This window comes from Diplotaxodon limnothrissa, linkage group LG3 (genome assembly GCF_057381915.1).
Source record: "Diplotaxodon limnothrissa isolate DT_005_m linkage group LG3, D_limnothrissa_male_GT1.1, whole genome shotgun sequence".
Lineage (NCBI taxonomy): Eukaryota > Metazoa > Chordata > Actinopteri > Cichliformes > Cichlidae > Diplotaxodon > Diplotaxodon limnothrissa.
This window is the reverse complement of record NC_140598.1, coordinates 28,539,548-28,600,495: the sequence shown is the minus strand read 5'-3', so window position 1 is coordinate 28,600,495 and position 60,948 is coordinate 28,539,548. Positions and strand designations below refer to the sequence as shown.

Here is a 60,948-nt window from a genome sequence, read left to right as displayed (position 1 = left end):
TCTCAGTTTCTTCCTGAACTTTCTAAAACTCTAGATGATTGGGCATTTTTTAGACTTCTGTCCTTCATAAAACATTTGTATTCCGCACAGTAATAACAAGCAGTGAGTGAGAGAGTGTTGCGAGGTGGTGAGTTGTTATGCTCCTGCTGTTTGTATTCATCTCCTTGATAGCATTTTATACATTAATCGCTGTGTAAACCTGTTTGTGTCTCAGAATCTGTGACGTGACAATGGGACTGAGCTTTGTGCGAGCTGGAGGCATCGCTCTTTTTCTCGGCCTAGGCCAAGGTCTAGGCCAGGGTCTAGGCGTAGGCCTAGGCCTAAGCCTAGGCATCATATACCAGTTATACCAGGTAAGGAATCAGCAGGAGAAGCCTCACAGGCAGGTGGGAGGGGAATCAAGATTTATTGCAACAGGTTTTGTCTTCAGATGTTTGTTTTTTTTGTCTCATCTTAATGTGGATTAATTCTGATTCTTTCTCATGTTTAATCTCAGATTTGCTGATGTGCAGATATTACCTGATAATTTCAGAGAATATATTAATTTTGCCTTTCTTTTCATTTGTAAAGATAATGACATTTTCAGAATTATACTTTAAAAACATCCTGATTAATAACTATACAGAACAAGCTTTTGTGCAAACAAGAAAGAAGACAAGAGATTAATGATATAATTTTCCACAGTCAGCAGATGCACATAAAAATCAGTCTGAGCACAAATACCCAAACTGAATGGATTGAAGCTGCTCATAATCAGATCTGCTGGGCAGGTTTTACAGTAGGATGAACATTTCTAACAGGATGTAACCAAAAATCTGTAGGTTCCCGAAATCTGTTTCATCTCCTTTTCCTAACCTTTTTTCTTTCACCTCGATGAACGCATCAGATGTAAAGGAAGAGGGTAGGAGAATTTGTGAGGACGTAGGCAGTGAGTCCTGCACTGAGAGTCTGTCAGATTGATGCTATGACTGTAGTGATAACAGAATTTTCAGTTTACTGGCCGATCTACGTCCCTACCTTCACCTATGGTGACGAGCTTTGGATAGTGACCAAAAGAACGAAATTGCAGATAAAAGCAGCAACAATGAGCTTTCTCCGAAGGCTGGCTGGCCTCTCCATTAGAGATGGGGTGAGGAGTTCGGCCATCCGGGAGAAGCTTATTGCTTATTCTCGACTATAATTCTGTCTTTTCTTTATGGTCACATTTTAACTACCATCCTATAGACTACGGCACAACTGCTCTTCCAGTTACTTTTCTTTCCAAGCTTCTTAGATTGCCATGACCCAGATGACAGAGAACCTACACATACATCTTTCATCCTGAATATTTTATTTGAGAAAATTGTCTCCTGCTGATGAGGACAGTATGATCCTGAGGTAGAGCACAGGCTGAGCCTTTGATTTGTTTCTGCTTTTGTGTTTTTCAGACAACGAGGACAGGTCAAAATAAATCTAAAAATGTTAAACTCTCTGTGTATGAACAGCGCATTGTCACTCACCGGGTTGACCCGCGGACCATGCAGGTAATGCCACTTTACATGTTGTTTAAACTGAAGCTGTAAATATAAACCACAAAGAACTGACAGCACACAGTACTGACAGAAACAGGAAGTGTGGGGTTTATCTTCGTGCATCAGCACTTGCAGCCAATATCCATCCAGATTTCTTCCTGTGTGCAGATCACATGGAGGGATATCGCAGGTCTGGAGGAGGTGATCAACCAGCTAAAGGAGAAAATGATCTTCCCCGTTCAGAAAAGACATCTGTTCAGGAAATCCCGGCTGCTGCAGCCGCCCAAAGGTCAGCAATCATTCACTTTTTTGTTGTTGTTCAGGATCCCCATTAGCATCAGCCTTTGCCTTAGTTATTCTTAGATGGGATAGAAAATTGCCTTAATCAGGGCACCCACAGAAACTTTAATCAAAATCTACAAAGGATGCACAGCTTTTAACCATTAAATTACATCTGTATTAGATATAATAATCGATCAACAATAACCATTTCTTGTTTGCTGTAATTTCTATTTTGATTATACTACCATTTAAATTCTTTTACTTTAGTCTGTTTGTAATTGGTTGATTCTCTGTATGCGTGTCCAGAGAAATGGAAGTGTTTGTCAATGTTTATTTAAGGCATACAGGTTGTGAATGAGTTTTTAGTTTCCGACAGAGTTTAATGCACCTTATGCTATTATAATAATACAAAGCAAAAAATTTGGTTTTCCATCTAAAAATCTCTGTTTTCTTCATTATTTGCTTGCTTATTATCCATCAGTCTACTGTTGTTTAGCGTTGTCGGCCGCTGTTTGTTTGTTGTTTCTTTTTTATTTAAATACCGACAAGAAAATCTCATTTATGCTATTCAATACTGAAGAAATGTAAACTTTTTAAAAATTATGCCAAATTGTAAAACTCTTATCTGTGTCTTCAATAAAACCTCTGTAAGTTTGGTCTGCTTCACCTCAGCAGCATCAGGTAATGTTCATATGTTGATTCATGGTTTTCTTGAGTTTTTGTTCCATTGCAGAATATTTTTAAGGTTGTTTGTTATAAAAAGCGAGGCCAGGAAAATCTCCTTCATGTTTTTCTGTGTTTTATCCTCACTTACTTTGACACAAAGGCTTATGCTGTGATTCTCACACCCCTGATGAAAACTCACAAGTGTCAGCTTTGTTCTTGTAGATATATTAAAAAAAGATATTTCTTAAATCTATATATCTGTAACTTATTGTATTGTTAAATAGTCTAGTCTGTTACTGTCTTGGAGCAACTGTAACCCACATATTTTCCTTAGGGATTAATAAAGTATTCTGATTCTGATATGTACTAATAAATGATCAGAATTATTTCAGGTTGTCTGAGTCAACCTGAAATGAATTGAATCTAATCAAACTGAATCAGGAAATGGGATAAATCGGGACCTTGTGAATCGAAATCAAATCAGTCATAGAAATCAGAGCTGATACCCAGCCCTATGTGTCCACAGTGTGTGTGAGAGAGATGAGCTATTGCCATCGATGCGACATTTGAGTCCGTAGGCGAGCAACAAGCTGTTACTTTCATGGTAGTTTGATTTCTAGCAATCGGCAAAATAATACAAAATCCCACTGTCTTCACACAGGTGTGCTGCTGTATGGACCCCCAGGATGTGGTAAAACACTCATCGCCAAGGCAACAGCAAAAGAGGCGGGCTTTGCTTTCATCAACTTGAAGCCGAGCACGCTGACAGATAAATGGTACGGAGAGTCCCAGAAACTGACTGCTGCTGTGTTCTCACTGGCCTCCAAACTGGGCCCAACAATCATCTTCATCGACGAGATAGGTGTGAAAGACACACACACACATACAGTTTATCTCTCTCTGTTAAAGTGGAAATCATTTTGACAAATTAAGTTTGAAAAATAGTTTTTGTTTTTTGTTAAACTGTGTGCTTTGCTTACAATGCCCACTTTATGTCATGAATCGACTGTGTAGTGCAGGAAGGAAAGGATCCAAATGCTGGCTCGTAAGCGGGATGTTAACTCAAAACAGCTTTATTATATAAAGTTTTATTAGCTGAAACGAAAATAACCCATCCTTCAAATCCAGGGAAATGAAGGACGCATTTGTTGGCTGGATTTGGAGCGGCCTTTGAATTGGGACAGGCTTCATCGCTGGCTGTGAAGTAATCAGCCTTCAAATGCGGCCTCAGGACGATGTGGCCTAGGTTTTGGGACACAGCTACAGGGACAAAGGGCCTTCACAATAAAACAGGAAATAGAGGAACATGATGGAGAGGAGAGGCAGACGAGAGGGAGCGATGGGACATGAGCGAGAGGAGACATGACGGGGAAACATAGAATGGAACACAAGGAAGGAAACAAGTTGCTCCTAGAGAGGCTCACACAACATATATAAAGACAGACAGAGATGGAGAGCGGCACAGAGGGCAAAGACAAATAAATAAATAATATATAATAAATAATCAAGGAGCTAAACAGAAAAACCTAGGCAATATAGGAATTAACTCAAGACTAACTAAAGAAACTTAACCATAAAGTATAACACAAAATAACATGAAAATACAAAAACACAAAACACTGGTTCAAATGAGCCAGGACCATGACACTGTAGGATTATACAATTTAATTGGGAAGGGAAAGAAAACAAAATTCACTTGACTACAACCTGCTAACATTTAGTGGCGATATTTTCCATGTACTACCTTAAAATTTAGAATTTTCTTAAACATAAATTAAACATGTAAAGAAACTGATTCTGCTTTCAGTGAATTTGGTCTGCACAAACGGTTCAAAGAGAGATGTGAATGTATTTTAATATTTGGTCTTAACTGTATACATTTTGACAAATACCATAGAAGCAAAAAAAGAGGCAAAACATTTTCAAACAATGAAATCATAACTGAGATGATAAAACTATTCTGTGTGTTTGAACAGATTCCTTTCTGAGGAGTCGATCCAGCAGAGATCATGAAGTCACAGCTATGATGAAGGCTCAGTTTATGAGTTTGTGGGATGGACTCGAAACAGACCACCAGTGCCAGGTATAACTTAGGTTCAATATGGAGTCTTGAGAGATTCACTGAGCTGTGGATGTATTATGGAGGGGAATTCGTCTCAAAGGGTTGCAAATGCATACAGGGTGATCCGCAAGCATAAATTGATTCACAAATGTTTACAGGAATTTCTGTGTAACGTTTGAGGACTCACTTCCATTGCCATAAAGCAAAACTGTAGTTTTTAACCATTTTTGCTCCTAGTTCAGTTAAATTTGCATCAACAGTTTGCAGTCTCAGAATAAGATGTTTGCTTTCATGCCAACGGCGTGTACGAGTAAATGATTTGCGTTTTATGTTTACATCTTTTGAGAGAATCAATCCATTTACCTGCTCTTTAATCGTTTGCTCTTTTAACAGTTTGGAGGTTGTTAAAATAGTTTTATGAGCTTTAAGCTGAGATTCTGGCAAAATACATTAATATTTAAAAATTGATTTTAGGATTAAATGAATCAGTATTGGATTATTCAAATTAAAATCAATTATCCATCCATCTATTTGCTTCCACTTATCTTTTTCAGGGTTGCGAGGGGCTTTGGAGCATATCCCAGATGTCAGCTGACTCCACACAGAAAGACCCTGACCTAAAATCGATTAGAATTGGGATTTTCTTTTTAAAACCACCCCTATTTGCAACCCTTTTGAACCCAATTTCTCTCCATAATCTATGCAATATATGTGAATCCTGAACATAAACGATCAGATGATCAATAAAATGTTCTTCGAAGATTCGGTCTGTATGTAAATCTGATTAAAAGTGTACTTTGTCAGGTGATCATTATGGGAGCCACCAATCGTCCTGAGGACATAGACCCTGCCATCTTGAGGAGGATGCCCACCAAGATTCACATCAAGCTGCCTGTATGTCCTTTTAAAATAAGTCTGACTGTTTTTTAAAAACAAACAAACAAACCAACAAACAAAAAGCATACTGAACGCAGCAGTGTACCCTCTGCATTGGTCGGTTTGCGTGCCGTGGCAACATCATCACACATTCATTTCTATTTATCCTGTTAAGGCACAGGGTGCTGATGTATTCTCCTGAATGGCAGGTGTCACTACTCAGATAATAACACCATATTAGAAGGAATGAAGCAGTGAAGACGTCAAACCTAAAGAAAAGCATCCCAAGAAGTCTTGTGTTTCTCTAATGATACATCATTAAAATGCAGCAAAAACTGACAAAGCTCTAACACTCATGTCTTCATCTGCGGTGGTGTGCTAGGTTACAAAAACAGAGTGGTGCATGACCAGCCGAAGTGACACCGTAAAGGCGGCATGCACCAGCATATGAGACATAGTCTATGGCGCACACCACCGTCAGACAGGGGTGTGTGGTGAGGATAAAACTAGTCTGACAGTGTGTTTGTTTCTGCAGAACATTGAGCAGCGCAAGCAGATACTCAGACTGATCCTGGAGAATGAAACGGTAAGTTCACAGCAAAAGGGAAAAAGTCATGTGACTGAGATATTAATCCTTATGATCTTACATTATTTTACCAACATGGTTCTTCTTCTGCTCTTTTAATGTAGTTAGTACATGAAGCCAAAGAAACATTAAATCCACAATAATAAAAATGAGTGAAGAAAAGGAAAGCTTTAGTGAAGGTTACAAATGATCTTCTTATGGCCTCTGACAGTGGACTCATGTCCGTGCTTGTCCTGCTAGACCTCAGTGCAGCATTCGATACTGTCGACCATAATATCCTATTAGAGCAATTAGAAAATGCTGTAGGCATTACAGGTACCGTAATGTATCAGATCTATCTAAACGATTTGTACATGTAAATGGAGAGTCCTCTTCTCACACTGAGGTTAATTGTGGAGTTCCACAGGGTTCAGTGCTAGGACCAATTCTGTTTACATTATACATGCTTCCCTTAGGCAGCATCATCAGAAGACATAGCATACATTTCCACTGCCATGCAGATGACACCCAGGTCTGTCTATCTATGAAGCGAGATAACACACACCAATTAGTTAAAACTGCTGGAATGTCTTAAAGACATAAAGACCTGGATGGCCTTTAATTTCCTGGCAGAGCCTTCAGTTTTCAGACCCCTTTTCTATTAAACCAGCTTCCAGTTTGGATTTGGGAGACAGACACGATCTCTACTTTTAAGATTAGGCTTCAAACGTTTCTTTTTGCTAAAGCATATTGTTAGGGCTGGACCAGGTGACCCTGAATCCTCCCTTAGTTATGCTGCAGTAGGTGTAGGCTGCTGGGGGGTTCCCATGATACATTGAGTAATTCTTCTTCTTCTTCTCACTTAATATGAGAAAATAGGGGTGGGCCTAAAGTCAACACACCTGAATTAAATGAATTAGTTCATTACCAGGCCTCTGGAGAACTTCAAGACATGTTAAGGAGGTCATTTATCGATTTAAATCAGCTGTGTTAAGGACACATCTAAAACCTGCAGGACACTAGGGCTGTGTCCCAATTAAGAGACTGCACGCTTGAAGTACGCATTTTAAGTGCGGTTACGTCACCGCCACGCGACGACGGCTGTCCCAATTCGAAGTGTGCTTCAAATGCATACTCCAAATGCGCCATCGATTTCCCCAAATATCAAGCGTGGTCCGGTGCACGCTTCGTGGTCCCATATATCCCACAATTCATAGCGCGACGGTGGGTGTGGACAATTTTGCCGCAAAATACGGCAGAAGGGAGCGGCCGAAGAGGGTTTTTTTTTTCCAAACTTTATTGAGATCATAAAGCGAACAGTCAGTCATTCCAGTTCAGTTTGTACAGTAGGCATACAAGTCAAATAAGAGTAACAATATACAGTACAATAAAATAAGAAGGATAAATAAATAAAGGGGAAAAAAAGAAAAAAAAGGGGGGAATGTGACAGACTTCATAACAACTTTGTATTTGAAAGTTGTGACAGCTCAGTCGTTAAACATTTCTGAATGAATTTCAATCAATGATAAACCTTTTTTATTGGAAGTCAATTTAAGAGAGTCTAAGTAATATTCAATTTCAATCAAAAGCAAATTAAATGATGGGGTTGAGTTTTGAAATTTACATGTATGTATGTGGAATTTCCCTAATAAGATGGAGCGGCCGAAGAGTGAACTGTCAAAAGTACCGAATATGATGTCACTTATTTATGTGCGAATGTGTAATAATTAAAGTAGTATATATATATATATACACACGCACACACACACACACACACACACACACACACACATATATATATATATATATATATATATATATATATATATATATATATATCATAATAATCTGACAATACTATAATATTGGCCATATTATATTTACATTACCACAGTGAGATGACTTTAGTCTCATGAACAACATTAACTAATTGTTATTTACTAACTAATCTTAAATGACTGTTCAGCACAGAAATGAAGCCCAACAATCATGTTTTACAGTCCCGTGGTCTCAGCCTCAGATACTCAACTAATCAAAGTGATGTCATGACAAAAATGAATGACCAACAAAACATTTTTCTCCTTCATTTCTGTCAAACAAAGCTGTATGTACCGTGGTTAGTATCATGGTTGCTAGGCAACCTGAACAGCGCGACGAAGCGTATACCGTCCCATACCGCCTCTCACTTCCGCACTTCTCGTACTTATAGTACGCACCGTACGTAGTACGCGTAGTGCACGTACTTCAAGCGTGCAGTCTCTTAATTGGGACACAGCCTAGGTCTACGGGCCTGAAGTTCTCTCACCCATGGTTTAATAGAAGACTCTACATTGAATCATTAGTTGTTATTAATCTCGGGGTCTCTTTCACAGCATGTCTTTGTCTTGTCTGGCGCTGTATGAATGAAACTGAATTGAACTGGAAAAAAATGTTTTGAGAGAGGCAATGAGGGGGAAATGAGAAGGAGTCAGGAAATGTAAGGGAAAATGGACTAGAAAAGGGTATGACGGAGGAAAGGGGTAAGGAACAAACAGTGGATGAGAACACTGAAAAAAGAAGCTAGGGAAAGAAGATGAATAACATGTAATATTAGTCTTTTATTTATCCAGGTAAAAATCTCAATTCGAAGAGAGACCTGGCATCATGGCAGCAAAAGTCAATAATACATGTACCACATAAAAATAAAAATAAAATACGATATCAAGTAAAAAACGTGTAAAAAAAACATACAATAACAGATGAATTAAGAGTGGCATTAAAAAATCACGCTGACTAAAAGAGTTGTTCTCTCTTTCTTTTACTGAAGGTAACCATTTCTGACAATTTCAGTTCCTTTTGCAGATTATTCCAGGAGACAGAGGCGGCGTATTTCAAAGCCTAACTCCTAATTGTGTTTTGATTTGTGGGACAATCAATTGTATGATATTGTGAGAACAAGGGCTGTATTGCTACGATTTTTACGCATATAAACACATAAATAAGAGGGAGAGATTTATAGATAAAGACCAACCAATGGGAAAGTCTGCGAATATAAGAGAAGGACATATAGCAGCAGCATACACAGAACAATAATGTAGACGATTTCCATAACCCCTTTAGTTAGTGGGCTGGTGCATCCAGAAAAAGCAGCTCACCATAATCCAATAAAGGTAAAAAAGTTGCACGAATCAAGTGTTTCTCACCTGGAGGCACACACAGGATTGATTTCTAAACTTGGTTTTAGTTTCAACTTAGACACAAGCCTTTGAATGTGAGTTTTAAATGGTAAATTCTGATTTACAATGATACCTAGATTCATTGATAGATTGATTCTGCCTCTGTAGGTGGATCCACTTACTAACCTCAGCCACATCGCCAGGGAAACTGAGGGTTTCTCAGGAAGTGACCTCAAAGAGATTTGTCGTGAGGCAGCACTGCTGTGTGTCCGAGAAATCATGGATTCTGACACGTAGGTGTTTGGTATTTCCAGGTCAGAGTGGGTAGAGTGTCAGGACGTTTCATGTTTTAAAATGGACATATTGATAAAAGTCAATATTTTGACAAATAGGTATTATCAATTACTAATAAAATAAATATTCTGATGATATTCACTTTTTCATGCTAATTAGGACAAATACAACACACCTGAAAATCATCTTTTTTTCCTTTTCACTCTCTCAGTGTGGAGGCATTTTTTATGATTGAACTGAGTCATGCAGAGCTGCTCTTATAAAGTTCAGAAGTTAACTTGTTGTTTGCTAAATGTCTGATTTCTTTCTCTCAGCCTTTCAGATGACTGCATCCGTCCAATTAGTCAGGATGACCTCCAGAAGGCCACAACAAAGATGAAGGAGTCCAAGAGTCTGGGTGGCCTGACACTGGATGAGGCATTGTCATACTATTCATAATGTAATAACTGAAACAACACATAGAAATGAATAAATAAACAAGGGGAACCTAGACTATATAGCTGCTCTTGCAAAAGTAAAATGTGTTCAGAACCACAGCATTCAGATCCCAATTCTGATTCCAAAAGCTTCCAGACAGGAGAGGGTTTAAAAAAAAAAGATTTTCTAGATATGGAGTTTGGCAGCCCTTTCCTTTCAGTGCCTAGCTAGTGTCATTCAACCTGACCTGCAAGTCTGGAAAATCAACCCAGTCAGCTCAAGAACTGGTTAGCAGAAATCTAATCATTGACACATGAACACAAATTGTAATGTTTTCCAGGTCAGTCAGCATGAATCTGTGAGCAATATATTTCAATAGGAAGAACGCACAGTGTGTACCTAACGTTTCTTGACTTTTGCTTATTACTGCATATATACTTATATATATATAAATATATAAGATGGGGCGCACCATAATGGAGGGCCAGGAGTGACAAAATAAAAAATTAATTAAATGTTTCATTAATTAATTATAATTTGATTTAATTAATGACACATTTAATTTATTAATTAATTATTTAATTAATAAATTATTAACACATTTGACACTAATGACGTCAGACTTTAAGACCGCATTGTTTTAGCCGAGAATGTAGTGGCGTAGTCTTCACATGTCAGGTTGTCAACAGTTTGTTTGCTCCGATGTTTTTAGTCAATGTTGCTAGCTTCGCTAACAGTCAGCTGACAGAGTGTAACGAGCCCACAGCCCCAAATTTCCGCCTGGTCACATGTCTGTGTTTCTGTGACATAAATAACGAGCTGACAATTTCCTCATGACACCGGCGATCAGCTCGACAACCCTCAGTTTACCTGCATACATCCTGTTCACCTATCAGCTGTTTAACACCTGCTGCTAATTCAGAAATCAGGACCACGTTACCTGGTGACAGTCACAGTTTAACGTGGGCAGCTGCAGCTCGATATACTGTAATCTTGGTGGAATATTGTTCACAAAATATATAAATGTCATTTGCTTTCTGAGCGCAGAGCTGCTGGACGTTGTGTTTCCTTCAGAGTGATTGATCAGGGTTAAAGATGACAAACAGGATTTAGAAGGAGGAGATGGACATTTAGAAAACTACAGAGCACTTTATAAGCGAAACCACTTTATCAGCGGCTGATGTCCAATCACCGGCACACAGGTTTAAAACCTCTGCTGAGTTTCAGCTCTCATTGGTTAAACACTGGACTTCATTCACTCAGGTTCTGTCTGTCAGGTCACGTTTACTTCACTGTTTTATTTACAACTGAGCAAATTTGTTTTTGCTCAGATTAAAGTTACGTTTCATAACTGCATAGTTTTACTGAAGTTTAATGTCTCACTGGAGCACATGCTAGACTGAACCATTTACTTTTCTTTATTATAACATGTTCATTTATGCTGGATTTCTTTTTAAACTGTGAATTTTGAATTTAAATTAACATTAAAAATCTTTTTTTATATACAAGGAGGAAAGAGAAAGTGCGATTCCACTGAGAGGATCAGCATCTGAACCAGCATGTTGATCATGAAGACTCCAGCCTGTACATAAATGATTAAATCATCTCTTTTTAATATTTATAAGCACCAGCTGTCTGTTAGAATTTTTGGAGTTTACTCAAAAATAAAATCAGAGTAACATTTGATTTGTGTGGGGTGGATTTATTTATTTGGTCCTTTAATTGTAAAACACTTGCTACAGACTATGATACACATCACAGACTTCTGGATCTTAAAAGAAAACTATTACTGCTCTTGAATGAGACTAGCAGAAACAGCATTAGTGAAGGTTACAAATGATCTTATGGCCTCTGACAGTGGACTCATCTCTGCTTGTCCTGATAGACAGTGCAGTGAACAATACTGTTGACCATAATATTTTATTAAAGTGATTACATGCTATAGGTATAACAGGTACTGTGCTGCAGTTGTTTATATTATTTTCTCGTATCAAATGGAAAAACCCTCTTTTCCACTTCATACGAGACCAATTGAACAATCAAACAATTGAATGTGACATGAGCTACGCTACATTAGTTTGACTTCCTTGTTGTCCATTGGAAAGCCACAGCAAAATATGGAGTGTGTCCTCAGCGGCCAGAACAAGAACATCACATCAAGAAGGCCCTGAGTAAATGTGGTTATCCCAGCTGGACTTTAGTCAAAGCTTTGATATTTGTGAAAGGCAAGAAGAGCTAACATATCAGGCCAGGACTCTGCAGTCTATTTACACCTACAGGCCAGTGGACACTCTTTCAATGATGAGGATGTCCACATCTTGGACAGGGAGGAACGCTGGTTTGAGCGCGGAGTCAAGGAGGCTATTTACATGAAAAGGGAAAGACCATCTCTGAATCGAGGAGGGGGCCTAAGGGGACATCTGTCACCATCTTACAATGCTGTGATTGCAGCCATTCCCCAACTCTCTGTGAATGGTACTCATGGGCATTGATCAATGAGCTTTGATCAGTGGTTGTTGATCAATGGTCATGAGAATTTGTATATTAATAATCAAGGAAATGACCTCCCAGCCCATTGTTCCTTCAGTGGGCTGGTTTCAGTCATTGTGCAAATGTCCTGTTTATAAGGTTGGGGAAACCTCCAGTCAGCTGAGACTGAAGAAGTCACTTGGATTAGTGACAAAAAATTTCTCCCACTGAAAACGCTACGTCCAGATGAAGAGAATCAACTTTTTGAGGAGCGGCTGTTTGGTTTCTCCAAGGTAGAGGTCTGAGCATTCCTCGCCACACTGTACAGCACATACTACGTTGTTAGGTTTGTGTTTGGGAGTTTTGCCCTTAAAACAAACCAGTTTTTGTCTGAGTGTGTTGCTGAGTCTCAAATACACTGGGATGTCATGCTTGGAGAAGATTCTCCTGAGTTTCTCTGATAAACCTGCTACATAATGGATGATAATATTGTTCCATTTGTCCTTGTGTTTCTCCTTAGTTGATGTCTGACCTTCTTTTCTGTGTATCTTTGCTGATTTGACTTTTTATCATTTGTTTCAGTTTTTTTCTCTTCATATGTTTATGTTTGTGATAAATTTCATTTTAACTTTAGTTCAGAAAGCCCTCAACAATTTTACTTTAGTGCAAATGAAACAAAAAAACAACCCAGTGTTCCTACACTCACAAAAACTTTGAGTCTTTCAGCCCTGAGGTGCACAACACAGCCTCCTCACTTACTCCTACATCTGAACTTATCAACTGAGCTTTAATGTTCACTCACAGTGACCGCTGTGTTTTATAAGTCATCCAGCAGGTGGCAGCACAGGCGCTTCCAGCATCACATGATGTTGGAAATGTCTCAGGAGGTCTAGATTAAAGGCTTGGTGACAATGCAGTGTTAAAAGCTGTGCTGTTGTTGTTAATACTTGAAGTCACATGAGGCTGGTGCTTTCATCGTCTTAATCACAGAAGAAAAAAAATACTGAGGTTTCAGAAAAGCTGCCAGCTGGTCCATTTGGGAGCAAGATGTTGGGATGAATTTGTCTGTTTACAGTTTTCTACAAACCAAAAGAGCAGCAATCACAACAATGAGTACAAGAAGTAAAAAGCCAGGAGCTCCCAGCCCAGCTCACAGTGCACACCAGCTCAGACATTCCTGTCGGTTAGTTCTCTGCTTTGATTAAACACACCTAAAGAAAATCAAAATTGACTTTAGTCATGTTAGAAATGCAAAACTCTTGCCAATGCCCTGAGACTTTGCTGGCAGTTTTTACCAAAAGTCCAAACCAAGTCTTGTTCTTCAGATTCTTGTTACCAAACCAAGCAGCAATACAAAAAGAAATAATAGGTTCAATAAAACTTCTGAAAAACAAGGACAACGTGTCAGATGATACATTAAAAGATCTCATTTTCCTTAAAAAGAACAGACTTTGGTGAACTTCTTTGTTAGTGGCATCAACATGAGGCTCCAAACAGAGTTCAGCAGCAAAGCTTCTGTTAATCCGTCAGAGCCACACACACAGGGATCTTTATCTCATTAAAATGTTTATAATGACTGAAACCAGACAGGAAGCGTTGGGACCTTCCCACCCGGCTGTTAGACTGCTATGTTGCAGCAAAACAGTGAAACAGTTTGACTTTCTTTGTCTCTCTTGAATTTTGTTAATGAACAACAACTTATTAATAAATGAAATCATGTGAATCCAAAACAGCCTCAGCGTAACTCATTTTGTGTGTTTGCTCTTAGTTTATCTATACAGTAGCAACACACTGAGGAGACTGTGCACATTTCACATGAGAGCAGGAACTTGGCTGTAACATATGTACAGAGCTGGTTCTGACCGGTCAGAGAGCTGATTTGATATCTATTCTTCTCCTGTTAAATTAATGATGCAGCTTCTTTTATCAGCAGCAGTTTTTCCCTTTTATTTTAAGAAGAACCATCTGTTTCCTGTTTGGCTGAACTAAATTATTTCATACTATGCATCATGACAAGAAATACTTTTATGAAATTAAACAGAACAAGACATGCAACAACTGGCACATTATTTCAAATCTCAGGCCAGGGGCCTGTTCTTCGTACCTCGCTAAGTTAGCTGGATTTGATTGTTGACGATTTCGCGTGATCTTGGATCGTTCGGTTCCCCGAAGCTCATCCGGGACTTGCTGTCATAGCAACAGAGCTGTAAGCGTAAACCTGCTCGGGAGCAGGTTTACTTTATGTAAACAGGATTAGATCGCGGCCACGCAGGTATGTCCGCTTCATTTATACGAAAGCAACAGCGATATTCCACCACTGTTTCACCATAAATAAATAACATCAATGTAACTAAAGATAATGCAGCACTTGATCCTTTTATTGATGTCACACAGATACATACAGGTCATTTCCTAAAAAAGGGAAATGAACTATTAACATTCTAGTACATGTATGTGATTATTACAGATGTAATTCATATTTCAGAGTAGTAATTGTAAATTACTTCGTGTAATCAAGATGGGAGACCACGGCTATAAAAGCGAAGGTGGATTTGGGAAGTCTGTCGCAGCCATGTCCTGTCCGTATACGCGACCAACCCATTGCGGAAGGTGCAAGATTGATAAGGAGAGTCCTCAGAATTCAGCGTATATTGCGGGACAGACAGGATCCTTTAGCTCAGCGCGACAGTGTGCTCATAGAGAGATATCGATATTCCCGTGAGGGTATTATTCACTTAACCAACATGTTGACGAGGGGGTGCAGGACCACCACCTGTCTTTTTTTGCTCTGCCCTTTTCTTGGTTGCTGTTATAAACAAACAAACAGATTATTTCAGGGTCTCTTTCCAAGAGACGAAAAGCAATATAAGTGATAAATATTACCATTCTATAGAATATTCTTATATTTCACTTTTACTTGTTCCCATGTTCTAGTGGGTCCTGTTGTGGCTCTAATGTGAAAGAGGATATAATGTAATATAATATAATAAATCTACCCTACCGCCTACTGGTGTTGGCCAGAGGGGCCGATGGCACGATATGGCAGCCTGGCTTCTGTCAGTCTGCCGCAGGGCAGCTGTGGCTACAACCGTAGCTGCCTCCACCAGTGTGTGAATGTGAGAGTGAATGAATAGTGGCATTGTAAAGCGCTTTGGGTGCCTTGAAAAGCGCTATATCAATCCACTCCATTATTATTGTTATTATTAAATTACTTACGAGTTTGATTTGTCAGCAACTTTCTGCCAGTCCTCTCTCCTTGCTTTTGCAGCCTTTGCAGTGTTCCCTTGCGTTTTAATTAAACTCTGAAACTCCTGAAATCCCTCACTCAAGAGTTCTTGCTCTGCTGCCGAAAAATACCGAGCGCGCTCATTCGACATTTTCGCCGACCAATCAAAGGGTTGCCAATAAATGTTTCTACTATCGATGCGTAGCCCCTGTTAAGCCACCCAGTGATCTCACATTACTTCATCCAGCTATACTAATCGTCAACAACAGGTGTGTTCGGAGAACCGGATTAGCGAGCTCACGGTTAGCGCGATGATTTGATCTTGGATGTAGTAAGCGACGTACGAAGAACGGGCCCCAGAGCTGTGGTTAAAATGCCACAAAACAAAAACATCCCTCCTTTGTCTTTGATTAATCATTTTTCCTTGACTTTGAAGAAAAGTTCTTTTTTTTCTTAGCCGGCTGCTTCATAAAGTGGTGGTGGACGTTTTTTATGAGGTTTAACCAGGATGAAACTTCCTGAAGTTGAACTACTCATAATTCACTGATACACAAACTGTGCTGTTTCTTGCACATCATATAAACATGTACCTATAATGTCTCTATAGAGGTTAAAAGAATACATACTTGTGTTTTCCTCTCCCTGCTGATCCATTTTATCCTTTCTTATTTTAAAGCTTCAGGTATCTCTAAAGTCAAATGAGTGAATGATTAATCAACGGCACCATATATTAGACTTTGTCAATATGGCGTAGTGGGTGTAGATTCGAAGAAAGTGAGAAAAACTGCAACTCGTTGGCAGTGAGGGGAGGAAGACAGGACAAAGACACAGTGTGTAAGAGAAACAAGTATCAATAATAACTAATAATTAAATGCAGAGTTGTGTGTAAGAACAGAGTGAAACATTTGACTGCAGAAGAAACACTCAGTGCATCATGGGAATCCCCCAGCAGCCTTTTGCAGCATAACTAAGGGAGCATTCAGGGACAGCTGATCCAGCCCTAACTATGTGCTTTATCACAAATGAAAGTTTTAAAACTAGTCTTAAAAGTAGAGATAGTGTCTGTCTCCTGGATCCAAGCTTGTAGCTGATTCAGCAAACAACATAACTAATGAGAATAAAGTGAAGGTGGAATATGTGTGTGTTCACATGCAGACTGTGTTTCCTTTCTAAGCTGTACTAAGCAAATTTATCAGTAACTGATCACTTGACCCCACAGCAGGATGAAGATGTTTCCTGACACAGAGGCGTCTGCACAGGCTCAGTCTGACTTGCAGTTGTAATAAGTCATAAAAAACTCTTATTAGTGCCTCATCAGGCAGCGAAAACATTTTTACCAAACTAAACTACAACCTGAAACCCACAAAAGTTGGGACATTCTTTAAATTTGAACAAAATGAAAACTAAAAGACATTCAAATTACATGAACCAACATTTATCAGAACACAAATAACATACTACATTTAAAGTGAGATATTTTACATCATCATCCACTGAATGAGCTCATTTCAAATCGCCTGCTACAGGTCTCAGAATAGTTGGGACAGGGGCCTGTTTACCAGGGTGTAGCATCTCCTCTTCTTTTCATATCAGTTTGAAGGTGTCTGAGCATCAAAGTTATGACTTGCTGGAGTTTTGGTGTTGCTTTGATAAAGGTTTCTAGCAGCTAAATAGTTTGAGGTTGTCTTTGATGAAGATAGATGAGTTTAAATGACTGCATCTTTGTGGGAGGGTTTATTGGCACCTGTAGAATTAATAAATATGATCCTTTATGAGCCTGATGTGCAGCTTGTAAGCAGAGTCTGGCTCTTTAACTGGATCAGACCATGCATCTTTGAAATGCTCACAGTGTGGTTTATGCTGTGAAGCATAACTTTGCTCCCTTCCCCCCTTCATGAAGCTTCTTCTTCATGAAACACAGTGAAGAAAGACTTAGATAATGGAAACAGCTGCTCGTTCTACTCGTCTCGGACAAAGTTATGCTGTTGTAGCTGCAATATGTGGTAACTGATCGCTTGACCCCACAGCAGGATGGAGATGTTTCCTGACACAGAGGGGTCTGCACAGGCTCAGTCACATTTGTAATATATACTGATTTATTTTTATCTTCTTTTTTCATTTATGTATTTGTTTTATTGTTATTTATATTTATTTCTTTGTCTGTTTATTGTATGGTTTTTAAATTTTATTTATGGTTTTTAATTGATGTGCAGCTTGTAAGCAGAGCCTGAGCTCTTTAACTTCATGAGACTGTCACATGTTTGTCTTTGGAATGAGATGCATCTCATACAGTCAGTATCAGTGTGGGAGGCCTTTCAACTCTCTTTGCTCACAGTGTGGTTTATGCTGTGAAGCATAACTTTGCTCCCTTCCCCCCTTCATGAAGCTTCTTTTGAAACACAGTGAAGAAGGACTTAGTTCTACTCTTCTCTGACAAAGTTATGCTGTTGTAATAGCTGCAATATGTGGTTTTGTGTTGTCCTGCTCAAAAGAAACAAGGCCTTCCCTGAAATAGATATCACTTGGAGGGGAGCATATGTTGCTCTAAAACCTTTATAAACGTTCAGTATTCATAGTTCCTTCCCAAACATACAAGCTGCCCATAGCGTATGCACTTACGCACCTCCATACCATCAGAGATGCTGGCTTTTGAACTGAACTCTAGGTCTCCCTCCTCTTTAGCTCGGAGAATGTGGCATACGCGATTACCAAGAGGAATGTCAAACTTGGATTTGTCTGAACACAGAAGTCTTTCCCACTTTGAAACAGTCCACTTCAAATGAGTCTTTTGAAGGTCTCTGCCTGTCTAAAAGAGCATTTTTGAGACTTACATTAGGCATCAAATTTGAAATGATTGGATTGTAAAATTTCTCAGTTTTAACATTTGTTATTTATGTTCTGTTGTGAAAAATGTTTGGCTCATGGGATTTGAAAGTCTTAATTTTCAAAATTAGAGATTCTTTTTTTTTTTTTAATTTAGGGTAATAAAATTAACTTCCTGTTCTATTGTAGTTAATAATTTTTAAAGTAAAAAAAAAAAAAAAGAAAAAAAAAGAAAAAAAAAAAAGAAAGCAGATCACTTATTTTTTCCCCCCAATAATTTAGTTTCTTTTTTAACCAAAATGTTTTGGGTTTTTCCCCACATCTAGTTTTAGTCAAACTAAATAACTGGATTCACTGGTTAAAAGGTCTTGTAGTTCATAAAGTCTCTTAGCTCACCTTCATTAAAATCTACACCTTCCTCACATTTCCCTGCACTTGCTGGATGTGCCATCTTTCTATTCAACTGCAGTATGAACATCCTGGTTCTCTCTCCCTCATGTATTCTCTGGTGTGATGGAATAACACCAATAACCAGTAGCCAAAGGTTTAACCACTGAGAATCTGAGTTATTGATACCAGAGAGACCAGACACAGACCAAACAGCTTTTATTAACAGTTCTGCAGGACAGAAAACCAACCATGGCTCCAGTCACACTGATCACAGTCAGTATCAGGATCACACAAAGTACTGAAGAGGAGAATATTAAAAAAAATAATAATAATAAAAAACACACACCACACACACATTTCTCCAAGTAAATTTTAAACAATCTGATTTCCAAACTGCTGCTTTCAGTGCACAGCAACAATAAAACTGTACATAAATGCCAATCTAAGAATTTTGATTTCATTTCTTACTGACATGAACATACAAATCACCTGATAACACAACAACATCATAGCATCATTATTGTTTTTTTTAGATGCAGTGAACACATAATTTAGCCTGAAGTGTCCCAGTCTATAGAAAGCTGGTATACTTTCAGTGTTCTGTTAATATGACAGCTGAATTTACAGGATAAAACAATGTTGTCTTTACCTGGTCCAAACCAGCCAACATGTTGGTGTGTTCGTACAGAGTTGTGTGGTCTGGTGTTTCAAGTCTAAATCATTTTATTACATTTAACAGTTACATATTGTCCTTTCATTATCACAGGTTTTTATAACCCACAATCATGTCTTAGGTAACATTAAGTCACCAAATCAGATTTAGCTGTCCACATGACTGGTACAAATGGGACAATGTTTTTTTTGAATTGCTCTCAGTCGGGCTCATCACCTGGGACCTGTTTGTCATGGGAGACCTTACCAGGAGCTGAACGCTCCAGACAACTCAGCTCCCAGGATCGTCTGAGCTCACAAACCCCTCCACCACGATAAGGTGGCAATTCAAGGAGGGGGATGAAAAGGGAAAGGGAAGAGGAAGGGAAATTATATTACTGCCGATGTTACATGAGCCTCTGCTCGTCTACAGAAACAATGTCGTATCCGTTCGTGACAAGATGGAACAAGAAATGTGTTTTGTCTTTTTGTCATGTATAAAAATCCTGAAAAGGCCACAAAAATCACCACAGCTGACAGTCCAATGATGACTCCAATGATCAGTCCCACAGGTAGATTCTCTACTGGCCGACCTGCAGGTGAGAAACAGGTGTGAGGTGTCAGCTGTCAGGTAGGTGATGAGTGAAGAACAGATCAGAATCCATTTCCTCTTCAAACTGCTGTCAGACATTATCTACTGCACTCTGATCACATCACTCAGACCAGCTGCTTTCTACAAAGTCTCATCAACAACATCTTTAGAAACAAACATCAACAACCAGGAAGCAGCTTCACCTCTGATCACACACACACTCAACTCTACTCACTAACCTGGAGGAACGACAACACTCAGGCTGATGTTGCAGATGGACTTCCATGAGCGTGTTTCTTCCATGAAGACAAGACACTCGTATGTTCCAGTGTCATCAGTCATCATGTCCTTCAGAATCAAAGACACGTCTCCATCCTTCATTTTTCTCTCCTGCAGATCAACTCTATTCATAAAAGATAAATGCTGACTGTGTGGGTCAAAGTGCCCGTCGCGGTTTAAAAGTACATATTCTGGCTTTAAGTCAAATCTGCTCCACTCTACACCCTAAAAAATTATTCAGGGGCTTAGTAAATATCATTATAATTCTAAGTTAGATGACCTTGATTAAATCTTTGAAAATCACAAAAGTGTTATCTTGAGTTGAAAATACTGAAAAGAATGCTTAAATTTTCAACACCAGTTTTTGAGTTGAACTGAGCTCTTTTGTTCAAGTTTATTTAAAAGAAAAAATTCTGTATTTGAAACACAGGGTGCATTATTTAAATCTACTCAATATATCTCATAGAAAGTACTCATAATAACTGAGACACTGGTATTCATACTTATCATTGTCTTTAACTTTAATTATTAATGGTTCAAAAATCAATATAATTTTGTCCCCAAATACTAACTTAAAACTTTGAGTAAGACTAATGACCTTTGGCATGTACCGCACGCGAGGAGCATGGCCTCATGGGAGATTTTCTGCACGTTGAACGAGACAGACACACATCCACTGCAGACTTGGTAACGTTTTCAGGTAAGTGACCAATTCTTACATTAGCTGTCTTTATCCACACCGTTCTTTTATAACATGTTCTGAAGAAAGCGTTTGTCATGGTGGCTCACTTTTCACAGCGTGTTTGTGCACGTTAATTTAAGTTTTCAACCCGTCTTCCAGTCAAGGCGGCGGGAAACCGCACCCTTTTATCCTTTTACGTTCTGAGTCGCTATCTGCGTTCCGGGTAATTTGACCGGAATGTCCCGGTACCAGCGACCTGACCGTTTAATTGGGGGCATTTTAGGAACCACGTGAAAGCAGGTGTGCTCAGACATTTCTAGAAAATGGCCCTGTTGAGTCGCGGTGCGGGAGCTGCGGTAGTCACGCGGCCTGACTCACTCTGTCAGGTTGTTCAGGAGGAGATGAACAGACGTCATCAATGGCTTTGGTAACTAAGAAGACCTGCCCGCGGAACAGTTCATAGCAGCAACCATGCTGCTTAGCTTTCTTGTTCTATGTGGGGTCTTTCAGAGCATATAAGACGCTGCTTTCAGCTTTGTCCCGAACAGGGCCAGTTTTTGAGAGAACGCTGACAGGACCGCCCGGGTCAGCAGATTACCTCATCCAGGGCCGGTCCAAAGTACTATGGGGCCTTAAGTAAATTTAGACTGGGGGCCCTACTTCCTTTCAGATCCCAGAAAATAATGAAAAAAAAAAGCTTTGGTCCTTTTGGTCAAGCCAAAAGTACCATCATTTCCAGTATAGTTAGTATAGTATAGTTCCAGAAACACTCAGTTTATTTAAATCCAGGTTGAAGACTCACCTATTCTCTGCTGCATTTGAATAAAGCACCAAATCCACACTTTTAAGCTTAAATTTCAAAACTTACATTTAACTACTGATTTTATCTACTGTTGTGATTTTATGTTTTGATTTTATATACTGTTTTGTTTGTTAGTTTGTTTGTTTGCTTGCTTTAATCAATTTTAAATCATGCTTTTTATTTGTTTTTGTTTCTCTGTAAAGCACTTTGAATCACCTTGTTGTTGAATTGTGCTATACAAATAAATTTGCCTTGCCTAGTTACTCCCAATTTACATAAATAAATGTTTATTTCAATCCAAGCTAAACTTTCTTATAAGAGATTGGTGTTATGGCAGATTACTCAGTGACATGTTTTGTAATGATAAAGTTTTGATTTGTATTTTTTCAGCACCATCTTCACCACCAGGAAAAAAATCTGCATCAACTACAAAGTAAAGCAGGTAATTTTACTCAGAGGACTTGATGTGTTAAATTTTGGAAGGATATGATATTGTTTTATACAAGCTGAGTAGTGGATGGTGATACCACCTAAATATTTATACTGGTTTTGTGGTGGGTTATTTTAGTCATACAAATGCCAAATCTAAATTTTGAGAATTTTTCAGTTCGGTAAATATATTGATGAGTTCATGGCCTGTCATCCAGTGTCACCATGAGTATAGGCGCAGCCCTTTAAGTGGGTATTCCCCTTGTGCGCGCAGCACTGAAGTATTTTAGTCCACGCCCACCTGCTGTGTGGGCCTCACCCTGGTCTAGTATAAGTTACGGTGAGACCAGGAAATCGGCTCTACCGTTTTTCTTCAGCCAGCCAGAAGATGTCCAGCGAGACCATCCGTCTGTGTCCATCCTGCCAGACCGGCTACATCATGTCGTATGACCGACATGCCGTCTGCGTGGGCTGCCTTGGTCCTCACCATGCGGACCTTGCCCTCACACCTTAATCCTATTGCTGCTCCTGTTAGCTCCTCCCGCCAGAGGAAAAGCAGCGGAGGTCAGCCTTTTTCAAGGCTGATGCTGAGGAGGCGTTCCCACTAAGAGAGGCACTCGCTGGAAGAAGCCATCGAGTTCTTCGATGGTGGGCCGGAATTGGATGATTCCACCCACCGTGAGGAAAACGGCAGTGGTGGCAGCTCCACTGCCTCCCAGCTGGGCAGCCTGGTGACAGAAGGGTGGATGAGCCGACGCTCATCCACCCCTGGCCTTCACATGTCGGCAAGGACGCCGCTCCCAGTTGTTGGTGCGCTGCTCCTGGATCTGCCTGGCATCATCCAGGAGGCAGCTGGTGAGAAGGAACTTCCCGTCCCTCAGCCTGCTCCACCCCCATCTGATGATCGTGGCTCAAGAGTTGGGAGTTCGCCTTGTAATCGGAAGGTTGCCGGTTCGAGCCCCGGCTTGGACAGTCTCGGTCGTTGTGTCCTTGGGCAAGACACTTCACCCGTTGCCTACTGGTGGTGGTCAGAGGGCCCGGTGGCGCCAGTGTCCGGCAGCCTCGCCTCTGTCAGTGCGCCCCAGGGTGGCTGTGGCTACAATGTAGCTTGCCATCACCAGTGTGTGAATGTGTGTGTGAATGGGTGGATGACTGGATATGTAAAGCGCTTTGGGGTCCTTAGGGACTAGTAAAGCGCTATATAAATACAGGCCATGATCTGGCGGGAAGGTATGGCTCCACTCACTCTCGTTGCCCAGATCCCATCTGGCCTCAGTTCCCAGGGATGATGACCAACCTCTCTGAGGCAGCAGCAGAGCCAGCGAAGATTAGAGCGCCGGTCTCTACCTAGGGCTTCACAGAGGGCTTCACAGACCGGAGTTTTCCGCCTGTTCCCCCTCTGGAGCCGAGCCTCGCTTCAGTTTTCGGCACCAAAATGACCAAGGTCGTTGGACAGCGACCGGCCCATCCCGCCAAACTTGACCAGCTGATAGCAAGGTTCACTGATCGCGCACATCAATGCACTGTTCAGTCAGCTGCATTGACTAACAACACTGATTTGCTAGCGTTTGTCATCTCCAGGAAGGTGGAGGAAGCAGAGCTGCCAGAGGAGCTGAAAGGCTTTCTCTGTAAAGCCGCTGACACGATTCTGAATATGTGCGCCACTTCAGCGGTGTGTTCCTCTCGCATCGCTGCCTGGCAGACGATGGTTCAGAGGGCAACCTGGCTCCGCCTCTTCCCTCTAAGATTATACAATCTCACAGGGAAATAGTGCAAGCAATTCATAACATAAAATTTAGAAGCTTAGTGGAAGATAATACTTTATGTTGAGGGTTTAGTCTGCATACTGAACAACTCCACTTATATGGATTTATGTCTGGATGTGTAAATTAATCTTTTGCATGTTAGAAAATAAGGTCCAGGTTGCAAAAAATGGTAGATTTTTTTTTTTTTTTTTTTTTGATTGAATCAGAATTTTGGCCTTCAGATTTTTTGTCCTCTCCCATCCAGGTCAGTGCAGCGTTTCATAGGATCACGACCCTGAACCTTGAACCAAAGTTCATGTCATCGTTGGACTTGTATTCATCCAAACTCCTGTCCTTGTTTCAAGCCAAGAAAGGTGCTGCTGGACAACGCCACAGGGCACAGTTAAACCTTCTGCTTCAGGTAAGGAAGATTGCATTTTCTAACCACAAAAACGTTCCAACACAGCATTGAAGAGGCCCTTCCACTAAAAACGGCTTTTCTTAGGTTTCTGTTCAATATTTTAGCTCCACAGGTGTTCTTACCTTGATGGTGGGTGTGAAAACAGGTCAACAACAGAAAAAAAATAGTTATGTTTAAGCTAGAAATGGTAAGTCATGTTTTAAATGTGCAAATTTTGCCTCAGTTGAGACTTCCTGTTTTACAGAGTGGAAATTCCATCGAGAAAAAACGAGAAGTCATCATCAGATGTTTCATTGACCATCTGGGAGAGGATCCAAGTGCCTTAATCAAAACCTTTGAGGTTGGTGCAATAAATCTGTTTTAGGAATATTAGTACCGTATTTCCCGGACTACAAAGCGCACCTGAATATTAGCCGCACAAGCTAAAATCAGGGGAAAATCCTGGTTTGTACATACATTAGCCGCACCTGACCAAAAGCCGCAGGTGTTTCAATGTTGACTTATCATATGTAAGAGAATATGCACAAAGGGAATTGTCAGGAAAGAGATGGCTGTTTGGAGACACACCCCTTTTATTAATATCTTGAAAAACAAGTTATGGGTACATATTTGCATAACTTTTTAGGTATATGTACAAGTAGCGGTAATTACAAGTAGGACACATGTACTGTGCTTCATAAATGAGTAACAAATGTAGTACATAACAATAACCTGCAGCACACCAGAAAAATAGATTCAGACTACCTTTTAGGCTCAGGTGCAGCGACACGGCTTTAACAAGAAGAAAAGTCAGTCATTCACCACCATCTTTCTCTTCTTCCTGCGCACTGAAACCACCAAAGTCCTCTTCTCCAGTGTCGGAAACGAACAGGCTCAGGATGGCTTCGTCATCCACTCTCCGCTTCTCTCCTTCGTTGTCACTTTCAAAACCAAAGAAATCCTCATTGTCAGTGTCAGAGTCGAACACCCTCAGAAGGGCCGTGGCGGTGTCCTCCTCTCCATCATGCAACAGTCCAGCCCTTCAAATCCGTTGGTGATCGTGGATGTTTTCACACTTTTCCACGCTGTCAGAATCCACCGGTGGAATTGAGCATAACTTGCTTTTCGCAAGTTTATCACCGCTCGTCATCCACGCCTCCCGCTGAACGCGTAGCGCTACTTTGAAGTTTGTTTTTCGCGCTACTTGTACGGCACTGTGTTGCCTGGCGGATGGACATGTGACCAACATACCACTCTTGAACCCCGATACTGTGTGTCTGATCACATGCCCTTCCGCCAGGCAACAGCGGAACAAACAAAACAAATCTTACGATATGACAAAAATCATGGACAATCCAGAGAAAAGCCGCACCTGACTAAAAGCCGCAGGGTTCAAAGCTGGTGCAAAAAGTAGCGGCTTATAGCCCAACAATTACGGTAGTTTATTTTAGCTTGTGAGATCATAGAAAAGTTTTAAGATACTGTTCTAAAGAAAAAAAAAAACACTTCAAAGCATACAAAAGAATAGCATTTGCATTTGCTATTGCTATAAGATTTTGGAGCACAGTGTCTACATATTATGAGTACCGGTGATGTCATACAAATGAAACTTTTTGTTTCAATGTTTGGAAATATGTGAGCTTAAAACAGTTGTTTCTCTTTTTAAAGGACGGTGCTGATGCTGTCTTTGTTGAAGAGGCTTTGGCTGAGGAGGTGATGAAGATTTACCTGCTGCAGAATCAAGACAGGTCAGGCGAACCTACTGATGTGGGTATTGTTATTGAAGGCGTTACTGTTCTGGGCAAACTTGGGAATCTGAGCAAAGCCTGTTGCTATCTTTTGGGACTGTGCTATGCTCTGGATCTGAAATACCCCAAGAATTTCAAATGCACATTTGAAGCATTTCGAAAAGTGTTCATGGAGCTGGATCCAGGAAACCTTTCTGTCAAGGTTCAAAGACTGAAAAATGACCTCTGTTCATTGTAGACAAAATTTCACAGGGCTGTTCTTAAAGTGTTAGACTTGTTAAGTGACATGTAATGCTCATCAAAAGGTTCAGTTGCGACATTACATTGTTTTGACATTCCTGTTCATAAATAATGTTTGTACCATAAACTGTGTTTTTGTATTAACTTTCCAGATTCACATTAAGGTGTAAATGGGAGAGTATCATTATGGATGTTTTTTGGTCACTCTTTAGTTATAATCTTCCCAATTTTTTGGAATCAAAATAAGATGTTCAAAAACTATGTCACAGTGCAAATGGTTTTTTTTTCAGGATTTATATCTTTTTGGGATCTTAATTTTATTTTTGTCATTTGACCTTTTCTGAAAAGGTAAAGCACTGCGTTCACTTGAGCCACTTTTATTCTTTGTATGGCAGGTACATTTTTCTTGTTGTTAGCATCAATATGCCAGTTTTACAGAGTTTTATCAAGCATGCCAATTTGGATGCAATTTTATTATATAAGGCTGTTGTGACTGAAATTTTATCCAAGTTTTATCCACTGAATGTAGAACAGATTTCAGCTCACTGTGTTCAGAGAAGGAATCTGCTAAATGTGTGATTCACAAAAAAGCTGTTTAAAATAAATCATTGTGAACAATGTTGAATTGACGTGGTTCTTTTTTCCTGTGTGTGTGTGTGTGTGTGTGTGTGTGTATAAATAAAATAAACACTTAATTGTAATTAACGTTTTTGCTTAAATTAACTTAAAAATATTAAGTAAATTGCACCATTATTTAAAAACAAATAATTGTAATGGTGTAGGTTAAATGTGCCAAGCATTTCAGCATTTCCTAATTAATATTTTATGTAGTTTGAACTTTTGGTTACTGTTGTTTTAACTTAGATTTTCAATTGTATTTACTCAATTTTGTATGTTACTGTAACATCTTTAATTGTTCATAACAACTTATTCCATTTTAGTTGGATTTACTCAATTAATAAGGTGTATTTAAGAGATGTGATTGTTTTTGCATTTACTCATTATTTTTGAGTGTAAAAGTGTTGCACCAAAATATTTAAGTAATTATCAGTTTTAGTTCTTAGAGTGTACAGCTATGAAGGACGTGTTTGAAGCTCGACATGGCAGAGTGATGTTCTGTCCAGATTTAATTGTGATGTTTTTGTGGTCTGAAAGAATGAAAATACAAAGCAGAGGTTAGAAAGGTTTTCGCATAGAAAGGCTTCCTAGCTCCGCCGAACCACAGGAGGCAGAGTTGACACTGACAGTGACGTTTGGCACAATTTGTTATCAGAGAGAGACGTGACTCTTAAAGAGGTATCAGCTGAAAACATTGTGAGAATTCGGTAAGAGTAAAAATGGCAATTTTCCCAGAAACAAAAAAAAGAAAAAAAAAAAGAAAATTAGCCAATCACATGGAGGACACACACACACACACACACACACACACACACACACACACACACAATAACAGGAAGTTTCCTTTTAATGGCATTTGGAGCGAGAATAAATATATAATATACCATTTTACATGGCTCTCACTTTGAAATCCAAAACCAGACTGACATTAATCCAGGAGCACTGTGATGATGTGTACTGTTGATTTGAAGTGAAATTAGTTTGTATAAACAGGACATTCTGAATTCAAAGAATGGCTCATAAGCACGTTCCAAGGGCTCTTACTTTGAAATCTAAAAATCAGACTGACTTGATATTGATAATAGTTCTGTGAAAATGTGTACTGTCAACTTAAGGTGAAATTAGTTTGTGGAAACAGGAAGTTCACTTTTAATATCATTTTTAATTGAGACGGGGAAAAAATAAGGCGAGACTGAAGGGCTTTTATTCTGAAATATGGTGTGGGTTTCTCTTACCACAATATCTAGTATACACACACACAAAAAAGCTTCTCGAAGCTGAGGCTGGCTTAACGGCAGCTCACGCAGTTTCGTGTCACCAACGATAATTCACACATCTCTGCTCGCCTTCTGGTTACTGAGAGCTAAAAATAGTTACAAAAATAGTGACTAAATAGTGAATAGAGACTCTGCAAATCCAAGAACCAGCAGGCCGTTTACAGAAACTTTTACACAGAGAAAACAAGCCTTCTAACTTAAACATGTGGTTTCTACTTACCTTCATGGGATGAGGCAAGGGTCCATAGCACAGCCGTAAAGACTGTGCGGATGATGTCATCCATGTTCTGTGCGTACACAGAAGGTTGACCTTTTAATCTTAATTTAGTGGAACAGAGGCACTCTCCGAATCAGTCCGATAGTTTTATGGGCAATGTCTCCTGCTTTGATCCTGTAGACGAGCTTCGGGTTTTATGAAAAAAAGACTACGCACTCAAAATTCAAGACCAAACTAGTGCAACCTTCAGTTATACACACAGAACACAGACGGAACAGCAACAGTCTGTTTCTGGCGCTCCTGCGGTTTTATACCAGTCTGCGGATTGATACCGAAACGTCAGCTCCCCACACTGACTGCGCATGAGAACTATTTTCTTTGATTTTAATTACAGTTATCAAAATAAATAAAATACAAAGCAACTAAACAAAATTATTTTCTTTTCTAAACACAAAAAACCCCAAAAGAGATAATGTCTTAAATTATTACAAGCGATTTCTGACCAACACGACTCAGAGTCAACAAGTAAACTTTGTCTGACTATGTTTGTTTTTATTGTGCACTCCTGTGGATGCCGTGTTTTATGTGCATAATGTCTTACTCAGTGTGCGTGCCATCTGATCAAGATGTTAGAAGATATATATTAATATATATTAATTAATTAATATATATATTAACCTGAGCTAAATATGCATTTAATTAAAAATAGAGGACACAATGATGACAACAGGATCAAGTCTAAATAGAAAAATATTTCTGCATATTTAGCAAAAATGTGCCATTTCTTCACTCAGTGAGGTGATGGTTAAGCTTCAGCAGCAGTTTGCTTTCAAGGTTCTTTCTGTGAAGCTGTAACTGTTAAGCAGTGAACAGGAGTCCTGCATGACTGAGAACAAGCTCCAGATGCAGGAAGAGCTGTGTTGGTTTTGATCGACAGCTTCTTGATGTGAGGAAAGCCATGCAATAGATCAACACCTCCAGTGAAAGGACATGAAAGGTAGCTCTCCAGCTCTCCTGCTTCTGGCTTTCCTGACCCCATGGAGCCATCATCTTCGTCCAATAGGCCGCCGTTTGTGCTGGCCTCATCCAGCTCTGTGTCCAGGTGATGTCTGATGAAGTTGAGACCTGTGGAAAGATGTATGGTTTTCAAAAGAATTAGGTCTGGTCATTATAGTGCTGTAAACACTGCCAAGCTGCAGATGTTTGTTTGGAGCTAGCCTCCAAAAGCTGGCCATACACTGTGCGATTTTTGGCCCATTTTGAGCCAATTTTTCGGTCGCGCAACCGTTTTGGGGATCGGCCCAAGTTCTGCCTTAATTACGTGTCGTGCATCGTGTAGTATACATGGGTTAACGAAAAGCAGTTAACACCTCACGACCAGCTCCCAATCATCAATTGTATGGTCGCATGATAATCAAACCTGTTTGAAATCCTGTCGCCTCTCAACGCAGCCTCTCACACTGTGCACGCACAAACACAGAAATGAAAGAGAGAAGGTGGAGCAGCACGGCAGTGCAGCGTGTGATCTGGACTCAAGAGATGGAGGCACAACTTGTAGGATGAGGCAAGCTCATCCGAGTACGTAAGCGTAGCGCTGACAGCCAGGCAAAAGAAAAATAGAGCTATATCATGTTATAACGTGAAAAGTTTATTGTTCTAACAATATACTTTTCATGTTCGTACAATATAATATTTATATTGTACGAACATGATATTATATTGTTCAAACGTGAAAGGTATATTGTGAAAAATATATATTTATTTATATATTTATAAATAAATTCAATTTCACCAGTTATTGACATCCATATTTCTTCACTTGCTGTCTGATGGGCTTGTTCTGGTCCTGGAGCTGGCTGCAGATGGGGTACTCATCTTCGTTTTGTTACTAAATGGTGCTCAACCTCATCCTCTTCTTCAAAGTCACTGTCAGACTCTGAATTTTCAGAAATGTGAAATATTCTGAACCCTCTTTGTCAACATCATCATCCGAAGCCTCTCTCTCTTCCAAAATCAATTGGATGGCCCTCGCAGCAGATAATCTTTTGCCAGCTTGATCAGTTGTGATAAAGAACCACACTGGCAAAGTCTTATTTATAGTATTATGCCCCTAATTTGCAGGAGGGACAGGGTATGAGAAAATAAAATTTGGATCCCTCAAGAAAGAGGGTAAAATGTGTGGGAATGTCAGAGCAGACGGTGTTGATAGTTGAATTTTCAACAATGTTGCAACTTTGTGCGGGAGCAGGAGGGGAAGAAAACACTATCAGCAGCACCAGAAAGGAGGAAGACAGAGTGTGGGAACACAGGACCTGCACTTTCAACACTTTTATTAGACCTGGGTCCAGTGGACCCGAACACCTTGTATGTAATGTAAATGCGTGGGGGGAGGTACAGTATGAGGTCATTGAAAATTAGTTCGGATTTATGTTCTTCACAGAAAATAAGCCAAAGCCAATGAATTTCAGGTTGAAAAAATAATTAATTGTTTAATTTTTCTTTTGAAAAAACTGAAAACGGATCTCACAGACCCGAACACCATACAAGGGTTAAGAGTGTGGATTTGGTGTTTTATTCAAATGCAGCTGAGAACAGGTGAGTCTTCAACCTGGATTTAAATAAACTGAGTGTTTCAGCTGATCTGAGGCTTTCTGGGAGTTTGTTCCAGATATATGGAGCACAAAAGCTGAATGCAGCTTCTCCGTGTCTGGTTCTGACTCTGGGAACCGATAAAAAACCGGATCCGGATGACCTGAGGGATCTGGAAGGTTCATACTGGGTCAGGAGGTCACTGATGTATTTTGGTCCTAAATCATTCAGAGCTTTATAGACCAGCATCAGGACTTTAAAGTCTATCCTCTGACGGACAGGCAGCCAGTGTAAGGACCTCAGAGCTGGACTGATGTGGTCCACTTTTTTGGTCTTAGTGAGGACTCGAGCAGCAGAGTTCTGAATAAGCTGTAGTTGTCTGACTGATTTTTTAGGTGGACCTGTAAAGATGCTGTTACAGTAATCAAGCCTACTAAAGATGAATGCATGGACTAGTTTTTCCAGGTCCTGTTGAGACATCAGATCTTTTATCCTTGAAATATTCTTGAGGTGATAGTAAGCTGATTTTGTTATTGTCTTAATGTGTTTTTCTAAGTTTAGGTCTGCATCCATCACTACACCCAAATTTCTCACCTGGTTTGTGGTTTTTAGATGTATAGATTGAAGTTCTCTGGTGACCTGTAATCGTTTTTCTTTAGCGCCAAAGACTATTACCTCAGTTTTGTTTTTGTTTAGCTGGAGAAAATTGTGGCACAACCAGTCATTGATTTCCTCAATGCATTTACCAAGAGCCTGTACAGGACCTTGGTCTCCTGGTGACATTGTGATATATATTTGTGTGTCATCTGCATAGCTGTGATAGTTTATTTTGTTGTTGTTTATAATCTGTGCCAGTGGGAGCATGTAGATGTTAAACAGAAGGGGTCCTAAGATGGAACCTTGGGGAACTCCACATGTGATACTTGTCTGCTCAGATGTGAAGTTACCTATTGATACAAAGTATTTCCTGTTTTCTAAGTATGTTTTGAACCAGTTTAGTACAGTTCCTGAAAGACCTGTCCAGTTCTCCAGTCGTTTGAGTAATATGTTGTGGTCAACTGTATCAAATGCTGCACTGAGATCCAGTAAAACTAAGACTGACATTTTTCCACTGTCTGTATTCAGACATATGTCATTAAACACTTTGGTCAGAGCGGTTTCAGTGCTGTGGTTCTGTCTAAAACCTGACTGGAAGGCATCGTAGCAATTATTCTGTTTTAAGAAGTAACTGAGCTGTTGAGAAACTGCTTTTTCAATGATCTTACTTAAAAACGGGAGATTTGAGATCGGCCTGTAGTTGTTCATTTGTGTCTTGTCAAGATTGTCCTTTTTCAGTATAGGTTTGATTACAGCAGTTTTTAGTGATTCTGGAAACACACCTGATAATAAAGAAAAGTTGACGATCTGTAACAGGTCTGACTCTAAAGTCTTTGAGACCTTTTTGAAAAAACTTGTTGGCAGGACATCTAAACAGCAGGAGGAGGAGTTCAGTTGACCTAAGATGTCCTCCAGGTCTTTGCTGTTAATTGGGTGAAACTGCTTCATGGTGTTTAAACAGTTTTTTGGTGGACACAGTACATATCCTGGATCTGCTGTTGATGTACCAATTGTTTGTCTAATTTTTTGGATTTTTTCAGTGAAGAATTTGGCAAAGTCATTGCAGGCCATGGTCGAATGAAGTTCAGCTGCCACTGACACAGGAGGGTTTGTTAGCCTGTTAACTGTAGAAAATAAGACCCGAGCATTATGGCTGTTTTTAGTGATGATGTCAGAGAAGTAGGACCTCCTTGCACTCCTCAGTTGTAAATTATAATTGTGAAGTTTCTCTTTATAAATGTCATAATGAACCTGGAGGTTTGTTTTTCTCCATCTGCGCTCAGCTTTCCTACACTCTCTTTTTTCATTTTTCACCAGTGTGGAGTTTCTCCATGGAGACTTTTTCCTTCCAGAGATAACCTTCACCTTAATGGGAGCAATAGTGTCCATTACATTTAACATGTTAGCAATGAAGCTATTGACGAGCTCATTGACTGACCCTCTGGACAGGTCAGGTGTTAATGGGAAGACCTGGTTAAAAATTGCACTACTGTGTTCAGTTATACACCGTTTTGTGATCACTGTTGTTGATATATTTATGTGGGCTGAGATTTTACTTTCAAAGAAAACACAGTAATGATCAGACACGCCCACATCAGACACAGTAACCTTTGAAATGCTCAGGCCTTTGGAGATCAGTAGGTCAAGAGTGTGTCCTCTATTATGTGTGGCCTCTGTTACATGCTGAGTCAGCCCAAAGTTGCCCAGAGTGTTACTCAGGTCTTTGGTCCTTTTGTCCTGAGGGTTGTCCACATGAATGTTAAAATCCCCAACAATAATTACACAGTCAAAATCAACACAGATCACAGACAGCAGTTCACTGAGGTCATTAAAAAAGTCTGTGCAGTATTTGGGAGGCCCGTAAACATTAAGAAACACAACTTTGAACTCAGTGCTGATAACTGTCATGGTCCATGAGTAGTTATTGACTTGTTCATATTTTAATGGGTTTGTCTGGGGGTCGCAGGATGACGTCCATGTATTCTGCTGTTGTCCCTTGTGTGTGTGGAGGTGTCCTGGTTTTGCCTGGACACTGGGCCTGGAGGGTTGTTCCCACTGTGGGGACCTGCCACACCTGGAGGCGTAATGGCACATACTTGCACCTGATCAGCCTCGTCGGGGGAGCACAGAGCACAAGCACTGGGGAGAAGACATGGAACGGGAATTTATTGTTGTGTTATTATTATTAAATAAACACATTCATCAGCGAGTCCTGCATTTGTGTCCTACTTTCCCCACAACTCCATGGTCTGCCACCGCAGACCTTGACAATAATATGCTGGAAGGTCTCCCTCCTATTCAGCCTGTAGGACAGAGTGTCCATGATTACCAACAAGAAGAAACTTAGATTCATCTGAACACAGAACTCTTTCCCACTTTGAAACAGTCCATTTCAAATGAGTCTTAACCCACAGGACACGAAGGCGCTTGTTAGAGGAAAAATGATTATATGTTTCTTTACCTTCTTTTAAATGTGCCTGATTATGACAAGCCTTTCTCGCTGTATGTTGATGGGGGGGCTGGCTACATGAAGGCAGTTTTGACACAGGCTTTTGGTGACAAACAGGGACCTGTAGCATTCTACTCGTGTAAGTTAGACGCTGTAGTTTCGGGCCTGCCAACTTGCGTGCAAAGCTGTGCAGCAGCCACAGAAGCAGTGAAGAAGTCAGCAGACATTGTTTTAGGGCACAAACTAGTTGTCAAGGTCCCACATGCTGTCACATCTATACTGCTGCAGGCCAATCTCTCTTATCTAACTCATGCCAGACAGCTATCGTATGTAGGCATTTTACTATCACAGTCTCACATCACATTGGAAAAATGTGGCGCACTGAATCCAGGGACCCTAGTGAGCACACCAGGTGATGGAGATCTGCACGCCTGCCACGCAGAGTTAGACAAAGACACCAAGCCCCGCCCTGATATCTATACTGAACCACAAGCCGGTTTTATTGATGTCTTTGTGGATGGATCAGCCTGTAAAGCCTGTGAACTGTTCCGGCCAGACCAACCTACTGACCTGGCCCCAAGTCTCAGACCCACTGCCTGATGTCATTCTACTAAACAAACTGAGCGCAGCGCAACTGCCAGTATGTGTGATGAACAATGGATCGCGGGCAGTGGGGGAGCTGCCTACTCACCTATGTAAATACATATACACTTTCTGCCCACCGAGGGATGAGAGGAAGTGTATGGCCTGTTCTATCAACGCAACCTGTGCCAGAAGCACGACGCTGATGAGCCTCAACTGTCGCCCCAACTACAGCTACCGGATGCCACTACAAACAAAGACTCAATACCAGACAGGATGTGCACGAACAGCACCCAGCAGTAGAGGAACCAGAGTTTTGGCTGACTGGTACGTCCTATGTGGCAATAAGGCTTATCTGTCGCTCCCTGAGAGATGGGGGGGTTTGTGCGCCCTGGTGCAATTATCAGATCACATCTTCTTCATGCAAAGTGTTGAACATCACCCCAGCAGCAGACGGAGACGTGAGGTGGACATCGCCTCACCCAATTCTTTTGGAATCACAGTGGACACTGGAGTGCCGGGAGAGTTTCGCATCTGGGGAGGAGGAGTGAAATTCCTACAGAACTTGATCCCCGGCATTGGAGTTGCCGAGGTGCGGGATCATGTGGAGATCAACCGATATGCTCTGCTACGACACATCAACTTAACTAAGACCCTGGGAACGGCTTTAGCAGGAGAACAGCAGGCCATCAGAACGATGGTGCTGCAGAACAGACTGACACTAGACCTGCTAACAGCATCACAAGGAGGAGTTTGCAAGCTGATTGGGGAGACATGTTGTACTTTTATCCCTGATGGATACGAAGCTGGAGGAGACATTTATGAAGCTTTGCAGAATTTGACCGTTCTGCAGCAATATGTCACTGACCACACATCTGGAGCAGCTACACCACAAGGCTGGCTGGACTGGCTGTTTGGCGGCTCGTGGTTGGCTGCTGCAGCAAAGCCGTTTGTCTTTCTAGGTTTCATTATGGTGGCACTGCTCATATTGGTGTTGTGTGTGGTGCCATGTTTGAGAGTAATGATTTCAAAGATGATAACAACTACAATGACCGCTTATGTTGCCGTGCCTCAAGAAGAACAACATCCCGTTGCCATGCTGTTAGAGGAGAACCTGTAATAGCTGCTAATAAATGACGTGGTGATTAAAAATGACTTGTCAAGTGATCATGCACTGATTAACGCATTAGTAGGTTATGCAGGTACAACATAAGGTTTATATTCTTTTTCTTTTATTCTTTTATTTGTTGTAGTTTTAGCTTTATTATTTTCCCTTGCATATTATTTTCCCTTGAATATTACTTTTATCCTTTCTTTTATTGTATTTTACCACATGACTTACACTTCTACTATGCTGATATTTAAAGATTTAAAAATTGCTACAGATGCTTAATGTTGCAGACAATTGTTGTACACATTTAAAATAAGTTAAAACAGGAGGGAATATGATTCTATGTTTCTTTACCTTCTTTTAAATGTGCAAAGATACCCTTTGTCTGTGTTTAGATTAGTTTAGAAGTGTCTTTTGACTTTCTCAGCAAAGACATATTGTTTCTGGGACATACTGTTTTAGATTGTTTTATCTTCCCTAGCTCTCTGCTGACGAGACTAGCACCATATATGGAGTTGTTTTATTTTATCTGTTTATTATTTTCTTATCCTGTTCTCACTGTCTGTGTGCTCTGTGCCTATAAAAATTGCCAAGCCTCTGTTCATGGTGTGAGTTGTTCTTAACAGCTTACCCGTGCGCACGTTAAAGCATAAAAAGTAACCTTGTCTCATTGTGTCTTTATTTCTCCTGGGTCTTTTGCAGAGTTTTCCCCCAACAGCGCTTTTGGACCATGTTCAAATATGGCTTCCTTTTTGCATGATTGGCCTTTTATTGGCATCTGCAGATGGCACGGTGGATTGTGTAAACCGGGACTGTTTAGTAATGTCAGAGATACAATCATGCCGATGAGTTATGCTGTGTCATCTGAGGGTCCGAAGACCATGAGAATCTAATAAAGGTCTTTGGCCCTGTCCCTTACACACTGAGACATCTCCAGCTTCTCTGAATATTTTTATGCTGTCACGGTGGTGGACGGACTCAGGCACAGACTGAGGTAGCACGGTTCAACAATACTTTATTAATCACTCTGGTGCGCTATGTACACGTGAAGGGGGGGGGGGGGGGGGGAAACACCAGGGTCCCGGGGATCAATAGGCCGGGGAAACACACTTCTTCACACTTGCTCCGCTCCTTGTCCAAACACTCCTCACACGAGCAACTCACTCACACTCACGGGGTCCAGGAGTCAAAACGGGCGGGTCCAGATAAACCTATAAACATAGACGAGGGTAAGTCGGCGGCAAGCACGGGAACAACTGATTCACAATGAAGCCAGGCAATACTGACGAGGGTTACTCAATATTCCAGCGACGAATAGCTCAGAGCCCCATCCTTAAGAAGAGCCAGAGATCAACTGCAATTCACTCGAGTTTAGCTGCAGGTGCGTGGGCCAAGGGCGGGAGCCCAATCAGAGCGCCGCCCAGGCAGACAGGTAGGAGAGAGAGAGAGAGAGAGAGAGAGAGAGAGAGAGAGAGAGAAAGAAACAACAAACACTTGTGGCCACACTGGGCTGGCCGGGGAGGCACAGGGACCATGACAGATGCACTGTAGATGGTGACGTGCAAAGCTTTTGCAATTTGATGTTGCGGAACTTCTTTCTGAATTATTTCACAATCTTTTTATGCACTTTCACAGATTGGAGAGCCTCTTTACTTTTGAGAGTCTGCCTGTCTAGAATATTTTTGAGGCCTACACTTGATTGCCAATGAATTTATTCTGAATGGGTCATTTCATACATTTTAATCACAGAGACTTCATGTAAAATAGTCAAGACAAGAGATTAAATGTTCAAAAAACAAAATCTCCGGGGCACCACTGTGAAGCTGTGTATGGACCCTCTTGCCCAGCTACGCTTTTTCAAACCACGCACTGTACCATACGCCATGAAGGCCAAGGTGGAAGAAGAGTTGGAGAGACTACAACAGATAGGGCTCATTGAGCCAATAGAGTTCTCGGACTGGGCAGCCCCGATTGTACCAGTGTTGAAGGAGGACGGAGGGCTGCGTATATGCGGTGATTACAAACTGACAGTAAACCGAGCCTCTCAGCTCGACGCCTACCCTCTGCCTCGAGTGGATTACCTGTTTGCCACATTGGCGGGTGGTCGGACATTCACAAAGTTGGATATGAGTCATGCTTACCAGCAGTTGCTGCTTGATGAGGAATCAAAAAAATATGTGACAATAAACACACACAAGGGGCTGTTCAAGTACAACTGCCTGGTGTTTGGCGTTGCATCCAGTCCGGCTATCTTTCAGCGCACCATGGACAATCTTCTGCAAAACATTCCTGGTGTTGCTGTTTACTTGGATGACATTTTAGTTACAGGTAAAACATTTTTTTTTTTTCCTTTTTTCCTTTCCAGTCACCTTTCTCACTCACTATGTATTAATAGACCTCTCTGCATTGAATCATATCTGTTATTAACCTCTGTCTCTCTTCCACAGCATGTCTTTATCCTGTCTCCCTTCTCTCACCCCAACCGGTCGCAGCAGATGGCCGCCCCTCCCTGAGCCTGGTTCTGCCGGAGGTTTCTTCCTGTTAAAAGGGAGTTTTTCCTTCCCACTGTCGCCAAAGTGCTTGCTCATAGGGGGTCATATGATTGTTGGGTTTTTCTCTGTATCTATGAAGCGCCTTGAGGCGACTTTTGTTGTGATTTGGCGCTATATAAATAAAATTGAATTGAATTGAAAAGAGGAGCATCTGCGTAACCTTGAGCAGGTGTTGAAGAAGCTCTCAGAAGCTGGGTTGCGTTTGAAGCGCAGTAAGTGTGTTTTCCAAGCCCCTAGCGTGACATACCTGGGTCATCGCATCTCTGCACAGGGCCTGTCCCCACTGGAAGAGAAAGTGAGGGCAGTAAAAGAAGCCCCGAGTCCAAAGAATGTAGCTGAACTAAGATCAGTCTTGGGCTTAGTGAACTATTATGGGAAGTTTTTGCCTGACCTCTCCAGCATGCTTGCTCCCCTGTATGGGCTACTGCACAAAGACAGTCAGTGGAGGTGGGCCCAAGCACAGGAGAAGGCCTTCAGACAGGTAAAAGAACTGTTACAATCGGCATCGCTCCTGGTGCATTTTGATCCGGAGAAGGAGGTGGTCCTGTCCTGTGATGCCTCCCCGTATGGCATAGGAGCTGTTCTTTCCCATCGCATGGAAGAGGGGTAAGAGAAACCGGTCGGATATGCGTCACGTACACTCACAGCAGCAGAAAAGGGCTATTCACAGCTTGAGAAGGAAGGCTTAGCAATAGTTTTTGCTGTGAAACGATTTCATCAGTACCTGTATGGCCGCCCATTTACTGTTGTTACAGACCATAAGCCCCTCCTGAGTCTCTTTAGTGAAACAAAAGGCATCCCACCCATGGGTTCAGCCCGGGTTCAGCGCTGGGCATTAACACTGTCGGCATACCAGTATCGCATTGTTTATAAGGCGGGACCTGAAAATGCGAATGCAGATGCTTTCAGCCGCCTCCCCCTCCCGGAGGTCCCCGACCAGTCGAACTTGCCCCCAGAAACTGTGTTTTTGCTGGACAGGTTGGCGAACTCTCCGGTCTGTGCTAAAAACATCAAAGCATGGACTGAACGGGATCCAGAGTTATCTCAGGTTAAACAGTGGCTGTTGCAGGGCTGGCCAGCAACAGTGGAGCAGGATCAGCTCAAACCGTATGCCAAGCGTCACCAGGAGCTCAGTGTTCAAGATGGCTGCATCCTGTGGGGTTCCCGAGTCATTGTTCCGCCTCTAGGTCGGTCACAGATCATTGAAGTGTTGCATGAGGCTTATCCAGGGATTTCGCGAATGAAAAGTCTGGCAAGGTCATTCGTGTGGTGGCCGGGAATGGACAGTGCCTTGGAAGACAAGGTAAAAGCCTGTTCTCAATGTCAGTCAAACCAAAAAATGCCACCACCTGCCCCACTCCACCCATGGGAGTGGCCTGGCCGTCCATGGTCCAGGCTTCATCTAGATTTTGCCGGCCCCTTTTTGGGCCACATGTTCCTGGTGTTGGTGGATGCGCATTCAAAATGGCTGGATGTCCACATAATACCGACCATCACAGCCCCAGTCGTCACAGACACACTCCGGAGAATCTTTGCAACACATGGATTACCTGAGGCAGTGGTCACGGACAATGGGCCCACGTTCACAAGTGGGGTTTTCCAAGAATTTATGGAGAGAGAGAATGGGATCTGACATATCCGCACAGCACCCTACCACCCTGCCTCCAATGGCTTAGCAGAGCGCGCCGTGGAGACACTGAAAGACGGTCTAAAAAAAAATGCCAGGTCTTTCCATAGAAAAGAGGCTCTGCCGTTTCCTGTTTCAGTATCGCATCACGCCTCATACAACCACAGGCTTGTCCCCAGCAGAGTTGCTGATGGGGAGGAAGCCTAGATCTCATCTGGACCTTCTTCGCCACCCAGTCACAAGGTGGGCAGAAGGTGAGACATGATCTACATGCCAGAGGCTGTGTTTTCAAGCAGGGAGACTGTGTGTATATCAAAAACTTTACGGGTGGGCTCACGGTGGCTGCCTGGCGTCATTCACCACAGTTCAGGGCCAGTATCTTTTGTGGTGGAGTTGTTGGATGGCAGACAAGTTCGCAGGCACAAGGATCATGTGAGAGCCCGCATGGATGGAGCTGAGAACAGGGCTCAGAGTGGTTCCCACGCACATGGTGGAGACAGGGCTGTGGACATTGTGAGGCCTCACAGTGGTTCACCCGAAGGGGAAGTCGTGTCAGCAGCCCCTGAGATCAGGATTGGTTCTTCAGTATCATCAGAAAGGCTGGTGGAGCAATCTAAGTCACCTGAGCCGAACCCGGCCACAGGAGCTCAGCAGGCTCCTAGCCTGGAGAACCCAGCAGCAGGACTGAGAAGGTCAAAGAGGCAGCACAAGCCCCTTGATAGACTGAATTCTTAAAATAATGTGGTGTTGAATTCTCCCTCTCTTTTCGTACTTATGCATAATTGCTATGTTGTGGGGTTTTGCTTAAGGGGGGGAAGTGTTATAGACAGTGTTGTTGTTAATGTATGTTTGGGGGCGTTGCACCCTGGAACCTTCAGAGGTTTTTCAGGGTTCTCCCTGCCGGAATGTTATGTGTTGGGACAGTTTCCTGTATGTGTGCGACTAGCTGTGGTTGTTTCTAAAAGTGGTCAGTAAACGTCCTAAAACTGGCACTTGAGTTTCCGAGCATTTTTATCCTGAGGTTATAACACTAGTGAGGACTGTTTTTAATACATAAATGCCCGTAGAGCAAATAGCTGGTATCTCAATGAAGTCCAGCTTTCTTTGAGTGCCTGTCAGGCTGCAGACATGACGGCCAAAAAGACACTGAGATTAATGAATAAATTTAAGAAAATACTTGCTTTATGCTGACAGGCTGGAAACAGATATGCATTTGATAGTTTGAGCACTCAGTATGGGGAGCTATGAGGTGTCAGTGCAAGTAGGCTTTGTCTCTCTTTGTGGAAATCACTGAGTCTCCTTCATTTAATGGTTAATAAACTCAGACTTTTCACTACACCTGCTTTTTGGAACAGAGCCCCAATCATAAAAATCCAGTTTCGACTCATCCAGTCTGTAATGAGTCAGACTTGAGTCAGACACACAGTTAAACAAACAGTATGAACAGAACTCATAGGGAGGGATTGTTTCTTCACAGCTTCACTGTGAGTCATACTGAGGAATTAAAATTAAAAATAACAGAAACAGGCAGAGAGCAAAGTCCAGCTGAGCAATGAAAGCAGATGTTTCCTGCTTTTATTGCTGGTTTTCTCAGCAGAAAACCTTCACATCCATCCTCAAGACAATGGAAGTACTATCACGGTTCTGGGTCTTTGTGGCCCAGCACTTTGAGTTCTGGTGTTTTGGTAGTGTTTTATATTATGGTTTTTGTTGTGATATTTTGATACCATGGTAGCATTTGCTGAGTATTGTTTTTGATGATATTATACAAAGGACCCTGTTTCTGCAATGCCCTTTGTTTGAACCTCATTTCCTTTTGCTGTGTCAACTGAAGATTTTATGGTGTGAAAGTAGATACTAAGGTTGGAGGGAAAACACCAACAAATCACTCTTTTACTTATCACTCCCTTGCAGAAGATGTTTATGTGAAGACCATCTGGGTTGTGTCAGAACTCACGGATGTAGGAGACCTCTGTATAAGATTTATAGGCCTTGTGAGTGCATTTTTATTGCCCTTGCTGAACAAAGGATTCCAACTGTCGAAGGACACCACCCCACCCAGTGGGCAGGGTCTGAACTGAAACTTGTTGTCTGCCTATAAAAACCCTGCACAAAAGAATAAACTTTGAGTTAGTTTGGGATGACAATCTAGAACAGTCTCCGCGTCTTTTTGTTCTTCCAAACTGCTCCCGGTACTCCGGCCGTTGCCGTAATTAACCGTTGATCATACTTGAGAATATTTTAATTGTTATAGGTTAAAGGATGAACTCTGATGATGAAAGCCCACGCCTCAGAGAAACCCAGAATGGAGTTTCTTACAGTTTTTGTTCTGAGTCGTTCCTGTCGTGTGGTTCTGTGGGTTTTAGAAAAAGCGCTGATAGAAAATTTGTCTCTAACTGATTCACACCTCTACTCAGCAGATAACAACGAACAGACAAACAGCTTAACCTCGATCACAGACTAAAAACAGCACGAACATCATTCAGCGGCTAAAAAGAACAAAGTGTGTTTTTTTTTTTTTGGAAGAGTTTAATTCAAGGAAATCAAACCATAAGAATTTTCTCTCTGGTTAACTTGGTGTTAGCGTGCTCTTTTTGTAGATTTTTACACAGAGTTGATGTTACGATGGCGATTTGTTTTCTGTCCTTGATGCAGTTTACACTTTACCAACACACACTCAGCTTCTCAGTATTATATCCACTCATTCACTCATCAAAAGTTGTAGACCTCACCACCATTTTCCTTCTCCTTGCACACAAATTGACATCAGTTGATTGTAGCAGGGAAAAAAAACACATCTGATATATATTTAATCCATCAATAGTGCAAATGCAAGCAGCAACAACATTTTTATATTATTACTGAATTCAGTACAGTAGTGTGTTGTATTACTACATTTTTTCTAATTTAAACACATCATTTTGGAAGGCATTACACATCAGTAAACCACTTACATCACTGGTCACAGTCAGTGCTGCAGTGGATTTTATTTGTTGTAACACCAACAGTGACCATTAGTACCTAAAATAACATAGACTGGTATCTGGTAACAGAAGTGACCTAAACACAGATGATAGTTTAGGTATTAACTTGAAATATTCATTATACATTTGGCACCACACAGTTTGTGTGTGTGTTTCTCTCTCTCTCTCTGTGTGTGTGTGTGTGTGTGTGTGTGTGTGTGTGTGTGTGTGTGTGTGTGCTTCAAGCTTGGTTTAACTGCCATCCCAAGATGAAACCAAGATGTTTTAATGATTCAGACAACATATGTCCTTCACTGTTCTTTTGCACCATCACTAATTCCAAGCAGTTTGCAATTTGCTATTTTGTTCTGTGCCTTTCTCTTATTTTTATGTATATTTTTGTATATATCCCTCCTGATTGAATAAATTTCTCCTGTTTGTCATTCATTCCTGCTGTCTAATATTTTATTTTATTCCACAGTTGTTGTGGAACACCTACTATTTTGTTGTAAATGTGCACTGACTATAAAAGTCTTCTATTGTTCTATTCAAGTCAGTTATTCAGTTAATAACACTGGGGAGCAGACCTGCCCGGTCTCTCTCATTTATCAGGTTGCAGTACTGTGCCAACCGCAGATGGTTTTTTTTTTTTCTTTTCAAGGGGGGCTCAAGAGTTGTCTCAAGAATTCGTCTTGTAATCCGAAGGTTGCCGGTTCGAGCCCCAGCTCGGACAGTCTCGGTCATTGTGTCCTTGAGCAAGACACTTCACCCGTTGGTGGTGGTCAGAGGGCCCAGTGGAGGAGCCTCACCTCTGTCAGTGCGCCCCAGGGCAGCTGTGGCTACAATGTAGCTGCCATCACCAGTCTGTGAATGGGTGAATGACTGGATGTGTAAAGCACTTTGGGGTCCTAGGGACTAGTAAAGCGCTATACAAATACAGGCCATTTACTATTTCTTCCAGCCGCTCTTCAATGTTTTCATTAAAAGGCTTTGCTGATGGTTTTGATTTAGTTTAGCAACTTTGATGAACAACGTTTAACAAGGTTTTGTTTATGTGTCTTGTATAGTTCTGATCTCTCTGCTGAGCTACACAGGTGCTGAGGTAGATGCAACCCAGTACCAGCAAGGTGTTCCTAATACAGCAGCCACTTGGTGTTTGTATAGTGTATAAAGGCATCAGTCACAGAAAGATAAGAGCCAGTAGGTGGCAGCAGAGGAGCTTCAGTTTGCCCAACACTTGATGGTTTTCATCTGACCTTTGACCTTCACAGCATCTCCTCTCAGGGTTGCCTACTTCCTGCTTGATACGCCTGCTGCTTGTGTCTTCTTTCCTCACTGACTTTTATGTTGTTTACATATATTCTATCTACAGTGCTGGGGCCAGTATAGAAAGTATACAGCTCTTTCATTTCACACAGTTTCACTCAAAAGACACACAACAGTTTTGCCACTCCAAATTATGTTGACTGAAATTAAATCTTGTATATTAAATGAACATATAAGGTAACCTAAGATTAGCATATTGAGAACGAGATGAAATATATTGAGTTAATTGTATTAACCTCTTAACACTTGTTCAAACTCTTAACTGAAAATCCTTTCATTCAGGTGTATAGCTCATGACTAAATGAACACAACGTGAGTCATTAAAGCTGAAATTATTAGTGGCAGCGTGCATGTATGCTACTCTGTTTATGTCTTTTATGAAACACAGAGTGAGCTGATACATACGTCTCCTGACACTCTGCAGGTATTTTACTGGGCTGCTGGTCAGACGAGGAGGTCTTCGTCCACCTTTGGTGTTTCAGCTGCATTGATAGCAAGGCTCTTTGTCCAGCTCAGGTGTTTCAGCGTGCAGCTCTCTGAGCTTCAGCAGCAGAACTGAATCCACAGACTTTAGCAGCAGCACGAGAAGTGACACCCAACTGCTCACATGCTTTTTAAATGTTCATTTATTATTGTTTTGGTTACATTCATTCATAACCAAATTTGACTTCATCAATATTTATGACCTACCGCTCAACCTGCTGTACTCAGCTTTGAACAGCTGACATGACTTGACAGGAGTCGATGCAAGGTGATGCCACTGTTTTCACATCAGCCTTTCAGTGTGAAAAACGATCAGCATGCATGTTTTTAATACTGAATGCATTCTATTTTGTCAGTTTAACACGTCCTCTGTCAAAGTGACAAACATCGGGGGAGGTAAAGCTGAACTTTAAAATACAAACATCCTCCATTTTGTTCTGTGCTTAAACTCAAAGGCTCGTAATGAACTTTGCAGGTTTCAGTTTAATTTCGGTGTCTTGTAGCAAACTTGTGCTCTTCAGGCAGAACTGGGATCTGATGCATGTTTACATGTTCTCCCTGTACCTGTGTGGATTATCTCTGGACACTCCAGCTTCCTCCCACAGTCCAAAGACATGCAGTTAGTGGGGTTAGGATAAGTCGTCATTCTAAATTGCTCATAGGTGTGAATGTGAGTGTGAATGGTTGTCTCTCACCTGAAACAGGCAGAAATATGAAATATGTGGGCCCCAATCTTGTGAAGAGCAACACGATGGACGCTGGTTGACCTCTGTTGACCTCTAGAAATTTTTGTTAATATCTTTAAAATAATAGCGGCACAAACAAAAATTTCTGCAGCACAAACGTAGCACAAACGTTTAACATCAATTTTGCTTGATTTGGGTAATGTGGGGGGGCTGGTTGACATTTTGACCTTTACCTTTTCATTAATATCTTTAAAACAGAGGCAGCACAAATGAAAATTTTAGCAGCACAAACCAGCACAAACGTAGCACAACTGATTGACACCAATTTTGTTTGATTCCATTAATGTGGGGGGGCTGGTTGACCTTTGATGACCTATAGAAATTTCTATTAATATCTTTAAAACAGAGGCAGCACAAATGAAAATTTTTGCGGCACAAACCAGCACAAACGTAGCACAAACGTTTGATACCAATGGCTAACACTGAGCAGTGCTGATTTTCTAACACTGGAATATTTCTAACATTTTGAGTTATTTTCCAGTGTTAGAAAATCAGCACTGCTCAGTGTTAGCCATTGTTAATCTTCAAAACTGACTAGGTTACTTTTAAACATATAACACTGTCAAAAGTGTTAATTTAACACTCAACAGTGTTGTATTTAACACTCAGAGGTGTGGACCCATATAGACACTCTCTAGTGTTAATTTAACACTGGAGATTTTGCTGTGTGGAAGAGTGACATAAAAACTTTAGTGACACCTTTACACAGTGTTCAGGACACCAGGGTGCTGCAGGCATTACTGTGTGTAATATGCAGTATGATGTAGTGGAGTTGGAACTCTTTTCTAAAGCTTTGCTAATCTCAGCTACAATCACAGGTTTGCATAAGTACACAGTTATGACTGAGGCCTAATCAAATTTCCAAATAAACTGATCATAAAGTCTTCTGTCTCTGCTTCATCTCAGTAAGTGATGATGAGGGTCTAACATGAAGTCACAGCAGTGTTATCTGGACAAGATGTAGCTCATTTTTTACACATTTGTACAGTTTTAGGGACGACAGGGTGCTGCACTCATTCTTCTTCAAGTGCGTGTGAGAAATAAATTCACCATAAACTGTTGAACTGCATGCCAGTGAAACAAAGACATTTTTACTGTGTGTGTCAGAGAAGAAGAATGTTTCTGTGCTTCTCTTTACATTTCCCGTAAATACTTTGACATCGCTGTGCGTGTGCATGCCTGCCTGTGTGTGTGTGTGTGTGTGTGTGTGTGTGTGTGTGTGTGTGTGTGTGTGTGAGACACTGACTCAGCTGTCAGCCACTTTTCTCCTGTACAGCTAGTGCACATCTACACTCAACAAAAATATAAACGCAACACCTTTGTTACTGCTCCCATTCCCCATGGGATGGACGTAGAGACCTAAAATTCATTCCAGATACACAATATAACCATCCCTCCCAAACAGTGGTCACAAATCAGTCCAAATGTAGTGGGCACATCTGCCATATTGAGATAATCCATCCCACCTCACAGGTGTGCCACATCAGGATGCTGATCTGACATCATGAGTAGTGCACAGGTGTACCTCAGACTGCCCACAACAAAAGCCCCCCCCCTGGGGGGATGAACCGTATTACAGTTTGCCTGAGGAAACTCAATCGTGCTCTCACACAGTTTATTGCAACAATCAATTTCCTCTTAACAGCTAGTATCAGTTTAACACCCAAACAACTGGCCCAGTCAGCACTGCTACAGTTGTCACTGTGAGGTTTCCACACCCAGACAATTTGTTGACACGGTGAGGTTCCTGCTGTTCCTTTCGCTGAGACACTGTTAATAACAATTTAAATCCTGACACAACATCATATTCCAGGCTTCACTTTATATAAGACATGATCTCCCACACACACACATGTTAGAAATTGCATGGGCCGTCACCCATGATCTCTACATTAAAATATTTACAGACTCTAATTTCACCAATGATACTTGCAAAAGTCATCACTTACCTGTTTCCACTCACAATATAATAAACCTAGTTAAATTTGAGACCTTAGAACTGAAGAAGCTTCTCGGATGAGAGGTGAAATGTCTTCAAGCAACTTAAAGAAGTCCAGACGCTTTTCTTTGCAAGCTCCTTTGACTATGATGACCTGGATGACTGAGAACCTTCACAGACACTTAAATTTGAGACGTCTCATGGGTGTTAAGGATTCTTGCTCTGCTGGAAATCCTGGCCTGGTCAGAATTATCCTCTGTGGATCATGTCACGGTCACCAATTTGTTTGTCTTTGTTTATCCACCTTGAGGAATCACCAACCAAAACACTTTATTTAGAGCATTAGACCCCCCCCCCCAAAAAAAAAAAAAAAAAGATAAAAAAAATTAAAAAAAAAAAAATTGAACACATGGACCGTCCTTGATCAGGAAGCCACAGTCTGGAAGGAATCAGCTGCAGCCAACTTTCTTAGCAGTTCAGAGAGTTTTATATGAGAATGTGCAGTTATCTAACCAATTAAAACTGGTGAGGAACTGACCTAAGAGGACCAATATCAGGCACATTTTCATGTCACATTCTTTTATACTTATATGTTTGCAGGTTTCTAATTATTCAATCGGTTAAAAACTAGATTCTATCCTCCCCAAACCCAACACCATACCTTATAAGGAGTTGGTGGTTATAATGAGTATTAGTTCTAGTTTATTAATAGTTTGTATTTCATTGTTAAGGAAGCAGAATAAATCCTGAAGTCAATGTACACAAGCTCTTAACCCTTTAAGACCTACCATAGAACCAAGTCCGCCAGAGCTTATATTATATTTTTACCTGCTGTGGAGCCATTTTTGGGAGCATTTCAAGTTGCTATACATCAATACAACCATTATAGCCCAAACTTTAATAATATGTCTGCATTAGGTGCATAGTAATTACATAAATTGCAAAAACGTGCAATAAACTACAAAAAAATTGAAAATCGTTTTTGTTTTTTTAACATATATTTCTAGTTAGAGAAATTTAAGAGGCTTATCCCTCAAAACTGTAAATACAAAAAAGTTGCACAAAATAGTTTCCCACCACAGGAAATTTATTTTGAGTGTCTTCATAGTTTTATTTTTGAAATACACCAATTTTTATATACTGCAGGAAAAACGAAAATAAATATTATAGTGCAAATTTGCAAAATAACAGCATATGCATCAAAATAAACTATTTCCAGCAGTGCAATATGAGTCCTAAGCATCCCAGAAACGACACAGAAAGTCATAAAGTCAAACATAACTTTTTAAAACACATAACAAGTAAAACACAAGCTCATAAGGCCCCGATCGTAAAAAACTACATTTCCGCAAAATGACGTCACTTCCGGTTTCGGGCAGGTCATGATAGTTCGCGCTGATGGACGTAGGAAGTGTTACAAACAGCTGATGGATCGGCGAAGCGTGTTTCTGGAATATCATGTTTTTGTTGCTGCAAGTGATTTTTATGCAGTTTTTGCAAAGCTATATGTGGAAGGAAACTGTGACCTAGGACAAGCTGATGGCATAAGATGTAAGTACAACTCCTCCAGTTTCATATGCAAAAAAAATTATTGCGCTAGCTTACTTGGTTGCAGAGCTACCGGGATTTAAAAATAGTTACGCAAAACAGAGCGTGCCCGCTCCGATCGGCTGTAAAGGGTTAATCTCTTTGTTTTAATAATCTGGGGCAGAATTTATGTGTAATGAAATACACATACACATATTCAGCTCATTCAATAAACATTAAGTAGTATCATGCAATATAGTAACACATTTTTCATATTATAATTGTATATTATTTATACAACTTGATAAGTGTGTTGCAGAAGACTGCTTCCATTTAAAACATTTTTACATGATTCTCCAATTTTAAAGTTGTGAATATTCTCATAAAAAATAAACACCACAACAGCCACAACAACCCAAATTATGATGATGAGACAAAATGATATTTTTCGATGTCGAACAACTCCATCCTCCTTCCCTCCATCCTCCTTCCCTGCCTCCTTCCCTCCATCCTCTGTGTGTCCTCCTGGCTGACCTGCAGGTGAGAAACAGGTGTGAGGTGTCAGCTGTCAGGTAGGTGATGAGTGAAGAACAGAACAGAATCCATTTCCTCTTCAAACTGCTGTCAGACATTATCTACTGTACTCTGATCACATCACTCAGACCAGCTGCTTTCTACAAAGTCTCATCAACAACATCTTTAGAAACAAACATCAACAACCAGGAAGCAGCTTCACCTCTGATCACACACACACTCAACTCTACTCACTCACCTGGAGGATCAACATGAACGTAGATTATTTTGATGGATTTATAGGATTCATTTATGAAGACAAGACACTCGAATGGTCCAGTATCGTTTGTTGTCACATTCTTCAGAATCAAAGATACATTTCCATCCTTTTTCTCTTGGTCCTGCAGAACTGTCCGGTTCTTAAAAGATGGATGCTGGTCGTATTCCACAATATGTCCATCACGCTCTAAAAAGATATATTCATCTTCCTGGTCAGGTCTTCTCCACTTTACAGCTGTAAAGTAGTTACCTGGATCTTGACATGGAAGAATGGCATTCTCTCCAGACTTAGCAGTGATGTTTATCTGGGCTGAAAAAGGAAACAGCAGAGGTAAAAAGGAATACCGTGACAAGAGACAAGTGGTCTGTACTGCACTCTGATCACATGACTCAGACCCGCTGACACACACACACACACACTCACCTGAAGAAACAAACAGGTTTATGCTGCAGATTTGTTTCCAAGAGCGTGTTTTTTCCATGAAGACATGACATTTATATGTTCCAGTGTCATTAATCGTCAAATTGGTCAGAATAAAAGACACATTTTGATCCTTTATCTGTAACACCCGGTTCTCAAAAGATGAAGAGAGGTTAAAGAGATCACCGTTCACTTCTACAGCAGAGATGATCTTGATGAGCCATAAATGAATCAAGTAGGGGAGGTATAATATTGGGTTCTGATATTTAGATATGGATGCTAGTTATAATGGTCAACATGCCCATAACGTCATAAAAAAGATATATTCTGGCGTCAGGAAAGATCTTTACTCTAAATTTTAGTCAGGATTTGTTTGAAGCTCAACATGTTCTGTCCAGATTCAGCTGTGATGTTTTGTGGTCTGAAATAATGTACCCAAAGTAGACAGGTTAAGAGATCAAAGCGCAACTTTTTAGATACATATAAAGTCCTCTTTGTTATCAGACAGAGACTTAACTCACAAATAATTCATTTGAAAACAGTTCAAGCATTCAGTAATAGCAAAATGGCAATTTTCCTCCTCAGAAAGAAAGAGCCCAACAGAAGCAGGAAACATACAAGTCAATTGTGTTGCTGCTCAGTAAACATGTAGGCAAGTGTTCTTGTTTTTCGTGGTTTACTCTTGATGTGACCACTTTTAAGCAGTTCTTAAATCACATCCCATTAGCTGTATGTCCTTTTCCTCCCCCTGCAGCCTTTGACACTATAGTTAGTCTCTAGTTAATATTTGGACCAAGATGACACTTTGAGGCTAAACTATCGGAGTTGTTGCTTCAGCACTTTTACTGTAAGTTCACAGCAAAGAAACCAACACTGTCAGGGTCCTGGGACTGGGCGACCCAGGATCCCTGGGCAGTCATGGACCTGTGTATTATTATTATGTATTTTTGGTGTCGTTTCCCCTTCTCTGTGCGTGTACATATGTGTGTTTCTCTGTGCTGTGTTAGTCTGTGTCCCACTCATATGTTTAGGCGAGGTATGGGTGTGTATGTATGCGGGTGTGCCTGGAGGATGGAGCTCGGCCACCTGCAGGCCTGAGGGGTGTGGCCCTGCGGAAGGACTGGCCACACCCGAAGCCACACACCTGCCGCTGATCAGGGCTCGTCGGGGGAGCTACTTAGGAGAGTCTTGGAGCTCCCACCGACGCGGGATCATTGAGTTATCGTACCAAGTTAGTGTGTCAGCATATGTCTGTGTTGTTTGTATATGCCCGCCGAGGGTTAGTGTTGACGGCTGCGTCTCTGGTTTTCCTACAGGAGGAGGAGTGGTCCGGAGAGGCAGCACGCACGGGGGTGCGGAAACACAACAGCGGGGAGCACGAGCACAGATATCGGAGGGAAGCACGCACACGGGGTTCGAGGGAGCAACGGGGAGTTATTGAATTTACAGCCTTTTCACTGTAAATAAAGAGCACTGTTTGCATCGCAGAGTCTGCGTTTTGGGTCCTCCTTTCCCCACGGTCTGCCAGCCAGACCGACACACACACACACACACACACACACACACACACACACACACACTAAGTGATGGAACTAGACCACAAATTTAAAAAAAAAATGTCCATCTGTGCTAGACTGTCTGCTAAAAGCAAAGGGCCATAGAAGTTATAGAACCAGAATCATCTTTACTAGGCCAAGTTTTGACCACAAACTCTAGTTCACTTTTCTTTCTCCATGTAAAAATAAACAATTTTAAATAGGCAATATAAGTAGTCACACGAGGAGGACATAAATAAAAGAAGTGAGACAAATACAAGTTAAAGTCTTGAAAACTATGCGAACTATAATAACATACAACTGGGCATGAGTGATAACTATAAACAGTTTGAACACAGCAGTTTATCAGGTTTGCACTAAAAGTCAGCTGATTTTTTTGGTTTGTTTTTTTCAAAAAGTTCAGTCAAAGCAAAGAAACTGACAAAATGTAGTTTCAACTTACCTTCGGAAGCCGCGCTATAGACGAACAGTCCGGCAATTTTATAAAGTAACATCATGACCCAAATAGTCGTGATCATATCTAATGCGAAGTACGAGCGACTGCGTAGGCTATTTATGCTCGACTGCGGATTGATACGAAAACATCCGATAGACGTGTTTCACTTTATTGATAAGCATTTAAGAATATCGGTGTGTAACCTCACGTATTAGAAGTAAATCTTCATTAACAAGAAAAAAAGAAGAACAAAGTAAAACAGACAAAAGGATATATTCGAAGCAATATTTGATATGGGAACTATTTGTTCCTCCGCTGAGGTGCGTGTCCTCAATCCACACAGCCTAGCTTTCGTTGGAAATATTAAAAAGTGATCTTTTTTTTAAATAAATAAAGAAAACACACAATACTTATTTACGATAATATCTACAGAGAGAGCCAAGCACGTGAACAATATATGTAGATAAAAAAATTAAATAATAAAATGTCAAAATTATACTATATGCATATATGTATATGCATATACTATTATATATTGTACATATATTTATTAGTTTCAGATTAGCCATTCTTGTATTTTGCTTGTTTACGTTATTGTATTCTGCACATCTCTGTTGCTTGTGAAGCTCGCACACAAGAATTTCACTCACATGTACTGTACCAATGTACCTGCACATGTGATGTGACAATAAAAGTGATTTGATTTGATTTGAATTACTGGCTTGTATTGACTTCGGGACCCAAATCATGTGATGAAATACATGTTTACTTTTATTATAGTCTCATTTTATACTTTCTTCTTTGCATTTCTTTAGAAATCTATGAGGTTTCTGTAGCCGTCGCATTGAAATGTAATTATTATGTGATTGTAATGCTCAGAAGTTGGTGTTTAATCTGGATTCATGTTGTGTTGTCGCCACCTACTGGTGGACCTGAGTGTGGCGCTTTGTGGTGCGCATGCTTTGGGGTGATGCTCAATTAAGCGCACATGTCACCAGAGACTGAGGGCTCAAGCCAGAAAGAGAAGGCTGGCTTGTGTAAAGGGTGGAAATATGGACGATATGGACTACAATTGCTCGTGAATGTTCAGTAGAAAGGCTGAACATTCAAAATTCAAATTCAAATAAAACAAATAAAACATACACACAAACGTACACACACACACACACACAAAAACGTACACACAAAGTAAATGCACAAACCTACGTTGCACTGTAATGCAAAAACACAGTCATTCATAAGTCAAATATATTTCTTTATAACAATTACTGTTGTTTTAATATTTTCTAAAACATTTTACCATTACATTTTGTTTCACCAGAAAGACATATCAAATAAAAGCATTTTTTTCAGTCTGTGTTCATGTGTCAGGGTTGACGAATGTTTCCACATTCAGAGGTTTCTTCCTGTCAATCACTTCTGGTTTGTTGAAGACAATTAAAAATCAGAAATGCGTAAGTAAGTCCATCCTGTTTGTCAGAGGATCCTGACAGGGTTTGAATCTGAGTTCAAGAGTAATGTTAGAATACTGTGCTGAAAATGAGATTTTAGCTTCAACGTGGTCATGATATACATTGTTCACTACTGGGCTCTATATCACTGGTAATTACACAGTCACTTGCTGCAAACAAGATTGCTTGGAGCTTGACATGGCAGAATAATATCCTGTGAAGACTAAAAGGTGATATTTTTGGTATGTGAGAGACCACAATACAAAATAAAGAGGTTAAAAGGGTCAAAGGGCAAAGTGCAACTTCTTAGCTGCATAAAAAGACCTCTTAGCTCTGCTATACAAGAGGTAGAGTAGACACTGACAGTGAAATCTGGCACATGATGATTTTATTCGAGAGATCAGGCTCTCAGAATGATATTTTTAAAACAGTTTAAAAAAGAAAATCAGTAACTCAGTCCAGTAAAACTCTGTAAACATGGAGACAACTGCTCTTTTTTTTTCTTGGCTTGAACCTCCGTCACAGTAAAAAAAAAAAAAAAAAAACTTCAGTAAAATTGGAAAGATCTTTCATGTGGAAGAAAAACCTCAAGACAAGTTGGAAACATTTCCCCTCAATCACTTTAAACAAATTCCAATAAAATTACCATCAAACTGAGCTGCATACAGTTTCAACTCATGTTAATCCAAATATCACTACAGCCTGGCAAATGTACAGCCCGGGGTAGGTATGTGGAGCAAATCATTGGACTAACACACCACTTGGAGGCAGAATGAATTAGCTGTTATCTGAGCTGCTTCAGCTCTTACTTACAAAACGAGCTGTCCTCTGAGATAGACCCTCTGTTCAAAGCAAAGGACCATATAGCAAAAATAGAATCAGAATTATCTTAGCAGGCCAAGTTTGTAGACACAAACAAGGAACCTGTCCTCTAGTCAATTTTGTCCTCTGCATATTAAAAGTAAATGTAAATTTTATAGAAAATACTCAAGTGTACATCTTTTTTTTTACACAAGAAGAACATAAAAAGCAAGCTGAATACAAGTTACAGAAGTCTTAAACTATGCAAAGTTGAATAAACTATAATTGGTGAAATAAAAACAAAGCCTGAACATAGTGGAACCTGAATGATTTTTAATAGCGGTAAACAGTCTGGTCATGGTAAATGGCCTGTATTTATATAGCGCTTTACTAGTCCCTAAGGACCCCAAAGCGCTTTACATATCCAGTCATCCACCCATTCACACACACATTCACACACTGGTGATGGTAAGCTACATTGTAGCCACAGCCACCCTGGGGCGCACTGACAGAGGCGAGGCTGCCGGACACTGGCGCCACCGGGCCCTCTGACCACCACCACCCACCATGAGCCGAAGAAGAGATAGCAAACCACATAGTGTCACAAAAAAGTCTCCGGTTCTTTCTTTAGTTGTTAACAACGGTGTTTAGTTTTTCAATGTGTGTTTTTGTTGTTTTTGTTGTTGTTGTTTTTTGTAACAACTGTTTTCAGTTTACCTTTAGAAGGTAAAATAAAGGGGCCCCATCATAACGAGAGCCCCGATAACAATATGTCTAAAAAAGTTAGTCACAATCATGATTTGACAGCTGGGTACGAGCATGGTGAAACATATCGATCGGATGTTTCTGTATCAATACACCTTAGAGCCTAGAACCTGTCATGTTTCAGTGAAATCCCGATTTATTTATTAATTTTCTCGTCCTTTACCTTCTTTGTAAATCTTCCTTTGATTGACTTTATAGAGAAATACCAACAGTCACTTTGGTCCTGTGATACTTCATTAACTATAAGTTGAAATTCTTGAAGACACGACATTCATATGTTCTAGTGTGATTAATCATCACATTCTTCAGAATCAAAGACACGTCTCCATCCTTCATCGGTCTTTTTTTTGTTTTAGATTGGTTCGGTTCTTAAAACATGGATGCTGCCCTTGTCGCTGAGGTTACTCTCTGCAGTTCAAATAGGCATATTCTATGTATCCTGCTTTTTACACTATCACAGCTGAGATATGCTGATAGGTTGTGTTGGCTGATGAAATCCAAATCACGTGACGTCACCTTCAGGTGCTTCTGAGAAACAAGCTTACTAATAAGCTGTTGAACTGCCGGTCAAACAGATATTTCTACTGTGTCAGAGATGATGAATGTTTCCGTGTTCCTCTTTATATTTTCCATCAGTACACACACGTCATGACATTGCTCAGTCAATCAGCTGCACAATATACACAATATAGAGTTTAAATGTAAATTAAAAATATAAAAATGTAAAAAGCATTGGTCAACAGAAAGCTTGTTTGAACAGTAAAGTTTTTAACTGCTTTTTAAAAGATTCCACAGAGTCAACCAAACGTAGTTGTAGAGGTAGACGTTTCCACAGCATTGGTGCCACAGACCCCTTTCGTCTTCAGACGTGTTCTGGGAGAAACAAACAAACTCTTAGTCTGTGAGCGGAGACGGCGAGCAGTAGTGTATTTTGTGAGAAGCTTGGATAAATAATCTGGGGCTTGGCCATTTAGTGCGCTGTACGTTAAAACAATAATTTTAAAACGAATTCTAAAATCTATTGGGAGCCAATGTAAAGAACATAAAATAGGAGTGATGTGAGCTCGCTTGCTAGAGCAAGTTAGTAGTCTGGCTGCTGCGTTTTGTATAGCTTGGAGGTGAGAAAGTGATGATTTATCCAAGCTGGTAAACAGGGAATTATAATAATCTAAACGCGATGACACAAATGCATGGACAATTTTTTCCAGTTCAGCTAAGGAGACCATATGTTGCAGTTTAGAAATATTCCTTAAATGAAAGAAACAGGAACAAGACAGAGATTTTACGTGTATATGACTAGTTAGGAGTGAGAACGTGTTGATGTAGCATGTAGTGGAGGTGGAACTCCTTTCTAAAGCTTTTCTAACATCAGCTACAATCAACAAACAACAACAAAACAAACTGGATGATCAGGATTCCAGTGAACTTACTGTGATCATGGGTAATGCTGCAAACCTTTATCACATTTTCACAGAAAAGAAACTAAATATATATCCTCCTTTAAAAAACACACACAAAGAAACACAGACATACTTATTTATGATAAGATCCACAGAGAGAGAGCCAAGCACGTACACAACATAGCATTGATGAGAAAAGAGTAAGAATATACAATCACAGGTTTACATACAGTGGGGCAAAAAAGTATTTAGTCAGCCACCGATTGTGCAAGTTCCCCCACTTAAAATGATGACAGAGGTCAGTAATTTGCACCAGAGGTACACTTCAACTGTAAGAGACAGAATGTGAAAAAAAAATCCATGAATCCACATGGTAGGATTTGTAAAGAATTTATTCGTAAATCAGGGTGGAAAATAAGTATTTGGTCACCTCAAACAAGGAAAATCTCTGGCTCTCACAGACCTGTAACGTCTTCTGTAAGAAGCTTTTCTGTCCCCCACTCATTACCTGTATGAATGGCACCTGTTTGAACCCATCATCTGTATAAAAGACACCTGTCCACAGCCTCAAACAGTCAGACTCCAAACTCCGCCATGGCCAAGACCAAAGAGCTTTCGAAGGACACCAGGAAAAGTATTGTAGACCTGCACCAGACTGGGAAGAGTGAATCTACAATAGGCAAACAGCTTTGTGTGAAAAAATCAACTGTGGGAGCAATCATCAGAAAATGGAAGACATACAAGACCACTGATAATCTCCCTCGATCTGGGGCTCCACGCAAGATCTCATCCCGTGGGGTCAAAATGATCATGAGAACGGTGAGCAAAGATCCCAGAACCACACGGGGGGACCTGGTGAATGACCTGCAGAGAGCTGGGACCAAAGTAACAAAGGTCACCATCAGTAACACACTACAACGGCAGGGAATCAAATCCCGCAGTGCCAGACGTGTTCCGCTGCTGAAGCCAGTGCATGTCCAGGCCCGTCTGAAGTTTGCCAGAGAGCACATGGATGATACAGCAGAGGATTGGGAGAATGTCATGTGGTCAGATGAAACCAAAGTAGAACTTTTTGGTATAAACTCAACTCGTCGTGTTTGGAGGAAGAAGAATACTGAGTTGCATCCCAAGAACACCATACCTACTGTGAAGCATGGGGGTGGAAACATCATGCTATGGGGCTGTTTTTCTGCCAAGGGGACAGGACGACTGATCCGTGTTAAGGACAGAATGAATGGGGCCATGTATCGTGAGATTTTGAGCCAAAACCTCCTTCCATCAGTGAGAACTTTGAAGATGAAACGAGGCTGGGTCTTCCAACATGACAATGATCCAAAACACATCGCCCGGGCAACAAAGGAGTGGCTCCGTAAGAAGCATTTGAAAGTCCTGGAGTGGCCTAGCCAGTCTCCAGACCTCAACCCCATAGAAAATCTGTGGCGGGAGTTGAAAGTCCGTGTTGCTCGGCGACAGCCCCAAAACATCACTGCTCTCGAGAAGATCTGCATGGAGGAATGGGCCAAAATACCAGCTACTGTGTGTGCAAACCTGGTAAAGACCTATAGTAAACGTTTGACCTCTGTTATTGCCAACAAAGGTTATGTTACAAAGTACTGAGTTGTATTTTTGTTATTGACCAAATACTTATTTTCCACCCTGATTTACGAATAAATTCTTTACAAATCCTACCATGTGAATTCATGGATTTTTTTTTCACATTCTGTCTCTCACAGTTGAAGTGTACCTCTGGTGCAAATTACTGACCTCTGTCATCATTTTAAGTGGGGGAACTTGCACAATCGGTGGCTGACTAAATACTTTTTTGCCCCACTGTAAGTACACAGTTGCGACTGAGGCCCTGATCAAATGTTCAAATAAACTGATCATAAAGTCTGTGTCTCTGTTTTATTTCAGGGAGTGCTGAGGAGGGTCTAACATGAAGTCACAGTCGTGCTCTCTAGACAAGATGTGGCTCATTTTCTCACATTTGTACAGCTTTTGGGATGTCAGGGTGCTGCACTCATCAATGCATTTGACTTCATCAACTTCAACTTCATCTTCAGGTGTGTGTGAGAAACCAACTCACCATAAACTGTTGAACTGCATGCCAGTGAAACAGAGACATTTTTGTTATTTGTGTGTGTCAGAGAAGATGAATGTTTCAGCGCTTCTCTTTACATTTCCCTTAAATACATAACTTTGTGTGTGTTTGTGACACTGACTCAACTGTCATCCCCTTTTCTCCTGTACAGCTAGTGCACATCTATAAAGGAGAATCAGAAAAATAAAACTTTTTTTTCTTAATGTGTCACTTACTCTCTATGGTACAGATCTGGGTCCACTCTGCAGTCATTCGACCCTCCAGTACTAACTAGAGATGGCACGATACCATGTCCGAGACGATACTGATATCATAAATTTGGATACCGATATGAATCCGATATAGTGTTTTTTCAATCAATAAAACAGTTTATTTAAAATCTTGCTGCTTTTTGTATAAAAAAATGGTAAATGGCCTGTATTTGTATAGCGCTTTACTATGGACCACAAAGCGTTTTACACTACATTTTGTCATCCACCCATTCACACACACATTCACACACTGGTGATGGCAGCTACATTGTAGCCACAGCCACCCTGGGGCGCACTGACAGAGGCGAGGCTGCCGGACACTGGCGCCACCGGGCCCTCTGACCACCACCAGTAGGCAACGGGTGAAGTGTCTTGCCCAACAACACAACGACCGAGACTGTTGGAGCCGGGACTCGAACCAGCAACCTGCTCAATCAACGTAATCAACTTTAATTTAATGCACATGTAAAAAATTGAACCGAAATCGATTATATTTCTACAATAATTAAATAGATTCAAAATCTTTCTACAACAGAACTGCAGACTGCACAGATGGCACCTTCCCAAAGGAAAAAGTACTACAGCTTACTAGGGTATATTAGACTTAATAGTTACTATATACAGTAATGGATTTCTATACATTTTACATCAGATTAAAACTTTGGTTGTAAGATTCAGATAACTATTTATTAAAAGCTAGACATTTTAAATGAAAATAAGAAAGAAAGATATTTCTTTGTGCCCCCCTTTCCCTGTTGATGCCCCACCTGCCCCCCTGGCAAAACTTTGCTAGACAAACTTGCTTTAGTTCTTGGGATAACTTTCTGGGAGATGAAATATTGGTTTGGTAGCGAGGCTCCAAATGTTCAACCCGACCGCCGACAGGTCTCGCACGCCACAGCTGCTCTATCACGTGAGGCATACTGCTAAGGTTATGAGCTGAGTTACGCTATGGGATATTTAATGGATCGGATTACATTTTTTATTTCTCTCCGATATCCGATCCAGTAATTTAGGTCAGTATCGAACCGATGCCGATACGTAATATCGGATCGGTCCATACCTAGTACTACCACGGGAGATTCAACCTGTTCGGACTCTCTCATTGGTAAGTGTGCAGGACTGTACCAGCTGTAGTTGATGGTTTTCCTTCGAGCAATTCTTTAATGTTTCCTTTTCATCAGCAATGAAGTTTTGTTGATGGTTTTCATTTGCTTTAGCAGCTTTGCCAGAAGTTAAATCTTTATTGAAATCCAGTTTTAGGTTTTTATCTGCATTGACTTTTCTCCCCTGAAGGTTCAGTTAGTTTGATGGAGTCCATAAAAGGTTTAAAGGCACTTACTGGGATTTCTAAAATATCCAGATTTTACGAATTGAAGGAAATTGCCGTCCCGGGTTTCCTCCGTGGCGTGAGCGATAAGCAGAGTTTTATCCTTTCCTTATAAGACTCCTAATTATTCAAAGTAACACTCAGGTATGCCGTTCAGCTGGGTTAGTTACGATATCGGGAGCAGTTAGGAGAACAAAGTGATACAGAGACTGTTCAGATTGCTTTCCCAGAATCAACTCAAAGGTTTATTTGGTACACAGCAGTTTATATAGAGAAAAAAAAGGTTCGTGTGTCAGCTTTCCCAGTTCAAACCGGTACAGACTAAATAAGGAAACGTCTTCCTGCCTTCTGAGCAAAGTATCCCTTGTGTAGTTTATCAGTTCAGCTATAATTTATGATCATCCCAGCAAAATATACTCCTAGACATAAAATACAGAGTTCTTTCATTAGTGAATTCTGAAACAAACCACCTAGCCTTTAACGAGCCTTTTCCAGGAGATAAAGAAAAAGGGAGGATGGGAGTAAGGAAGTGGTCTCATCTCTGTGGTGTTTTCGACCTTGGGGTACCAGCTTGTGAGTCTTACACATTAATTCTTGGGTCACAGAGAAAGAGAAAAACAACTAGTAGATGGGCCTTATTGAGTAACAGTTTTCCTGTATAAAACAATATCCTGTAAATGCTAACCGTGGTATCAAAATATCACAACACGAATTATAGACAAAATTTATATACAGTA

The 60,948-nt window shown here is 40.7% G+C and overlaps 2 protein-coding genes across 2 annotated transcripts; one reads left to right on the top strand and one right to left on the bottom strand.

The window, feature by feature from the left end:
* The first annotated feature begins 230 nt into the window (after positions 1-230).
* Positions 231-9,849, top strand: LOC146635228 (outer mitochondrial transmembrane helix translocase-like). Its single transcript, XM_085345606.1, has 9 exons — positions 231-353; positions 1,428-1,523; positions 1,680-1,800; positions 3,121-3,321; positions 4,436-4,542; positions 5,326-5,415; positions 5,933-5,983; positions 9,286-9,410; positions 9,726-9,849. Exons 1-9 carry the CDS (start codon positions 231-233, stop codon positions 9,847-9,849), a joined length of 1,038 nt encoding a protein of 345 aa, XP_085201732.1.
* A 9,067-nt stretch (positions 9,850-18,916) lies between these two features.
* On the bottom strand, positions 18,917-28,690 carry LOC146635227 (immunoglobulin superfamily member 11-like). The gene is made up of 4 exons (XM_085346659.1): positions 28,420-28,690; positions 27,379-27,452; positions 20,219-20,483; positions 18,917-19,980 (listed from the first exon to the last, which is right to left on the bottom strand). The coding sequence occupies exons 1-4, from the start codon at positions 28,481-28,483 to the stop codon at positions 19,778-19,780; spliced, it is 606 nt and encodes a 201-aa protein (XP_085202785.1). The 5' UTR covers positions 28,484-28,690; the 3' UTR covers positions 18,917-19,777.
* Positions 28,691-60,948: the final 32,258 nt, after the last annotated feature.

Excerpts from the sequence above, each read along its gene's own strand:
- LOC146635228 (XM_085345606.1), top strand. The coding sequence starts at position 231 with ATGGGACTGAGCTTTGTGCGAGCTGGAGGCATCGCTCTTTTTCTCGGC. Across the intron at positions 1,524-1,679 it reads TTGACCCGCGGACCATGCAG|ATCACATGGAGGGATATCGC; the intron begins GTAATGCCACTT and ends TCCTGTGTGCAG. Across the intron at positions 4,543-5,325 it reads AAACAGACCACCAGTGCCAG|GTGATCATTATGGGAGCCAC; the intron begins GTATAACTTAGG and ends GTACTTTGTCAG.
- LOC146635227 (XM_085346659.1), bottom strand. The coding sequence starts at position 28,483 with ATGGATGACATCATCCGCACAGTCTTTACGGCTGTGCTATGGACCCTT. Across the intron at positions 27,453-28,419 it reads CCTTGCCTCATCCCATGAAG|ACCACAAAAACATCACAATT; the intron begins GTAAGTAGAAAC and ends TCATTCTTTCAG. Across the intron at positions 19,981-20,218 it reads GAGTGTTGTCGTTCCTCCAG|GTCGGCCAGTAGAGAATCTA; the intron begins GTTAGTGAGTAG and ends TCTCACCTGCAG.